At 43.0% G+C, this 72,089-nt stretch overlaps 1 protein-coding gene across 1 annotated transcript; it reads right to left on the reverse strand.

Moving 5' to 3' along the window:
• Positions 1–26,215: 26,215 nt before the first annotated feature.
• Positions 26,216–27,121, reverse strand: ch25hl2 (cholesterol 25-hydroxylase like 2). Its single transcript, XM_060935026.1, has one exon. It carries the CDS (start codon positions 27,119–27,121, stop codon positions 26,216–26,218), a length of 906 nt encoding a protein of 301 aa, XP_060791009.1.
• Positions 27,122–72,089: the final 44,968 nt, after the last annotated feature.

Here is a 72,089-nt window from a genome sequence, read left to right on the forward strand (position 1 = left end):
TGTTTATATATCTCTCATCTCATCTCATTATCTCTAGCCGCTTTATCCTTCTACAGGGTCGCAGGCAAGCTGGAGCCTATCCCAGCTGACTACGGGCAAAAGGCGGGGTACACCCTGGACAAGTCGCCAGGTCATCACAGGGCTGACACATAGACACAGACAACCATTCACACTCACATTCACATCTACAGTCAATTTAGAGTCACCAGTTAACCTAACCTGCATGTCTTTGGACTGTGGGGGAAACCAGAGCACCCGGAGGAAACCCACGCGGACATGGGGAGAACATGCAAACTCCACACAGAAAGGCCCTCGCCGGCCCCGGGGCTCGAACCCAGACCTTCTTGCTGTGAGGCGACAGCGCTAACCACTACACCAACGTGCTGCCATATATATATATATATATATATATATATATATAAAAACACACACACACCACACACACGGGTGCTCTGGGTGACTAATTTTCACAGCTCTGGTCACCTAACTCATGGGTAACTACCTTCTTGTGGTGCACTGGTTTCAAACTGAAAGTTACTTCAGGGACCGAGTAAGGGACGGTACATTCCCTGGGCAGTGCCCTGAAGGAGATGAATGGTTTGGAATGATTGGGTATGCTTGGTATGAAGATGGACCATGTAGAGTGGCATTGATGACCATATAATGACATTACGCATTCCTCTTACACAGGGTAGATACATAACAATCCTCTCAATCTATGCTCCTACCAATCAAGCCAATGAAGATACTCATGTCCTTCTATGAAACCCTTGTACTGCAATAGCATCAACACCAACAGCTGAAAAGTTGATCATTCTTGGAGATTTTAGCACATGTGTTGGGAGAGATTTTCAGACTTGGTATGCACTAGGTTGCTATGGCATTGGTAAAATAAACTCTAGTGGCCTGAAGCTACTTCAGCTGTGCTCTGAATTGGACTTCTCCATCTGCAACACCTTTTTCCATCAAAAGTTCATACACAAAGCTACATGGACTCACCCTTGATCCAAGCACGGTCACATGATTGACCATCACTCGCAAGTGTGATCTTGGTGATGTTTGCAAAGTTCGTGTAATATGATCAGCTGAATGAGACACGGACCACAAGATGGAATGAGGAACTTTCAAGCTTTGAATCCATAAAAGGGTTTGTATGAGTGGAATTAAGGTGCCAAAGGAACTTGGCATCACACACTTGAAGTTACCGCATGTGTGTGCTGATTTGACTAGTAAGCTTGATAGCCTGATTTTTTTATGGCTCTTGGCAGAGCTTCAAGGATCAAGTTTACTCTGTGGGAGCTGAAGTGCTCGGATTCAAAGTTAAACTGTGGGTGGTAAAAGAAAGCAACTGGACTTGCTTGAAGATTCTTGAAGACGTTTCACCTCTCATCTGAAAGACTTCTTCAGTTCTGTCTGACTAGTAGGGAGTATCAGGTATTTATCCTCTCATGGATGAAAAGCAATCCTAAGGTATCGTTGAGCCATCCTGTTGGTGTGGGTCACTGGGGGTTGGGTGTGAATGGCCTAGAGTGTCGTTGGGGTGATCAATGAATTGTTGGTTCTCTCTGTCCTCCTGTGAGTCACTGAAAACAGCTGGGTTTTGGTGTGCATTCAGTTGTCTGGGAAGTGTGCCAAGGACTGCATTGTAGGTGGCTGATAAATAATGTCTTAGACCCCCACCTCTGTTCAGTGATGGCTGTTCCAGGTTGACAAAAATGGCTTCTTTAACTCCTCGCTCATACCAAAGATCCTCTCTGGCTAAAATGCGTATGTTGCAATCCTGAAATGAGTGTCCTTTGTTGTTAAGATGAAGATAGACAGCAGAGTCCTGGCCTGAGGAACTGGCTCTCCTGTGTTGAGCCATGCACCTGTGAAGCGGTTGTTTTGTTTCCCCAATATATGGGTCCGTGCATTCCTCACTGCACTGAATTGCATACACTACATTGTCCTGTTTGTGTCTGGCTATTCTGTCCTTAGGGTAGACCAGTTTTTGATTCAGGGTGTTACTGGGTCTGAAATGTACCGGAAACAGGACAATGTAGTGTATGCAATTCAGTGCAGTGAGGAATGCATGGATTCGTATATTGGGGGAAAAAACAACCACTTCAAAGACGCATGGCTCAACACAGGAGAGCCAGTTCCTCAGGCCAGGACTCTGCTGTCTATCTTCATCTCAACAACAAAGGACACTCATTTCAGGATTGCAACATACGCATTTTAGCCAGAGAGGATCTTTGGTATGAGCGAGGAGTTAAAGAAGCCATTTTTGTCAACCTGGAATGGCCATCACTGAACAGAGGTGGGGGTCTAAGACATCATTTATCAGCCACCTACAATGCAGTCCTTGGCACACTTCCCAGACAACTGAATGCACACCAAAACCCAGCTGTTTTCAGTGACTCACAGGAGGACAGAGAGAACCAGCAATCCATTGATCACCCTAACGACTCTCGAGGCTGTTTACACCCAGCCCCCAGTGACCCACACCAACAGGATGGCTCAACAACACCTTAGGATTGCTTTTCATCCATGAGAGAATAAATACCTGATACTCCCTATTAGTCAGACAGAACTGAAGAAGCCTTTCGGATGAGAGGTGAAACGTCTTCAAGAATCTTCAAGCAAGTCCAGTTGCTCTCTTTTACCACCCACAGTTTACTATGACCTGGATGACTGAGAATCTTCACAGACATGATTCAAAGTTAAGAAGCATAAGGACTGGTTCAATCATAACAATCGTGTCATACCGTAAATCAACTGTTATCCACAAAACATGCTCTTCATGAGAAGCTTCTGAGACAAAACCTCTTAAATCAATCAGCTGTCGAGAGGACATACAAAAAGCACAGAGCAATTTTGCAATGGGAATTGAGGCGAATGAAAAATGACTGGTGGTCCAACATCTCTTCCGAGATTCAAAGAGCTTTTGATACCAAAGGCTTGAAATTGTTATGGTCTTTTACATGAAGTTTCTGGCCCACCAAAATCATCTGTAGCCCCTCTCAAGTCCAAAGACACCACTGTTATTAAAGAACCCACCAAAATTCTGAAGAGATGTCAAGAGCAATTCACTGATGTATTTGATAACCCATCAATGGTAGATTTTGATTTCATCGAGAATCTTCCCCAGTGTGCTGTCATTCATTGTATGGATTGTTTGCCCTGTGCTGATGAAGTGAAGCTAGCAATCAAGCAGATCAACAGTGGTAAAGCACTTGGATTAGATGGCATTCCTGTTGATTTGTTGAAGGTTTGGAGTGAAAAGGTTACACAGGCAGTACGTGATATCACAAAGAGCTGGATTGGCTCAGAAATACCACAGGATTGGATTAGTATCCTTGGACAAGGGGAAGGGAGAAAAAGCAATTTGCGATAACTATCACGGCATCACTCTCTTGAAAGCTGTTGGAAAAGTGCTGGCCAGATTTTGTTGAATAGGCTACTGGAAGATGTTTTTCCTGTGATCATTCCTGAATCACAAAGTGGCTTTAGGTCTGGCAGAGGGATGGTGGATATGATATTTGCTACCTGGCAGATACAAGAGAAGTGTATAGAACAAGTACCACTATATCAAGTCTTTGTTGACATAACAAAAGCCTTTGATACTGTGAACAGAGATGCCCTTTGGATAATCCTTAGGAAATTGGGGTGCCCATCAATATTTGTGAATATGTTCAAGCAGCTACACAGATATGAAGGCTCGGGTCACTTTTAATGGCCAGTTGTCTGATGAAATCCCAACTGAAAATGGAGTAAAGCAAGGAGACATTCCAGCTCCTACTCTTCTGCTAACATATGCATTCGGGAATTGTGAAAATGGCGTCCTACTGTGATTTCGTACTACTGGTTGTGTTTTCTACTTGAGAAGGTTTAACACCAAGTGCAAGATATTCCAAGCACTAATCCGGGAGCTACTTTATGCAGATGTGGACCTTCTTGCTCACTCTGAAGCCAACATGCAGTACATCATGGATCGTTTTGCGGCTGCATGTGCTGCCTTTGGTCTGAAAATCAGTCTGAAAGACCAAGGTGATGTTTACTCCTACACCAGGTGAGCCTTACATCAAACCTAACATTAGGGTACAGTGGATATAAAGTGTACACACCCTATTAAAATGATATTTTTTTACATCAGAAAAACCTGAGACCATGATAAATAATTTCAAAACTTTTCCCACCTTTAATGTGATCTATAACCTGTACAATTTGTGAAGGAAATTTAGTAGATGAACATTCCAATTCTCTGTGTTTGTGTCCTTGGCTCAATGGCTGGTGATAAGCAGGCTGCCTTGTTTATGTTTCATGTTATATTATGCCTAACCACGCATCTGCTGCACATCTCAGAGCACACCAGGTGCATGCCCTAACAAAGAACCGATGTTTAGCTTCAAGGGCAAGCTTCGAGCCAATCACATGCAGATGCGAGCAGTAAGCGAATGCCTTTAGAGTCTCATCTCATCTCATTATCTCTAGCCGCTTTATCCTTCTACAGGGTCGCAGGCAACCTGGAGCCTATCCCAGCTGACTACAGGCGAAAGGCGGGGTACACCCTGGACAAGTCGCCAGGTCATCACAGGGCTGACACATAGACACAGACAACCATTCACACTCACATTCACACCTACAGTCAATTTAGAGTCACCAGTTAACCTAACCTGCATGTCTTTGGACTGTGGGGGAAACCGGAGCACCCAGAGGAAACCCACGTGGACATGGGGAGAACATGCAAACTCCACACAGAAAGGCCCTCACCAGCCCCGGGGTGCCTTTAGAGTATAATAGATAATAGCCACTAAGACACAACTCAGAGTGCACGCACTCTGCATTACCTGAGGTGGTGTCTTCTTTTCTTTTCCTGTTGTTTTATAAGATCTACTATAATAAATAACTGAAAAGACAACTGCTAAGCATTCTGAAGTGTTTATTAGAAGTTTCCACTACAATTTGGCATCCCTGGGTGGGCCCTATGCATCTGATCCTTGGACGACGGGACACTCCCAAGGCCACGGTGCGGAGCTGAGAACTCGGACGAGAGACCAGACCGTCAGGGCTCACCGAACCAGTAAGTGATAACTTTGCATTCTTGTGTAAAGAAATTAGTGGAAACAGTATTTAATCCTGATATAAGAGATGGACAGAAATTTGTCCTAGTCAAGGAGAACTGCTAAGCTGTGGTACCATCAATATGTTTGCAGAAATGGATAAAACACAATTTTGAGACAATAAACCGTGAGTGGTTTATTGGGTTGTGTAAGAGAAATATCCGCTTAAGTGACGACTCACCTACTCGAGAGTGTGAAGTAAGGGGGTGTGTCTCAACGGATTTACGTTCAGCGATTCGTAACTGGGAAGGAATTGAATCTTGCTCCCTTTGTTCTCTGTGAACAACTGGCCCATCGTAGGAACAGGATAGAGAGGTTCGATCACGAAGTCACCATGACACACCGGTGTGCACACAAAATATTGATGAATTAACAGAGTACTGTCCTCCTCCAAATTCTGAAACAGAGAAATAGATCTTGTACACATGCACGAGTTGTCTGAGGTTGTTGTGCTAAATTATACCTACTTTTAGCTTAAGGTAAATGTCAGATAAATTGTTTACTAATAAGAACATACCTAAAGGATTATTGTATCACATTTTTGGACATAGTCCAACCTATTCTTCTTGTGATCCTAGTAAAGAAACTCAGCCATTGTTGCAAGTAAGCTTGAGGCTACATGTGCTATAATGAGAATTGGGTGTTCCTATGACAGCCCAAACATCCAGTTTATGAAAACCTCGTATGGCGAGGATTGTTTGGCACAGTTTGGCATATGGGTAAAGGACTTAGGATTCCCTGAGAAGGGCAGTTTTAGTTCCAGGCAGATAGAACAGTTAGAAGAAAAGTTGAAACGGAAGGGAAAAGAAGAGTTTGCAGATAATGTTAAGTTCCTAGGGAACTGGAGGGCGTTTTCTGCATGGAAAGAAGAAACACTTAAGAGTACAAAAGAGAGAAATGACAGGCAGGGCTGTCACCCTCTTCTCAGTGTTTGAAATTTCAGATGGACCCTGACCTGGAGTCTTCCCACCACCCCAACACACACTGCCTCCTCAGCAAGGCGGAGCATCACTCCCACAAGTGCCTCACCCACAGAAAGGGGGAGAAGTCAAGACAAAGCAAAAACTGAGCCTCTGCAATCTCTCCCAGCCTACCAGCTGCCTCCAGCGTTGGCGTTTCCCCTTGCTTTTCCGTCATACACTAGATCTGGTCTTGCATAAGGCAACGGAAGAGACACCCTCCTGGACCTGACCACATGCTCACCAGTGGGTCCACAAGGCCGTAACATAAAGTCTGAAGTCCTTCATCTTCCAATGGTGGAAGTGGCTGGAGCTGACAGCGTGCTTCTAGTCCACAGACCCTGGACGACAGCTGATATCAAGGAAAGCATGGCTTCTCTTCCCAATGTGAGAGGGGTAGGAGGGAAGAGGTTTGGTAATGAGCTGTTGATATTTTGCAGAGAATTCCAGCCAACCACCCATGAACTCTGCCGCCTACTCATGACCAAGATGGGTATAGATTGGAGCAACGCTTCCAGAGAGTGGCCAGAAGCCGACCAGCGGATGGCAATAGTGCATATAGAAATACCCTCATTGCTCTCTGTGCTTGTCTGATCGAATCTTTTCCCTTGAACATAGACATGACTAAGATCAGTATGTGTAAGCAAGAAGATGAAGTGGTGTCAGCATTTCTCGCTCGTCTCACCACCGCGCATGAGAAACACAGTGGCCTGACCAGGCCCATGACCCTGGCTGCAGTGGAGGGCACTCCTGAGCCTCACCAAGATCAAGCAGTACACTGTGCATGCAGAAAGGCTACTGAAAGAGAAGGAGAAGTCAACAAAAAAGAGACCAAGACCTACACACTGCCACTCTCACTCTTCTCCAGACTGCTCAGCCTGGACCTAGAGGAAGAGGTCAAGGTAGGGGCTGAGGCAGGATGACCTGGGGTGACCCATCCTGGATAAAAGGCACAACCTGCTACCACTGCAATCAGAAGGGACACATTGCTTGAGATTGTCTCCACAGCAGGCCCGGCCCTTACCAATTTGACACCCTAGGCAAGATTTTAGGTGGCGCCCTCTCCCCAACATCAGTTAAAGCCACTGATAGTGTATCTATACTAACAAGAAATGGAATAGCTTTGTCTTAAAACATTCTTTTATTTAAACAAAAAAATTGCACGTTCAAAATACTTAATTAAAGGCATTAAATAAAGAAATTGCACATTCAAAATATTTAATACTGAATTAATTGATGCTGCTGCATCACTAGGTTGTGTTGGGTTGGTTGAGGTGGAGGCAACTGGATTAGCATTGGATGCTGCTAGGCCTACGTCCCTGCTGGGTTGCTCTGCTGAGGTGGAGGCGACAGGAGGATTTACAAGTGTAGGACTGAGGAATCTCAGCAGTGCATCTGAAGAGAGAAGAGGAGTAACACCAGTCTTATAATAACCACATGATTTTAAGAATAAAATAAAATGAAATAATATAAATGAAAAACCTAAGAAATGCATGCAGGATGTAGACTATACTGTACTGTGTCTAATATACAGTGCACTCTTTATTATGCAAATTATATTAGTAATTCATACTGTATATTATTAATGGTAGGCTATCAATTGTATTGTCTAATTGTTTATTACAGTGAAATGCAAATTAGCAGAAGGCAAAGAATTAGTTAACTGCAGTATAATATAGCATGTGAGAATGCCAAGTTATGCTCTAACATTATGTACACTGATATGTTATCCATTGCTTTGCTGCATAGCCTAGAAAACAAGTGGTTAATGACGTTATCAATCATGGTTTTGCAACAGAAAAATAATATCGACATCATCTTTACTGAGTGTGACATTACCTCTGTCTTTGTTGCGTTTTTCCTCCTCTTCTTTCCTTTTCTTTCTCCCCTGGGCTCCTGACAATTTTGGACGTTTTGACATTTTTTCAGCTTGCATTAAAGCACGACCATCCTCCCCAAGTAGTAGTCTAGCGTATGTAAAGCCTGGTCAGACGAGAGGGGGCGCCTTGGGAAAGTAACAGGTCTATTAATGATAATAATAATAATAATAATTATTATTATTATTTACTGAATTCCTCACCACCCGCTCGGTGAGTTGCTTTTGTGTCTTCTTCCTTTACAGGAGAGAAAGTGTGCCATTTATGCTATTTGTAAAGAGAACACATCTGAGTGCTTGTTTTGTTTCCCTGCAGTCTTGACGCACTGAGATTGTTTCTTGTTTTCAACGTGTTTATTATATTTTTCTCTAGGAAGCTCTTCGCAACATAGTTGCTTGAATGAGTTGCTAAACTGTCATTTTAATGAGAACACAGATCAACAAAGCAACTTTGTTTTATTAAAAAAAAAACGTGCCAGGCACCATTGGAATATCTCACTGCGAAACATGTTCGGTGCATAAAAGACCTTTACTTCAGCCCAGACTGCTCAACGACACCGCCAGACTGCTCCAAGTGCAGCCATATTCAAAACAAGCAACAGATCTCTGTCAGTTATCTACGTTATGCAAAAACACTCTTTAGCCAACAACACTTAGGGTATTACATGGCCAAAACAGAGAATAGCTGCGGATGCGCACTTGCGCACCTGAAGACACACTATAGACAGGGCGAACCACTGTTGAGCGCTTATTGTTTCATGATTAACAACCACCACCACACCCCACCCCGCTTTTTTTGACAAATCGCACCCTGACTACATGCTTTGCTGTACAATTAAATTAGGCTAAGACATTATAATGCTGACTCATTTTCAGAATAGTGGAAATCATAATTTTTCTCCCCCCGTTTCTGCGCCCCTGGATGGACGCAGCGCCCTTAGCATTTGCCTATATTGCCTATGCCACGGGCTGGCTCTGCTCCACAGTAGTAAACAGAGGCCCTGTGAGGAGTACAGCAAAGCAGACTGATGGGCGGACTCCGGGAATGGGCCTTGCACAGAGAACTGGGGAGGTAACACACACACACACCAGATGATACACATACACAGACAGGAACATTCACATAACGTTAAATACATTAATAGCAGCACCTGCATGCAACAGCAAGATTACACAGAAACGCCCGATACACCAGTCCAGGTAGATACACCTGAAGTTGCATTAAATTTGTTAAAATACACACCTACTCCCTTCTCTAAACTCCCTTGTATGCCCCTCACTGTATGTGGGCATGTGTTGACTTTCTTAGTAGATTCTGGAGCGGGACACTCAGTCATACAACATGGGGTACTTCCAGTAGACTCACCGCTCAGCTCAAATTCTATTCAGACGATGGGCATCTCAGGATGACCTGTAACCGAAACTTTCTCAGTCAACCTCCTGTGTACAAGCGAGGGAGGAATAGTTATGTCCCACTCATTCCTCATCTCACATACATGTCCAGTAAATTTGTTAGCACACGATTTAATGTGCAAATGAGGAGTAAATCTCACGTCCACTCCAGATGGACTAACTATTGAAGTAAGTGAAATGCACAGTGTGCAGTATGGTCTTGGAAGCCCCCTGTATGTATATGTCTGGCGGCTCTGCTCAGATCAACTCTCATAAACTCCCAAACACCTTGTACAGCTCACACACTTGAATGCCTCATCAGTTGACACAGATTATATGAAAGAGGAAGATTTGCATTGCACAGCACATGTTCACCAAGGGCAAGATGTAGAGTTTGAAAAGACTTGGTTTGCAGACCCCCACGCACATGAAAGATTCACCCTCAAAACTACATATTGGTCTAAACATTATTGCACTGTGCAGGTCCATCTTACTCGTTGTCCGAACAGCTGCATCAGTGTTCATCGCAGTGTTCTCAAACATGTTATGCACGGCCTCGTGTCAGAGGACTCTGAGGTCAGCCAGCATGATTTCTTTGACATCGTTAATTCCATACCCCATGCCTCATTAGCAAAGCCAAGAGCCGCCCATTGGAAAGACATGGGGAAAAGGGTCAAGAAGTGCCCAGCCAATGGTCAAGTCACGTCAATTTGTATAGCGCTTTTAACAATAAACATTGTCGCAAAGCAGCTTTACAGAATTTGAACGACTTAAAACATGAGCTAATTTTACCCCTAATCTATCCCCAATGAGCAAGCCTGTGGTGACAGTGGCAAGGAAAAACTCCCTCAGATGACATGAGGAAGAAACCTTGAGAGGAACCAGACTCAAAAGGGAACCCATCCTCATTTGGGCAACAACAGACAGCATGACTATAATATTAACAGCTTTAACATGAAGACAGTTTCGTTGATGATGTAACTCTTCATTGATGGAAACTTGAGTGCAAAACTGTTCATGACAACTGCAGTCCTAAAGTTAGCAAGTCAACTGTAGTCCTCAGTCATAAAAGCATTACTGTAAGAGTCCAGAGCGTCCTCCAGGTGTAACTTTCAACTGTCCTCATGGGGCCATCCTCCACAGGAGCGATGCGATGAGACTCCAACCAGACACAGGGCACCAGGATGGATCAAGCAGGTCCGAGGAGCAGAAGAGGTCAGCATCTCGATCCCAGGACCGACATGTAACTCAGAGGGACAGATTTGGGGGGGGGGGGAGAGGGAGAGAAAACACAGGTTGTTAGGTATGCCCTAAAAATGACAAGTATTAAGTCTGTGTGGTAGGCTCGCAGAGACTAGAGTCTTGACATCAGGCATAATACACAACAATGGCATGTTAATATGATTAAAAAAATATCATGACCTGCTCTGGCTGGATGCTTGATTGGGTGATGGGAGCACACTCCTCAGCAATGATGGGATGTAGATGGGACCATTAGGGCTGGCCAAGACAATTCAGTTACATTTCACCGGGTCTGGGACATGCGACAGAATGTCTGATGGCCGATTCCCTGCAGGCTACAAGAGCCAGTCGAGGTCTCCACCCTCTCCACCAAGAGATTTCCTGTTGACTCCATGTAACTGAGAGGGACAGATTTGGGGGGAGGGGGGGAGAGAGAGGGAGAGAAAACACAGGTTGTTAGGTATGCCCAATGTCACCTGAATAAGTAGGAACAGTATACATATTGCACTGAGTACAAACAGGGACTCCGGCAACTAACTACGACAGCATAACTAAAAGGGGAGAGCCAGAAGGTAACACAGGCATGAGGGAGCCCCAGGACATAAAGCAGCCAGCAACTACACTGTCAACAAACTCAAGTGAGCAAGCGAGTGGGGACTGACAGCATCCATACATCCCAGTTTACCAAAACACTATGTCTGAGGACCTTCCAGATCTACACCTTTATCTCATAAACACCATTAACAAAAGGCTTGACTAAACAGTGTAGGTATCATGCGCCATCTTGTGTCTAAGAACTACAACTCCCAGCCCACTTCCGCGTTGACTACGTCACGCCTGGGCGGGATCACTTACATCATCTCCATGAGATTCAAAAGTGCTTGGAATACACCATTTTGTGTCTCTGGTGTCTGAACTCAGCGGAGAACAGACCATAGAGGGACGCTCACCATCGGACCGTCCGAAACCACGACTCTTTCGTGCAAGAAACACGTTTTAGAACGTTCCCCTCCTTCTGTCCACCCTTGATCACGGTGGACTCCGGAAACGCGCGCGCTTTAACTCAAGTGAGTTATACACCGTTTTTTCAGTTATTCTTTCAGTACGTACTAGACTGCAACCAAATAGGCAGTTTTACTGGTGTTGGGAGTGGCTGGACCGTCCTAACCCTGTCTGATCAGAACTTTCTTCTCATGAGCTACGAAGATCTTCAAAGAAAACTTCAGAGCAACCGCTCTCTCTCTCTCCTCCACCGAAGCGCTTCCACACAACCTCTCCAGCCTGCCATTTCTACACAGACTCTGCTTTCTACAAGACGAGACTTTTTGCAGTAAGAACAGGTATTGGGCAAACAAAAGTTTAAGTCTTAGGAATTAGTTATTCCCTTAATGTGAAGTTATCTGAAGTTAAATGAAGTGTATACACTGAATTTTGGTTCGCTATCATTTGTTTGTTGATTTAAAATTGGTTAATCCATAAGTTTGTGCATGTCTCTCTCTCTCTTATTCTTTTACTAATATCCTCAATCTCCTTAACATACATTTTGACCTTATTAAGATTTCAGTGAGTTTGATAATGTTATGAGTGTGGAATTCCTTTGTTACTTAGAAAACACGTGCCCAGCAGGCCTGACCAGGCTTGATATACATTCCACACACCCTGGCTTGTCCTTCCACGAATAACATTCCAAACTTCACCTCCCCCACAAACATGTGGAGTTAGCCACGAGAGCCAACCCTCTCAAGAGAGACCCAAGGTGTCTCTCTCTCTCTCTCTCTCTCTCTCTCCCTCTCTTTCTCACACACACACACACACACACACACACACACACACACATTCATATACACACACCTCACTGTATATATTCCAACTGATTATCCATCTTTGATCTTTGTATAATAAATTCATTTATTATCAAAGGTGTGTGTATTCATCTGCTGTTTCGATACTTTGAAGTTGCCCAATCGCAAAGAATTCAAGGAAAGGTGTAGACAATTTATGTAATAATTTATGTAATATGGTAAGTGATCAATAATGATATACCATAATTTAGCTGTTTGGTAATTTATCCAGGATCAATGGTATGATTCACTAAATGATTCATTGAACGATTCACTAAATGATTCACCTGAGTGATTCACTTCAAACGATTCAAATGAGACTGATTCTATGGTATGATTCAATTCAAATGAGTCAAATTAAACGATTCAATAGGATTGATTCATTTTAATTATTAACCTTCAAATTTAATGAGACTGATTTCATGTAATTCTTAAAGATTGATCACTTATCCAATCCTAAATACACAAAATCATTAATTACACCTACAACAGATATGTTTTCAGCTTAGACTTGAACGCTGAGACTGTGTCTGATTCCCGAACATTACTTGGAAGGCTGTTCCATAACTGTGGGGCTTTGTAAGAAAATGCTCTGCCCCCTGATGTAGTCTTCACTATACGAGGCACCAGCAGATAGCCCGCACCTTTTGATCTAAGTAGGCATGGCGGGTCATAGAGGAGCAGAAGTTCACTCAGGTACTGTGGTGCGAGACCATTTAGTGCTTTAAAGGTCAATAGTAGTATAATGGCAATGAATGGTCCCAAACAGAGGACCCTAGTGTGTTGTTTTGCCAAAAGCTTGGGGTCTACAAACAGTCATGCTATGTGTGTGCATGTTGAGTGCAGCGTAATATTAGCCACTGATGACCAGGGTCCTAAGGACCCTGGCCATAGTGGCCTGTTTGTATCTGTTTCCACAGCCATAACTCCAGCAGAGGTGCACCCCAAATTAGCGGGAGTTCCAAATTCTGTCTGGGCGAAGGGTAAACATGATGTAGGCCTAATAAAGAATGCTGAACCAGTGGTGATCACCCCCAAATCAGATTTCAGGCCTAAACAGACCCAGTACCCACTCAAACCAGAAAAAATCACAGGTATAAGACCGATCTTTGATTCGTTGCTGAAGGCAGGTGTAATTGTCCCTTGGCCAGACTCTCCAGTGCGCACTCCTATTTTCCCAGTTAAGAAGGCAAGAAAACCACCCCAGCCTGATGAGTGGAGGTTTATCCAAGATCTGCAAGCAGTCAATGCTGCGGTTGTTCCGCGCGCACCTGACGTCCCTAAGGAGTGCTCTGCAGACCACACCCACTCTGGGATTGCCTGACCCCAATAAACCATTTGTTCAAACGGTAGATGAAAAGATATTGTGGGGTATTCTAACCTCATCCTTCTGGTCCCAAATGCTGTCTCCCTGCTTCTGTTGGAGAAAAAGACATCACATTTGTCAACACAGAGATGGTTAAAGTATAACACTGTCATACTTGATATGCCTAACATCATTGTGAAACGTTGTACTGTTCTGAATCCTGCCTCTCTTCTCCCTACAGAGGACGATGGAGAACACATGACTGTGTCGCTCTCACTAACGATTTTTGTTCCCCCAGGGCAGACTTAAAGAGTGACCCTTTGGAAAATCCAGACATGGTCCTCTATGTGGATGGTTCAGCCTCCAGAGATGGGAAAGAACAAAGTAGGTTTTGCCGTAGTCTCAGATCACGAGGTCCTCAAGGCGTCATGTCTGCCCTCAAACCTGTCAGCGCAGGCCGCAGAGCTCTGTGCCCTTATCGAGGCATGCAAATTGGCTGCAGGGCGATCTGTCAATATCTTTACGGACAGCAGGTACGCATTTGGCATTGTGCATGATTTTGGCACCATTTGGAAACAGAAATTTTCTCACTAGCACAGGATCTCCCATTGCACATCATAAACTGGTCTCCGAGTTGTTGGATGCTATTCTACCCCCTAGAGCCATTGCTGTGTGTAAGTGTGCTGCCCATACTAACAATACTGATCTTGTGTCTCCAGGAAATGCCAGGCGGACGCAGCAGCTAAGTGTGCAGCCTCAGCTTCCAGTTCACCCTCTAACCTTGCTTTTCCTCAGGTTTCCACCCCCTGTTTACAACTAGAAGACCTTCAGAGCACTGCCACCCAGGACAAGAGATGAGTCTGGAAACAGGCTGGCTGTATCTTTGCAAACTTGGTCTGGGTTTGTCCCTCAGGCCGTCCTTGTCTACCAAAACACATGTTCCCTTTCTATGCAAAATTGGCACATGGGCTCACCCATATGTGCACAACATAATGCAGATCAAGGTATCAAACTAACTCAAGCAGCACACCCAATACCAGACAAACTGTTTGATCATCTCCAAATGGACTTCATTGAACTGACACCTAGTGAGGGAAAAAGGTACTGCCTGGTAATAGTTGACATGTTTTCAAAATGGGTTGAAGTATTCCCCACAGCTAAACAAAACTCAGAGGCAGTAGTCAAAGCACTCCTGAGAGACATAATTCCTAGGTGGGGTACACCTAGCAAAACCTCAAGTGACAATGGAACGCCCTTTGTTAATGCAGCCCTAAAGAAAATAGGAGCATTCCTAGGAATAGACCTGAAACAACATTGTGCCTACCATCCTGCTAGTGTGGGAGCAGTGGAGAGAGAAAATGGGTCCCTTCAAAATAAACTAAGCAAAGCTTGTGCAGAAACAGGGCTAGGATGGACAAATGTCCTCCCTGTAGTACTCACACAAATGAGGATGCAAACTAGGCCTAAACATGGGTTAAGCCCATTTGAAATTCTGTTTGGACGAGTACCCAACCACACTGTGTGATGATGCAATGTTGAATTACTGTGCAATGCTGTTCTCTGCTTTGAAACCTATCCACAAACAGGTAAAAGAAGTGCTTCCCAAGCTTGCTAAGGGACCTCTGCAGGATCTACAACCAGGGGATTGGATAGTGGTGAAGGACTTCCGATGAACCAAGTGGAACAAGCCACGGTGGAATGGCCCATTCCAGGTCCTGCTCATGACCCCAACGGCAGTGAAGGTCACAGGCAGAGTGACATGGATCCACGCTAGCCACTGCAGGAGGATTCCTGAACCGATTGAGCAGGAGGAGCCTGAAGGATCCGGGCGCTGACTAAAGCACGTGAGGAAGAAAGGCATCACTGCATGGAACAGTGCGAGTATCACATCAATCACGCATGCACCCTCAATAGGGAAGAGTATTTCAATGTCTAGCCAATAGATAAGTCTTAGAGTTTCGAGTTTCCTCCAAGTCCCGGTGAGGTGGGACAAGGGCTGATAGGGTGTGCCCACCCTCTGAGCACCAATACACGTCAAGAAGGGCAAGAGTTAACTCGGAGACATAGTTAACATAAGATGAAGGGGGTAAATCATTATAAGCTAGGTCCAGTCACAGGCCTGAGCATCCTGATCCTGCTGGTGCTCACGGGAGGATTTGTGTGGTGGTCGATACAGGGAACCCAGGCTGACACAGAGTTGAAGACAGTTGGTGACATTGGTTCAGTGGATGGAAGACTCTGATTCCATCCACCATACCGGTCCTGGGCTTAGTGATTGTGATGCTATGCTTGCTCCCTGTTTTCTGTCAATGTTGTATGTCTGTGTTTCAGAGGCAGCTGACAAATATTGGTTACCAGATGGTGAAAATAGACCCAGACAACTTGCCTGATTGGCCTCCACACTCACACGAAGACTATAACCCACTGTTTGACGACGTCAGCACAGCTGATATGAAATTAGCCCTAGCTTAAAACACTCTTATTTGTGGTTGTTTTCTGTTCTATTGTTTCCTGATCTATGTATATAGCTTGCTAGCATTAACTTAAGATGTCTATGTCTTACAAAACAGCTTTAGCATTATCCCTGTACACTCAATGACGTGTTAAGTCAAATCTCTCCAGGAACTCTTACTACTGAAATTGTGTACATTTCTTTCCTTTAGCAATTATTATCCTGTAGGATAAAAAGGGGGAAATGTGAAGGAAATTTAGTAGATGAACATTCCTATTCTCTGTGTTTCTGTGTCCTTGGCTCGACGGCTGGTGATAAGCAGGCTGCCTTGTTTATGTTTCATGTTATATTATGCCTAACCATGCATCCGCTGCGCATCTCAGAGCACACCAGGTGCATGCCCTAACAAAGAACCAATGTTTAGCTTCAAGGGCAAGCCTCGAGCCAATCATGTGCAGATGTGAGCAGTAAGTGAATGCCTTTAGAGTATAATAGATAATAGCCACTAAGACACAACTCAGAGTGCACACTCTCGGCATTACCTGAGGTCTTCTTTTCTTTTCCTGTTGTTTTATAAGATCTACTATAATAAATAATTGAAAAGACAACTGCTAAGCGTTCAAGTGTTTATTAGAAGTTGAATGAATGAATGAATGATCAGTTTATTTAGCCCTTTAGTAGTGATAACACAAAATTACAAGGGAGGCCAAATACAAATACTAATACAGTACAATAAAACACACAGAAAAAACATATTTAGTCCCTACTGAACTTATAGGTCACAAAGTTGCTGAGTCGGTCGGTCCTCGCTACGCGATAGTCAGCATGGAACAGACCAGACCTCAGACCGTAGCCATGAGCGACACTCACAGGCTGTGGTAACATGTGTGCTAGGAAACCAGACTCCCTGATTTCCACTACAAATTCAATTGAAATACAAACAAATCTGTCAGGGGGAAAAACAAACATATAATAAGCTGGTTGCGTAAGTGTGCACACCCTTAAACTAATACTTTGTTGAAGCACCTTTTGATTTAATTACAGCATTCAGTCTTTTTGGGTACACACCTGCCATCAATTAAAATGACTCTGATTAACCCCAAATAAAAGTTCAGACATTTACTCAGTTGCATCCTCCAGCAAAAGCCATGGTTTGCAGAGAGCTTACAAAGCATCCAAGGTATCTCATTGTTGAAAGGTATCAGTCGGGAGAAGGGTACAAAAAAAAAATTCCACAGCATTAGATATACAATGGAGCACAGTGAAGACGGTCATCAAGACGTGGAGAAAATATGGGACAACAGTGACATTACCAAGAACTGGACGTCCCTCCAAAATTGATGAAAAGACTAGACGAAAACTGGTCAGGGAGGCTGCCAAGAGGCCTACAGCAACACTGAAGGAGCTGCAGGAACTTCTGGCAAGTACTGGTTGTGTACTACATGTGACAATCTCCTGTATTTTCCATATGTCTGGACTATGACGTAGGGTCAAAGAAAAACATCCAGGCCCAGCTAAATTTTACCAAAAAAAAAGGCATCAACTCTCCCAAAAGCATGTGGGAAAATGTGTTATGGTCTGATGAAACCAAGGTTGAACTTTTTGGCCACAATTCCAAAAGGTATGTTTGGCGCAAAAAAACTGCACATTGCCAAAAGAACCCCATACCCATGGTGAAGCATGGTGGTGGCAGCATCATGTTTTGGGGTTGTTTTTCTTCAGCTGGAACAGGGGCTTTAGTCAAGGTGGAGGGAATTATGAACAGTTCTAAATACCAGTCAATGTTGGCCCAAAACCTTCAGGTGTCTGCTAAAAAGCTGAAGAGGAATTTCATCTTTCAGCATGACAATGACCCCCCCCCCCCCCCCCCAAAGTTTTGGAATGGCCCAGCCAGAGCCCAGACCTAAATCCAATTGAAAATCTGTGGGGTGACCTGAAGAGGGCTGTGCACAAGAGATGCCCTCGCAATCTGACAAATTTGGAGCGCTTTTGCAAGGAAGAGTGGGCAAATATTGTCAAATCTAGATGTGGTAGTCTGATAGACTCCTACCCAAAAAAACTGAATGCTGTAATTAAGTCAAAAGGTGCTTCAACAAAGTATTAGTTTAAGGGTGTGCACACTTATGCAACCAACTAACTGTATCCATCCATCCATTATATGTAGCTGCTTATCCTGTTCTACAGGGTCGCAGGCAAGCTGGAGCCTATCCCAGCTGACTATGGGCAAAAGGCAGAGTACACCCTGGACAAGTCGCCAGGTTATCGCAGGGCTGACACAGAGACAAACAACCATTCACATTCATGCCTACGGTCAATTTAGAGCCACCAATTAGCCTAACCTGCATATCTTTGGACTGTGGGGGAAACTGGAGCACCCGGAGGAAACCCACACAGACATGGGGAGAACATGCAAACTCCACACAGAAAGGCCCTCACCGGCCACTGGGCTCAAACCCAAGACTTTCTTGCTGTGAGGAGACAGTGCTAACCACTACACCACTGTGCTGCCCAGCTTATTGTATATTTTTTATTACCTCCTCCAAGGAGGTTATGTTTTCAGTAGCGTTTGTTTATTGGTTTGTCTGTTAGCAACATTATGGAAAAAGTTATGAACGGATTGCTCTGAAATTTTTTCCAGAGGTGTGACTGGGCAAAAGTAACAATCCATTAAATTTTGGCGGTGATCCGGATCACCTTCTGGATCCCGGATTTTTTAAAGGATTCTTGGCGGAGGTCTGCGCTCTCTGAGCGCTTTTCTAGTTTATGTTTTTCTCCCCTAACAGATTTGTTTTTCAATTGAATTGTACAGGTTATAAGTCACATTAAAGGTGGGAAAAGTTATTTATTGTGGTATCATTTTTTCTTACATCAGAAAAACCTATCATTTTAACAGGGTGTGTACACTTTATATCCACTGTACATGGCAGTAGATTGAGGGTAGTTAAGACTTTTATATATTTGGGCAGCACTTTGTCCAGAGATGGTCCCTTGATACAGAGATACATCTATGCATCCAGCAAGCATCTGAAGCCTTTGGGAAACTGGAACAAAGGGTATGGGAAGATGGGGACATTACCAACAAGACTAAGGTGTCTATAAGACCTGTGTTCTTTCTGCTCTTCTGTACTCTTCTGAGACATGGACAGTGTACAACTACTTCAGACATCTAAAATGGCTTGAGCGCTTTCACCAGATCTGTCTGAGGCGTATACTAAATATCGAATGGCAAAGTAAGACCCCAGACACAGGTGTTCTCATCAGAGCTGGTTGCAGGAGTATTGAGTCTTTCATTATAACTTCTCAATTGTGTTGGGCAGGCCATGTGGTATGAATGGAGGATGATAGACTCCCAAAGCAACTTTTCTACGGTGAGCTGCAGATTGGTAAGCATCCTAGGCACAAACCCAGGAAAAGGTTCAAGGACTGCATTAAGATCAACCTCAAGGAGCTTGACATTGACCTTGGTAATTGGGAGGAGTTAGCTTTAAATAGAGCTGAAAGGAGAAGGAGAGTACAAGAAGGCTCTAACATGTTTGAAGAGAGATGCTGTACACAAACGGTTGAAGCGTCAAAGGTGATTATCTGCACCTCACTGAGAATATAAAAAGCTGGAGGTGTGAAAGATGCAGTTGCATACTTTCCAAAGCTGGGAATGATTCATTTGAAGTCTCATGATAGAGTGATTTCAATTAACATCCTGATCTCAAGACCTGGTGAAATTACCTGTGTGCTGTGCAGAAAAACTTACAAGTCAACATCTGGTCTTAAAAGGCATATGGCAGTGCACAAAGATCGTATCCCTCAGACAACTCAAGTCAATCCTATGGAAATTACAACACATTTCTGTTACCTGTGCTACAAAGTGTGCAGGTCAGCAGTAGGACTTAAGTCATCTGAGACGACATGCACGGAGGATGGATGCCGAAACAACCCAGGATGGAGCTCAATGAGATGGCTATCATCTGTGAAGATAGAGCAATTTGAGATATATGGCCTATACATCTTCTGGTATGTATGGGGTTAGTTGATTGGGTACTTTTGCCAGTCATGCTGACAAGTGACGAATGAAATCTCGTCTTTTCATTCACAATAGTCTGACTACTCAACCACATCTAAAACTGCTATGAGATTTTCCAATTGCTTTGACAGAACCCACAAGTTTACAAGCCTACAGACCCATGATAGCTTCTGTCATTGCATGCATGTACATATGGAAGTTAATCTTTATAATTATTGATCTCTGCTGTATATAATTTGTATCTCACATGCACGATCAGTCCTTTGTGCAGAGCTTTCTGCACAGAGAGTGTATATTTTTAATAACTTATTTACAAGATCTAGGCCTAATGCTTAAATTTCCTTTTATATTACTGGTTTGTAAAAAGATCCATATGTTGGAAATATCCCAGTGTTTTAATGTATCTAAAATCTAAATCTACATCTTATAGACTCTAGTGTAGGCCTGTAATAGCCGAATGTCTGTAATGATCCAAGACTAATATGTGATTCATCAAATGTCAAGGTTGTTGCCCCATCAAAATAAACACTGCTCAGTGCTGTCAGACACTAAACATATGTTATAAACTGTCAGCTGACACATGATCCATTTGTAAGTTTTGATACCAATATAAATGTCATAAAATAAGCTGAAATGCTTGGAAATTGTGTAGTTCAATGACGTTAAAAAAATAATTCCTGGAGGAAACCCCTAGACTCCCTGGCAGGAGACAGACATACCTCTCATACCCTCCCTCCTTGGCAGCTTCGCCATTGTTAATTGGCCACTGTGCAACCTCAGCCTCCAGCATCACTTCAGAAATGGACCAGCATTTGGAAGTTGGAAACTTGGGATCTATGTTATGGGACCCTAAGTAGAATTTGATTTGGGGACCCCCACCACCTTGGCACTGCCAAAACTATTGACTTGTCAATGCTTGATCATTCCCACACATACTGTAAATCCAACACACCAATTATCAATTTTATTAGTTATAGCTGTGTTACTTACATCATACCATTGTCAACCTGGCATGTTTTACCCTTCTAACATTAGCTTTTTAAAATTTATGTTTATCCCAGTTTATGACAGGGGAGGAATACAGGGCAAAGCCCCAATTAATTTTCAACTCCTTTGATTTTGACCCCTTTGACTGCTGTTGCACTCAGTGCAAAACGTATACTTTTCCTACTCATCAGGTGACATTGAGCATACCTAACAACTGGTGTTTTCTCTCTCTTTCTCATCCCCCCCAACCTGTCTGTCCCTCTGAGTTACATGTCAATCCTGAGATCAAGATGCTGACCTCTTCTGTTCCTTGGACCTGCCTGATCCATTGTGGTGCCCTATGTCTGGCTGGAGTCTCATCACAGTAATGCTTTCATGTCTGAGGACTACAGTTAACTTGCTAACTTTAGGACTGCAATTGTCATGAACAGTTTTGCACTCAAGTTTCCATCAATGAACAGTTTATAATTTCAACAAAACAGACTTCATGTTAAAACTGTTAAAAATGTTAGAATCACGTCTGTTATCACCCAAATGAGGATGGGTTCCCTTTTGAGTCTGGTTCCTCTCAAGGTTTCTTCCTCATGTCATCTGAGGGAGTTTTTCCTTGCCACTGTTGCCACAGGCTTGCTCATTAGGGATAAAATTAGCTCATGTTAAAGTCATTAAAATTCTGTAAAGCTGCTTTGTGACAATGTCTATTGTTAAAAGCACTATAAAAATAAACTTGATTTTACCCAGTGTGCATGTCCTTGAACTGTGGGGGAAACTGGAGCACTTGGAGGAAACCCACACAGACAACATGCAAACTGTTGACGGTGTTTGCATCAAAATGTAGCTAATGTGATGTAAATGCAGCTCTGAAAAATGCAGCAGGAATTGATTAAAACAGTAATATTAGTTAGCCAGCCTGTTACCATAATATTGTGTTTTTGTATGATTACCATTGACATACAAAAAAAAACCCTCTCATGGGATATTTAAAATGTTCTTGGCCGCCCTCTGGTGGCCACAGGGGCCCTAAGCAGGCACTTATGTGCTGGGCCAGCCCTGACATCTATACATGCACTCAATTAGAACTTTCTTCATCACACATACTTATACTTGTGAAATTCCTCTCTGCATTTAACCCATCAGAAGCATTGAACACACACATGCACACACACATACCCAGAGCAGTGGGCAACCATGCTAAGAGCACCTGGGGAGCAATTTGGGGGGGGGGGGGGGGGGGGGGGGTAGGTGCCTCGCTCAAGGGTACCTCAGCCTAAGGCCATCCCATGTTAACCTAACCACATGTCTTTGGGCTGCGGGGGAAACCGGAGCACCCAGAGGAACCCCACGCAGACAACATGTAAACTCCACACAGAAAGGCCCCCCCATCAGCCGCTGAGCTTGAACCCAGAACCTTTTTTAAATAGACAGATAATTTGGTGTATATAACCTTTTGACACACTGGAATTATGATATAGTGTATTAAAGCTGAAATATATCTCTCCCTATTCTATTGTTTTAAAATATGATATCAATCAAGTAGAGATCCTAATTGACTTGCCAAAAGAAATGTATGGAAACATGAAATGTGTGGAGTTGTGAAAAACTGAGATTGAATATCTTTAACCAACGTGTATGCAAAATGTTGGCCTCAACTCTACATGTGGAGGTACCATCAGTTCTTTTTTCTTCCACTTATTACTCTTCATGCATAACAGGAGTTGTTTTTCCTTCATGCAATAGATGCAGTGAGTGTCGTGGTAATGCTGTGGTGACAATAGTCCTAGTCATATTTAATGACAAGTTTCTGACCAGTATGTGTGTTACAATAAGGTCATATGTATCAGTATCCCAAGTTGAATTACTTCTAAATATGTTTTGATGCAGATTCATAAAATGGATGAAATTCTGGTTTTGGCCCCAAGTCAGTGTATGTGGGTGTATGTGCAAAGCTAAACTCATGTAAGAAATTGAAATCGATTAAAAGGATAATTTAAGGGTAAACCATCATTACTACAATTCAGGTTATTCTTTAGATCCATTTAGAACAACATTCAGCAGTATCACATATCACCTCATGTAGCACCTACTTTTATGGTTGAATTTAAAATGCTTTTAGTGGTTATTCAAAATTGGGTTCTGATTCTACTTTTCTTTTGTTAGAGCGCTTAGTTTACTTTATTCTGTTTTATCCTCTTCCTGCTGATCTTCTCAAGCCTCATTCTAAACTCAGCACATGTCTCATCCTGACCTGAAGGACGCCTCTGTTGGCATACTGGGGAGTTCAGCTGCTGCCTGATAGAAAAACTGGCCAAGAGCTTCCTGTTTTGGGCTCTAGATAATGGTTCTCTTATTGGCTGTGCCACTAACAACTCTGTTTTACACCACCCCCTATCCCTATGCTTTGTGGTTTTCCATGTTCTAACACACCTGATCTAACTAAACAGCTCATTAGCAAGCCTTTCTTGACTCAGTGTGATGAGTCTCACACTCTAACAAACACAAATGCGCATGCCAGCAGAACTACTTATGATCTTCAGCTCCAAAAATGCAAATACAATTTTGTATGTGTGTGTGTGTGCGCGCGCAGAAGATGCAAAACTATTCTCAGTGAGCTTGGCTTGTAGGAGGCTGTTGAAAGAGATGATTAATTGAAACTGGCAACTGAGAGTGCAACTGCTACAGAGAGGCAGTGTGAAATGATCAGTACAGAGTACATTCTGCTTTCTGACAATCGCTAACGTCTACTTATCATTATTTAGCATTTTTATGTAAACTGCAAAGAGCCAGTACATAGCTACTGGCTACATTAAACAGACACTCAAACATACATTTGTCACTACCTTCCATTGACATAATATTAATGCAGATAATTAGTGCAATGTTACACCTAAACCTAACTTTATCCTTAATCTCAGTAACTAAAATGAAACCTTTTGGCCCTTTTAGGGTTTCTTTCTTTTTTTTATTCTATTTTGACTAAACGCTGCAACTTTTGAAAAATCAAATGCTTTCCTCATAGGAAACAGCCAAATGTCTCCTCAAGGTCAAATATTCCTATGTTTGTGAAGTCATTTGGTCATTACCAAAATATTGAAACATGCCCCCCCCACACACACATCAAGTATGTAGATATCACTGTATTGTTTTACATGTGTAAAGTACAGTACCGTGTATAAAGAGTAATGCACTGTATTTAATGCATTTTCCATTACACACGGTACAATCCTACCTATACAACATGTGTTCTCTCCAGCTGATTTAGTAGGGTTTAATTTCCAGCTAAAATGGGAGTACTGATGATAAATAAACATAAACAAACCTTGTCAAAGCTACAGCCTGACAGAAATTAGGAACAATGTTTTATTGGACAATATTTACTGAAAAATATACCTCATAAACTCCAATACTACCTCAAGTAGGAATAGTGAACATGTTTATATATTTTGTACCATTCAGGGAGATTCAGTAGCACTCTGCAAATGTGCAAAATGGCAGAGAGGCAGAAAGGCAGCACTGACCTGAGACAGCCTCCAGTAAGACTACCCACTCACTAACAGTAAAAAGGGTATATATAAAAAAAAAAAAAAAAATATATATATATATATATATATATATATATATATATATATATATGCTTCACAAGAATAAACACCTCATACAATCGATCAACACAACAGCAAGCAGTCAATTTTAAGGTTAAATCAAGTAAGGAATAAAACAAATGGAATGTTATAGTAACAGATTGGTGTGTAAAAACAACAACAACAACAGCACACATCCCAAAGTGTTTTCATTCCTCTTATACCACAGCAGTTTCAAAATGATTGCAGCTTTAAATTTATTTGAGAATGATTTGTTGCAATTTTTATTAGTTTGTAGTTACATTTACATCTTGTTTATTTGAGAATGATTTGTTGCACTTTTTATTAGTTTGTAGTTACATTTATATCTTGTGGAACATCTGCGAAACAAGTTTTGGGGCACTTATTTCACAAGTATGCATAACAGCTATACACTTTTCCTCACCATCTGGTGCTGTCTGCATGTGTGTGTATGTCTTCTTCTCTCTTTTGAAGTTAATAAGACAAAAACTTTCATGTTGCAGAGCACTTAATTTTTTAAGCCAATGGCTGCCACTGGAGACTTTTCTATAAATGCATCCTTACAGAAAATCTCATCATATCAGTGATTATACTTTTTTTTTTAAATGGCAAGTTTTATTAATATGTTTATTTTTAGGCCCTGTAATTTATTTGTAGTGTAGATAATTGAGTAATATCTGTGATTTGTTCTGCAGCTGCTTTTTTTTTTAAAAGCTGTGTAATTATTCAACACCTTCTGACCAATGAGGTTTCAGAATTCAATAATACTGTGGTATAAAAGAAAATAACAGCATACTAAAGTGAAAAAATTAGAAAGCCTAATTCAGATTCTTGATAACTGAGTAAGCAAAAGAGATAAATAGACAAGAGAATGCTTATGAAAGTCTTTAGTTTAGGTCATTAAGTGTCTAATAGTAGTAAGTTAGTGGCAATTTGCACTATAATCAACATCACGATATATTATGCAAAATTTCTATGGATTCTACGAATTGGATTTACACACAATTTAAGTTATACAAAAAAATCCATCACCCAGACCTTAATGTTTTGTAACTTTTATCAGATAACATAAATGGGTTGTTGAAATTCACTTCAGTTACCTTAACTTACAGAATATTCAGAATACCCTGTATGGGTAAGGATGTGAAAGAAATGCTTCTGTATGCATGGAGAGAGCTGCTGTAAATAGATGCCAGATAGATGGAGCAGGAGAAAGGGTGTGAAAGAGGAGAGGAGTCTCTCTGTCTATTTACTTGGATCATTCATTGTTCACATTATATTAAATGTCTAGGCTCTTTTACCTACAACTAACAGACATTCAAAATGACCTAAATGAATGAGGATGAGGAGGACATTAAAAGAGCAAAATAGATTTCTAGGAAAAAAAAAATTAGAAGGAGGAAGGGTTTGAAAAAGAAGCAGTATCCACTGAATAAGTCTCTCAGACTCCTTTGTCTGATCTCAGTTCATTCTCTTTCAGGCTGTTGTGATCATTGTTGTTACAAAATTTGACAGGTGTGCTGGCAGTGCCTGCTAACCAATCCCAGTGTGTGAAGAAGGGAGCAAAATTGGTGCCAGGCTGCAGGTGATGCACATCATGGCGTGGTGCACCACCCCACAAGCCAAATGGCACAAGGCGATGCATAGCCCAGGGGAAGTCATAGCCACAGTGGTCCTCAGCCGACACCCACACGTTGAAGACCATAAATGCCCAGGCAGTAAGACAGTGGCAATGCAGAAGCAATGGGTCCACAGTAGTCCATAGGCCCACACTGATAAGCTCCCATGCTGACAGGTACTGTGTGACCAGGCTGAATGTCTGCCGGTATTGATGATGCACAGCATGGAATGTGGCATACAGCCAAGCAATGCGGTGGTGCAGTAGATGCCAAACAAAGTACTGGAAATCAAAAAGCACTGTGCAACCTACAATACCAAGCAAGAAGGAAGTGAGCGAGGGTGCATGGCGTGGAAGTGGCACCGGTGGGCGCCAAAGCCATTGTGCCACGGCTGCAGGAAAGATGTAAAGCAGGTGGTTGTAGGTGGTGAGCCCTAGTGTGGTGCCCACATTGGACCATGTGACTGTGCGTTCCGGGTGCAGCTGGTAGCGGCGAATACTTGGCCACGTTGGCGCCAGAAGGTCCAGAGTGGTGTAGAGAAGGACAAGGACCAGGTAGGTGGAAACAGAGAGAAGCACAGGGAAAAGTGGAGAGCGGAGAGTGCTGGCATGGCTCTGACGCAGGTAGTCCCAGAAAGGCTGGAGTAGAGCTTGTTCAGGAAGCGGCCATGTTGCGTTTGCACCATCCCACGCATCCCAAAGAGACCTGCTGAGCCTCTCCACACTCATTGTGTGCTCTTCCGGAGAGATGGAGACAAACCCACAGCTTGGATTGTGTCCGTGCCAGCTCCAGTCAAGGTGATGTTGGTCTTAGCAGAAAACAGAAGGAAGTTAGAATCTCAGTTCAGGCTTTAAGGGTTCTGGTAGTTTATCGAATTTTGGAATGGCAGATAGTCTGCAGTCGGAGGAGCTAAACGAGGCAGAACTGAAAAGCTCTGTGCATTTAAGAACCACCTCCTACATCCGCACTCTCTCTCCCTCTCTCATTCTCACTCACCCTCTAGATCTATCTCTCTGACTCTCTCATCTCTCACTTTCTCCCCTTTCCTTTCTCCTGTGTGTTTGAGAGAGAGAGAGAATGTGTAAAGAAATTTATCATTAGTGTGAAAATCATCCAGAATGCTGTTTCTCTCTGACTCATTTCTTATTTCAACATAAAAAAAAGATATGGAGTATATATATGTGTGAGCAAAGAAAGATTCTGTGTGATAATCTGCCCTTTCTGACTGTTTTATGCAGCAGAAAGAATTTACATGGTGAATGAATACAGCTGAAAATGGAGTACTCAGTAACAGTAATGTGGGGAAATGTGTCTCTTATAGGTTTGCTAGTATCACAGTCCCTAAGAGCTCAGCCACTGTAGAGATAGCCTGAAACAGACTCAAAGCTTAACTAACATTATTTACTAGCTATTAAATAAGCAACACATCAAATGAAGCCTGATTAGCCTGTAGCTTCCCCCCTGTTATGCTTCATGAGTAGGGTGACCAGACGTCCCGGTTTTACCGGGACAGTCCCGAGTCCCGACAAAAGTCTGTCGGGACACGGATATGTCCCAGTTTGCGACTGAGCAGCGTGGGCAGGGGCGCCGCTAGGGGGGGAAAGTTAGGACGATTCTAAAGGCCTGGCACTGACAGGGGGGCCTGTGAGGGATTAATATTATTTTAATAGTATTGCCTTGTGTAAGTTTCTGAAATAAAATATTTCATTTCATCTATTAAAATATGCAAATTATACATGGTTATGATTTGCTATAACATTTTTCTTGAATTATTTATGATATTGTCATTTCACCCCTCCACCCTTTTTACTAATGGTACAGTCTGATTCTGGGCGCGGGACACGTGAAATGTGTAGCTCCGTGTATGCACAGCGCTATTAGCGCAGCTGTCAGTTTTTCTATGTGCGCAACAGAGGTGTATATTCTAGAAGTTGCTAAGCAGGAGCAGGTGTGATGAATTATGAAGTCCGGATATCACACTGTGTGTGAAAAAAAATCACCTTTTTTCATAGGTATCTTTATTGTATAATTAAGTCTAGATGTTTTGCCATTGTTCATGTGTGGATTTGTTGATATTGTTAAGTATTTAACTTTAATATTTTGCACATTAGCTGTGGTCATAGATATCATTGCTATTGTTCATGTGTGGATTTATTGATACTGTTGCTAAGTATTTAACTTGAATATTTGAACATTTGCTGTGTTTTCTAATAAATGTGTGATGCCTAAAAGAAACCAAAAACACTTACACTACGTTCACACTGCAGGCTGAAGTGGCTCAAATCCGATTTTTTCGCCCATATGTGACCTGTATCCGATCTTTTATTGACAATATGAACGACACGGATCCGATTTTTTCAAATCCGACCCAGGCCGTTTGGATATGTGGTCCTAATTCCGATTCCTATCTGCTCTTTTCATATGCGACTTCAGTCTGAACCGCCAGGTCGCATTCATCCGACTTACACGTCATCAACAAGCCACAAACGTCACTATTCTGCGCTGAAGTAGGCGGCGGGTCTCTCAAAAAAAGTTACAACAACATGGCGCATGAGATCAATGCGACTCCGCACCCACACGTTCCTTTGAACGGAGGTTGCAGTCACTACCCCGCAGAACGCCTGAGCCAAAACCCTTGCCCTCTTCCTTCTCAACCTCCTCCTTAACATCAGGCTATTGTGCATGTTCTGGCTCCGTCGCAACAACAACTGCATCATCGCCAGGTACTCCATGCTGGCTACTGTCATACACAGGAAACTTTAGGTTACTTCCGTAAACACTGGCCATGCTCACTGCGTGTGACATCGTCGTATCCTGCAATGCGCATGCGGAACACTTTTAGGTCACTTTTCGTTCATACTGAGGATCACATACAAGTCGCATATATTTGTTAATGTGAACGACCTCACAAAAAAATCGGAATTGAGCATTAAGCCTTGCAGTGTGAACGTAGTGTTAGTGGATTTGTTGCAGTGCAGTATGTAATTGTATCAAAAAACTAGTGTAGTCATTCATCAAGGCATACATTTGATCACATACAATAAGTCAATAAATGGAGGAAACAAAGGAATACATTTTGTAATCCTGATTATTGATGATGTTTGCTGGAGGGCTCTGGAGTATCCATAACGTGCATACAGAATGTTATAAATCCATACTGATACAGTGATGTATGCAGTTTCTCTCAACACAAACATTTGGATTGAATGAACTCCATAGGCTACTGAGTGGCCTAATAATAGTTGCTCATAAAAGAAAAAAAAAAAAAAAAAAAAAAAAAAAATATATATATATATATATATATATATATCTTCCATATATATAATGGAATTTTCATTTTAAGGCAACAGTCTATTCAGTCTAATTCTGACAGTTCTGCATTTAAAATGTTCATATACCAAATAATTGTATCACCTAAACTTGCTTGGTAGCTGATCACATGCATAGTAAAGTAGAAGTGCCAGCCAAAAACAGACTTGAAATTCAGTTGCTTGAGCTTGAAAATTTTACCGGGGGGGCCCTAAATTGTAATCTTTCATAGGGCCCAAGATTTCTAGCAGCGCCCCTGAGCGTGGGAATCATTAGCGGAGAAATGTCTGCATTTACTATTTTGATGAATTGACAGGAATCGCAAACTTTCCTGGTTACTGCCCCCTGGCCCTGTGGCATGGGTATTTATTTAGCCACATTATTCCAGACAACAGAACGTGTTGCCATGCAACAATAAAATAAACATTAACTGGCGCGAATGTTCTTTGTCTAGCAGCTAGCAGCAGTAACGCCGCAGCAATTATGCCAAAAAGAAAATGTACCTTTTCCAAAGATTTACAGGGCACCTACCCCTTCCTCCGAGAGGTGCAGAAGAATGCACACAAAGCCTACTGCACACACTGTAAGTGTTCCTTCTCCGTAGCCCACGGTGGTAACGCCGATATACAGGATCACATTAAAACTCTTCTTGTAAATATACGTAGGCTAATGCATTTTGTTTAGGGTGGGTGGATTGACAGTCGCCTTAGCTTTGTTCCTGTGCTTTGTTCTTGTACTGAGTTGGGTAGCCTATGTTGCAAATGATGTGCGCTCCTGTGGGAGCTTTCCTCGGGCTGTCGCCCCTCTCCTCCTTTATTGCTGTTTTGTTTGAGTATATATTCTCAAATCACTTGTCTCTTTTTTGTTTCTGTTTAACATACCATTCTGACAGTTTGGCCATATTGCTGTGTTGAACAGCTTGTTGCACCTTCCATTAAAGTGTTCACTTTTGTACACATCTTCTTGCTTTATTCATTCAGTTGTGGGGAATGGTTAGTAAGGTTGATTCTGACCTAGGCTATGTTGAGGTCACATATCTACTTTTTAAGTTCATGCTATAGTGCATACCATTTTAGAGATACAGCCTGCATGTGCATATGCATTCTTCTTGGTGTTCTCACAAACAGGTGAAATAAATCAGTTTAAATTTGGCCTATGGACATAGCCTGGCCTATTCTCAGCCATTACAAAATCTGTTGTCTGACCATAATTTAACTGATCTGTATACCACTATGCTACTAGATAACAAAATGCCTGTTTGTTTTATTTCATGTGAGATGTTGATAAATGTGAGCTTCAACAAAATGATAAGAGCACCTCTCTGAATGTCACGTTTACATAAAAAAAAGGTGTGTGTGCACGAGCATGGTCGCGGTTTCAGACTAGGGAAATCTGGTCACCCTATTCATGAGCAAATATCCCTCTCACAGGTAGTCAAAAATAATACATTTAACTAAACTTATCCAGGCTTTAAGCCAATACCCATAAAGATTACCCTTTAATCTTCAATCCACAATGAATATAATGCTCTGGATTTCAGCACATAATAATTAACAACACAGAAAAGCATAAATAAATAGTTTACCCATTGTATGATATGGAGCAGCCACAAAGTCAAACATGAAATAGATCATAAATGAAGAAGAAGAAACCTTTATTTGTCACATGCACACTTCAAGCACAGTGAGATTCATCCTTTGCATTTAACCCATCCGAAGCAGTGAACACACGTGCACACACCCAGAGTAGTGGACAGCCACACTACAGCACTCAGGGAGCAGTCAGGGGTTAAAGGTCAACTAAGTTAAAAAAAATTAACTTTCATAATATGTTTATTCTTACCTAAAAACACAAAACCCGACTTGGAAGTAAAGCAAGAAAGTTGTTCTTCTCAAAATCGTATATTTTTAGTTAAGTTACAAAATATCCCTTTCTGATTGGACAACAGATGATGACGTATGTTTCAGAATACAATGCAGAAAGTACCTGAAGAAGTCCCTGCAGTTTTTGTGGAAATGATCGATAAGGATCGAAATAAAAGGGACACATTGTGTTGTGCATTGTTTTTCATTGTGTCACGAAAGGTGTAGGCCTGTGTAGCAAATAAGATGTTATTTCAACGCCCTGATTTGTAGGTTGACTATTTTCATTCCGTGACACAGGTGCACATGCTCTGCCTGTGCGTCAATGCCGACTGCCGTCGAATCAGTGTGCTGCAGAGAGATCCCCGAAGTGGCTGCAAAAATACAAGCCTACAATGAGCAACAGAATGCACAACTAGAGTGCATCACGTCTCACCCAGGCTTTCAAACAGTCTGCCTGGATAGATGGGTACTGGAGACAGCACACTACTAGTATGTGCAGCAGTATGGTGCAGTGTTCGAACTATGCCGATATTTTCGGGGGGGTGTCCCTTTTTTTCCCTTTGGGGGGGCGCTTGCACTTGTCTCAGAGCGCGGATCTCCAAATGCATGAGAAGCCTATCTTACGCACATATCACGCGGACTCCACACCTCCACACATGCATCGCGTCTGAAGTCATAACTCATCAGGGGAAATCGTGTCCGCATTGGCATGTTCAAAAAACAACCTCGCGTCAACAATGATACCACACACAAGGAAAAAAAAAACAACAACAGTCAGGCTACTCAACACATCTGATCCACAGCAGCACCAAAGCATCACTGGAAATCATGTCAACAACCAATCTTCCACAACACTTCGGATATGCAAATGCTTCCCGTTACACACGATTGCTATGTCAATAAACATCATTTTGCCAATATTTTAGAGACCCCCCAACATTTCCCAAATCATGTTTTCAAGGGATCTCATGTCTGTTTCAGGGGATCTCGGATCCCCCGAGTACCCCCGTAGTTCGAACGGTGATGGTGGGCATGCAAGGCAGGATCCATCTGAAAATGAGTGAGTTGTCCCCCTAGAATTCTGATTGGTAACAAAAGTGCCGAGATTTCATGTATTGCTGCAGCTAAAGTCATCACTACTGTAGTAAAATAATAATAATAAAACCACACACAAAGTAAATTCACAAAGTACATTGAATTTACAGGAAATTCAGACATACTGCATATCGGCAGCTGGCTAGATGGTGCTGGGAGTACCTAGGCCGTCATGTTCGCGTTCCACTGCCATCCTGTGCAGTCACAAAGATCCGGGAGACATTCCCATCCACTGAATATACAGGTTTCCAGGATGTGGTGTAATGTGGCAAATAAAGACGTTTGAATGTATACTTTAATCAGATTTATTTGTTCTAATGCATTTGTTAACCCTATAACAAAGACAAACCAGAGGTCCAAAGACCTGGGAAAAGGATTCACACAGCAATCCTTCCCAATCCAGTGTGGATACATTATATGTCCATAATCAACACTAACACTTGCCTGAAATAACCTCAGCAATGATAACAAAAAAAAAAACAATAATAATAATAAATATGTATGGTGTTGAAACAGAACTGAAAACGTTTTCAAAGACCCAAAAAGGCACAAGATCATACATGACACACATTTGCCCATCAAAAGTTTCTCTGATGTGTACATACAGCACAATACAATCATTTTTTGGAAAATCGGCTGTGATGGCATTGGATTATCTCCTCTTTGGGGGGGTACACATGGCCGCTGCTCAAAGGTGGTGGTGATGGCTGCCTCTCTGGTGGTGAAGTGTCAAAGTCTTGCTCCGATACATCAGCCATGAGTTCCTCAACATAGGCTACACACATTAAAAAAACGTGTCAAACATTCAAAAGAAGATTGCTGCTTTTAGTTTTGGTGGGCTGTCTGTTTTGTAACACTAGGTAAAGCGTTTTACAAATCAGTGCAAAGCCAATATGTGACAGATGTATGGGGGAAATCACAACCTACATAACGTGACATTTTCCACCTTTGACTTACAGTAGTTGCATGGTTCTTTGACTGGCTTAGCTGAAGCACTTCCTGGCTTGTACTTTGGTTTTTGAATACTATAGCGTAAGTCCCCTTTACTTGTCCTTGCCTGCTCTCTGTCACTGTTTGCGTTGTAGTGTAGTGCTGCCAAATGAATCCTGAGATAGAAATGATAGGAAAGAAACAATGATTTTGTTGATGCTGTTAATATTGATACTGAATGTGATGTTATCTATTATCAGCATGAAAACAGCAACATTCTGAGTTATCAAGATTAGCGAGAGGTATGAACTTACCTGCTGAGGATGCCATGATATCTGTACAACTTCATTTTTGGTGCAAATTTTTTGATGGTCTCATCTTTGGGGAAGCGATGAAAGCTTACCCTGTCTTTATATGTATTGCCACAACCTGCGATTATACACCGAGTAGGCATGGCTGGGGACTGTAGGCGAAAACTCTGGACTCAGTCTTTGTAAGTAACTAAATCAACTCAAATTACTTTCCGCACTTCAGTCCAGGTGCAACGACTATGCCACCATGTTATTCTGAAACATACGTCACGAGGTCACGTGACCTATCTCGTGCTCGTAAGTTTATTTTTTGAAGGGTGGAGCTTTGGGTCCTGAAAAACAGATGAAATACCGCTTTCCAGCAATTAGTGCACATTCACAAAATCATGCTCAGAAATGTAAGGTATCTCTCTGGATACATGAAAACACATTTGGATCACTGTGGAATTTTGTTTTTTTAACTTAGTTGACCTTTAAGTACCTTGCTCTCAAGGGCACTTCAGCCCAAGGCTGGGCCACGTTAACCTAACTGCACATCTTTGAAATGTGGGGGAAACCTACACTGACACAGGGAGAACATGTAAAGAGGGCTACCGCATGACATCACTGCGCCGCGAGATTTTGTTAGGCGCCATATTGGAAGACCAAGTACATGCACTCACAATATAAAACAAAGTACGAGCGAGAGTAAAGTGACACGATGGATGATAATTCGGGTTATGTGAGTACATTACCAGCTGCAGAAAGGGCACGGTATGTGGAGAAACTCGCTGTGATTGATGGGTTTGACCCATATGATAAGACTCGCGGCAAGGGAGAATGGAAACATAAGGAGGACCTGACACCAATTCTGCCATCTGTTTGCTACCCAGACATTGTAAACTATTTGTTGTTTACACCCAGTGCCTACACTCAGTGTTCGAACTATGCCGATATTTTCGGGGGGTCCCTTTTTTTCCCTTGGGGGGGGGTGCTTGCGCCTTGCGCTTGTCTCGGAGCGCGGATCTCCAAACACATGAGAAGCCTATCTTACACACATATCACGCGGACTCCACACCTCCACACACGCATCGCATCTGAAGTCATAACTCATCAGGGGAAATCGTGTCCGCATTGGCATGTTCAAAAAACAACCTCGCGTCAACAATGATACCACACGCAAGAAAAAAAAAACAGTCAGGCTACTCAACAACCAACCTGGCAGCAGCAGTCATTGTCATATCGGTTTATTTTATCTTTGATGTAAACACAATACTTCGGATATGCAAATGCTTCCCGTTACACACGATTGCTATGTCAATAAACATCATTTTGCCAATATGTTAGAGACCCCCCAACATTTCCCAAATCATGTTTTCAAGGGATCTCATGTCTGTTTCAGGGGATCTCGGATCCCCCGAGTACCCCCGTAGTTCGAACACTGCCTACACTGCTGATGACTTGAAAGCCTACAAAGGGCTACAGGCTTACAATTATGTTGTTAGTGGCTTGGTTCGTGATATTACAGCTGTTATTAAGAATAACCTACACATAGTTATGGCCAAGGTAATCTTGTTGATATTTATCTTTTAATAATATATCTTTTCAGTTGAAAAATTAATACTTTTTGTTACTATTAAGGTATCCATAATTTAGGTTAATTTATCCAAATTATACATATATATTTATGATATATGCCTACACAACAACTATGCTTTATTTATATAATAGGAGGGAGAGCAAGCCCCAAACCATCCTAAATTATTATTATTATTATTATTATTATTATTATTATTATTATTAAATTGTAGAAGTCTGGGAGGCTTGCTCCTCATACAGTTATCAACTTGGGGCCAATTTAGCATGTTTTAAATCTGAATTTCTTGCGTTTGCTTACCTCAAAGTGTCCGCAGATCATGCACAGATGTGTGTGTGGAGGTGTGGAGTCCGCGTGATATGTGCATAAGATAGGCTTCTCATGTGTTTGGAGATCCGCGCTCCGAGACAAGCGCAAGCACCCCATTACGTGTATATCCACAGTTTTTTGCCAAGTCTCACACAGGTTTCTTTCAAGTCTACTGTTGGGCCAATAAATCATAAATAAAACAGCTCAGATTTGTTTGTTTAAGTCGTTTGCCACTCCACTTTATTCTCGTGGGTTCACATACCGCTGCCGTTATTTCCCCCTAATCACGAGTTTGTTGGTCTTCCAAAATGGCGCAGGGTCTGTTTACTTCCGGTTTCGGGTGACGTCAGTGAAAGGGGTCTAAACTCTACGCAGAAAGGCCTCCGCCAGCCACTGGGCTCGAACCCAGAACCTTTTTGCTGTGAGGCGATAGTGCTAACCACTACACCACCATGCCGCCCATGTTATGTGCAGTATCCTTATTTCAACATAATTTTGGTTTATTCAATTTAATCTTTGATTAATTTAATATTTTACATTTCATACATTTAACAAATGTTAGGTTTTGATCTGTTTGTAGCAAAGGATATCAAATTAACAAAGAATGACCTAGGAATATAGACCTCTGCTGCCTAAGAGATTCTCCCTCATGGATTGCTCCGGGAGCAAACAGTCACTGACACAGACACAGCTGTTGAGAAATGTTTCTCAGTTTATTGTCGGATAAACATGAATATATATATATTCACATTCAAGAGTGTGTTGTTGCTATGTGATTAGATGATGATGTGATTGACAAAGGTAAGCTATCAATGTATGACAGGGTAACGTAAATGGGTGATGAAGCATCATTGGTTTCGACTACACTATTTTATGAAAGAAAAGAGATATAATGTACCATTACATCACCCATCAGAATCATAATCTTATGAAAAGAAGAGAGATTACTGGTCAACACACCCTTCATTACGCAGACAGCAGAATGTGCGAGTGAAGATAAATCTCAAGGAGTTACCAAACCAAAACAAGTAGCAATCAGGAACACCTGTACCAGTTTCAAGCACAAGTAGTAATCAGACCAGTCTGTACCAGTTTCAAGCATGCCAAATATCTCTATGAACATATAATTTGCTGTTTTCATTAAAATATAAAATGTTTTATAAATAAAAGTCTGTAAACTCTCACTCAATGGAAATATGATCAATATTCAGTATTTTCATTTTTACATAATATAATGAATTATATAAGACCCTAGACATAAATATGCATAGTTGCTAGGCTTTAGTAGACTGCATCAGTTTCTCTATGTTTTTCTTTCACTGTTGCTCTTTCACACATGCAGATGTAATTAATCATATCTTGGCTGCCAATGATCAGAGGCACTGCTGATGTCTCACAGTATTTTTTTTCTACAGCAGGAAGCAACAGTAACAGCATGGCATGCTTTTTTCTTTTCATTTTTTAAGAAAGAGAAAAATGGAGGGTTGGAGGGGGTCACAGCACAGCAATGCTGTTCTCTATGGAATTCTTTTGTTAATAAACTCATCCTGCACTCACACAGTGCTGCCACATTGCTATGCATATTAATACACATATCCACATTGCCAAAAATCATTTTACATTTAATCTTATTTTGCAGAAGTTTAAATTTATATATATATATATATATATATATATATATATATATATATATATATATATATATATATAAACCAAAAATAATAAATGTAACTTAGGCATCCATCAGTGTATGGAACTCTAACATCCTTCAGATATCCTATTTTTCTCCCATTTTTTCTCCCCCAATTTGGTCACCTGCCAGTTTGCATCCACCAGCAAGCTCCCAGCCAGAGAGAGAGAGAAGGTTAACACTAGGTACCTCCAAGACACACAAAACCAGCCAGCCTCCTCTTTTTTTCAAACTGCTGTTCATGCTGCATCACAGGGCAGTGCAAGAAATTTATGCCCCTTTCCCACCAACAGGGAATGGGTTCTATTCTGGTTCATGAACAGTTCAGAGCATTTTGACCAAAAATAAATTGGTTCAGAACCTGAAAAGTTGGTTCCCAGCTGGAACCAAAATATAAATGGTTTTTCCAGGATGAACCGTGACAGCATCAGTGGGCATGTCATTAGTTTGGAGAGGAAGCAGAGCACAGCAATAGAGAATGCAACAGAAAGGATACAGCTTCAGAAAAAAATGTAATGCAAACAATTATCTGCAATAACAGAACAAAAACTCACAGGCTATCAATGTGCTCCCTCATATGGCACCTACTGTTTAATTTCATTGTGCAACACCCTCCATTCATGACACATCCTTGATTACAATGGTTCTGCTCAAAATTGGTGAAAATGCAAATTGGTTCACTGGCAGGTACCGAGGTTCAAAGAATACTGAACAGAAACAGTACAAGAACCCATTCCCTATTGGTCAAAAAGCGGCTTTAGAAGAAAGCACTATCTGTCCCCATCTGTATACATGAAATTGCTGTGACTGACAGGAGTGAAAGAGTATGCCACCCCTTCCACCCAGAGAAAATGCGCAATTTTGCTGTTGTGACTCCTCGCCACAGATGGCGCTTGCCCTCAGATCACAATGTACACCTTTTTAAACCACTCTAGAGTATGATGCCTGCTGCCTAATGTGATGATAGTGCTTGATCCTGACACACTTTTATTGCTGTCTTCTCTCATCCTCCAGACTAGCCTGACTCATCCTGATGCTGTACTTCTGGTTGGAGCCTATTTTTGCTTGGCAGCTACTTCTGCCTTCAGTGAATAATCTCACACACGCACACACACACACACACACACACACACACACACACACACACACACATATACACACACACACACACACACACATACATACATATATATCAGGGATGAGAATTTTCCGCCGATCGGCGGATTTCCGACTTTTTCAGACCAAAATGATCGTTTTTGAGATCGATGTAAATCCGTTGAGAAATTTCAGGGGGGGGTATGATTAACGATCTGTGGTCACCTTATAACGCAGACATCCCAAGTCTCCCAGAACTTCCGGGAGTCTCCTGCATATTGATAGAAGCGAGCAAGAGCGTGCGCACGCAACATTAAGGTCTGCATCACGCATCTTAGAATGTGCGCGCGCGAGGGAGACTGTGTGTAGTGTTGCCAGATATTGCTGACGTTTTCCACCCCAAAATATGTTCAAAACCCGCCAAAATGCACTTAAAACCACCCAATGTGGCAACACTGCCTGTGTGCCTGTTCATGTAGCGCATGCCAGACAAAGAGCATCCTGATTGGGTTACTCAGCAAAATAAGCCAATCAGCTTTCAGTGTGGGCGGGCTTTTATCCCTTTTCTCGAGGACCGAAGTTTTTAGTTGAGTCAGTGCAGCCGCCAGGACCGGCATAGCAGAGAGAGAGAGCGCGCCCCAAAAAACCAAAGTACAAACCCCACTTCACCTCAGATTACACAAAAGGATCTCCCTGTCTAATAAGGGTAGAAAATAATGACAGTTTCGCGCGATGTACTGTTTGCAGCAGTGGTTTCAGCATTGCCCATGGTGGCTTAAATGACTGTAAAGGACATGTTGAGGTGAGGAGTGTCAGTTCATGTGCATTATATGTAGGTCAACAACAGGCTGTCATGAAAAGACCAAACTTATTGAAGATTTCCATAAAGTAACAATGTATGAATCAGGGGCGATTTCTCAGAGACAACAAGGGAAGCCGAGCTTCCCCTAAAATTCTCTCCCCAAACTGCGGCATCTATGACGTTGAATTCTCTTTAAAACAATAACTTGCATAACATAATATATGCCCAAGATTGTATTTACGTTCATAACTATCCTGTAACTTATTTGAGTGATGTCTGATGAACTTGCAGTTCGCTACGAGAATCACCTTTGCTGCCAGGCTGTAACCAGCGTTGCCAGATACTGCTGACGTTTTCCAGCCAAAATATGTTCAAAACCCACCAAAATACACTTAAAACCTCCCAATCTGGCAACACGCTGTAACCTTTCTTATTTCAATGGGCTTTATGGCTGGCAGCCGGGTTTCCATTGCAGTCTATGACAGGGCTCTGAACAGCCAATTTCGGCTAGTTGTTATTGGTTAAAATCGACAAAATCGTCACTTCCAGGGAAGCCGGGCTTCTCTGGGACTAAACGAGACAGTGGGAGGGACAAGAAGCCGGGCTGATGAAGGATTATTGGAGGTACTGTTTGAAAGACATGAGGAGGGCGGGCTCTGTCGGCGAGGAACACGGAAGTATGATCAGTCAGTCCCTAGCGGATGTCGAGAAAGTGTAGTCGTGTGCCAAAGTGCTGTCCAAATTTCTTTTCATATAAACGTTTCTTCTCATTGATGTCTCTGTACATTACTCTGTAAATAAATGTAAATATTACTCGTTGTGCTCCGTTAACTTTCATCCATTCTATCAGTTTGATCATTTGCGAATTCACTCGTTTATTTCATTTGTAGTTCAATGTGGTTGTAGGCTAGCTTGAGCCTTATTGGGATCTGCAGTGCTAGCTGCTAACAGAAATTGGTGAAGTCTCTGGAAAGCACAACCAGCTACTGGTCACAGACCATTTTCTGGAAAAGGAGCGGAGGGCAGAATTTGTGTATAAATAGTGTGCATCATATAATGTTCATTAATCTGAAGTGTGTATATTGTTCAGTAATGTTAAGAGAATGGTGGGCTCTGTGTTATAGGTTATACCTGGGTATAATATTCAAGGTTCTGTGTGTTGCATAGCCTACCTGGTTATGAATTTCCAGACTGTGTTGCAGAAGATGTTCAAGGATGTGTTGCACAGCTGGGTGTTGCGTTAAAGACTCTGTGTTGCATATCAGGGTATGATGTTCAAGGCTCTTCGTTGAATAGCCAGTGATTTTTGGATGTTTGATATTTTTGATTAAGGCCCGGTCCCACTGCACTTACGGATGCAAAGAGGATGTAAAACGTAAAAAAATATTTGCCATCCGTTGGAAAATGCTATGCATCCGTTGTGTACTCATTGCATACGTGCTTCATACGCTCTATCCATTGAGCATCCGTCCACTGTGATTTCATCCGCGCAAAAAGTTTTGAGCTGCACAAAACTTTTAGAACGGATGAACTTTCCGCCGTGTACGATGTAAATACGCGACATATACGAGCAACAAACGTTCTATGTCCGTCATCATCCGTTAAACGTCTGCTGTATCCTCTCTGCATCCTCTGGGCATCCTCGCAACTCACATCCGCTGCAGCTGAAAACGGAAAGAGGGAGGAAAGATAAGGTACATGAAACGTCTATTCATCATTAGTAGCACGGAAATAGAAAGGATGTAAGCGTATGCATCTCGTATATAAAGTATTCAAAACGGACAAAGCGTTTATATCCGGGATGTATCTCGTATATTTAGGATGTCTGGAGTATGTCTAGAGTATGTAGAAGAACACCTAGCGGACAATCGATATTTTGTATAAAAAGGGGGAGAAAATCATCTAGTAGTAGAGATGTATCGATGTAGCCGCCGTCTTTCCGCTTTATGCTGACGGCATGCGTGCTGCATCCCTTTATATCCGCGGAGCAGACGCAATTCATACCCCCCGCATGCGCAGTTAACGGTCTGCATCCGATATACATCCGCGCAACATCCCCTTTGTTTCCGTTAGGCGTATGTGATGCATCCCCTTCATCTGCTATGCATCCGCTCTTTCTGCTATGCGTCCGCTTCTCAGTTATCACCGGTAACCCCTTCGGAGCTGTCATCCACTTCCATCCGCTTTCATCCGCTAGGCTTCCTATGAACATGCGTTTAACATCCCCGCTATATACTACCCACGTCCGTTCTTTTCCGTTCTGTTTTCGCAAATTTTCGCCAATTTTGTCCATTTCTGGAGCGGATGAAAACGGATAGAGCCACCCCCGAAATTTTGCTCGTCCGCTGTGTCCTTTTTGCATACGTTTTGTGTCCATTGGCCAGTGGGACCGGGCCTTTAAGGATATGAGGCACTAGCCTGGCAAGCCAGACTATAACATGAAATGTACAAGCAAAAATACTTTCTGCCACTAGGTAGGGTTGTCTAGTTCACTATGCTAATGGGGCACACCTTTCTATGCTTTGATATCCGACCTACAGGTTTTACGATGAATGCGTAAAATGGGCTTCCCCTGTTTTAAAAACCAGCAGCCGCCACTGGTATGAATATACATCATATATATCAAATACACGTCATATATAAGTGTGTATCTTTTTATAAATGAGGTTAGCTTGTCTAATGTAGCATGTTGGGGAGAATCATAGTATCATATCTATATTTCTGATAAAATTTTAGGTATGATACCGTGTATAACTCCTACTTATTGCTCATTTCATGGGGGGGAATTGCTGGCATGTGCCGCGCGGGAGCGTCTGCCCACATTTTTTTAGGCTGAGATGAACTTATAGTTTTTGATTTAAAAAAATTTTTCCAATTTGTAATGCCCATTGTACATGCCTGTTCTTTAACTCAAAATCACCATCTCGATCTTCAAATTGACCATATGGTATATGCATTACATTACACAACATCCTGTCCAGATAAAACCTAGTTAGTACACACAACAGTTGAAAGGGAAGTGATGAGTGATGTTGAATGTTGCCTGCTTAATATGCAAGACCTCCTGCTACCATGATAACATCAGAAGAAAGCTTAAGAGAATTATATGACAGAACTTTTTTCTGGTTTGCACTTCATTTTAAAGGATTAGAGTATTCAAAGACATGAATAGCAAAAATGCAGAAATATAATACTGTAGAGCTTGTTTATATTAAAAGGTGCATTGATTTTTTGAAATCATCAAATGTAAATTGATTAAAAACAAGTCGTACCATATTAATCATTTTCACCTGGTAGTCCACCAAGAAGGGGAATTTATTTCCAAATACATTGCAACTTTTTGCTGATAAAATTAATGGTTTTGGGGTAAAAAAAAATAAAAAATAGCTAAAAATCATTAGCGCCTGGAACCCCTGGGCCCCGCCCCTCGGGCCATGGGCCCTGCCCCCTTGGGGTATGGGCCCCGCCCCCTGGGCCATGGGCCCCGCCCTGTTTTTTTCAGACTTTTTAAATATTTTCCATTCTCATCCCTGATATATATATATATATATATATATATATATATATATATATATATATATATATATATATCTCAGGGATGAGAATGGAAAATATTTAAAAAGTCTGAAAAAAAAAATTATATATATATATATATATACAGTGGGGCAAAAAAGTATTTAGTCAGTCACCAATTGTGCAAGTTCTCCCACTTAAAAAGATGAGAGAGGTCTGTAATTTTCATCATAGGTATACCTCAACTATGAGCGACAAAATGAGAAAAAAAAATCCAGAAAATCACATTGTCTGATTTTTAAAGAATTTATTTGCAAATTATGGTGGAAAATAAGTATTTGGTCAATAACAAAAGTTCATCTCAATACTTTGTTATATACCCTTTGTTGGCAATGACAGGGGCCAAACGTTTTCTGTAAGTCTTCACAAGGTTTTCACACACTGTTGCTGGTATTTTGGCCCATTCCTCCATGCAGATCTCCTCTAGAGCAGTGATGTTTTGGGGCTGTCGCTGGGCAACATGGACTTTCAACTCCCTCCAAAGATTTTCTATGGGGTTGAGATCTGGAGACTGGCTAGGCCACTCCAGGACCTTGAAATGCTTCTTACGAAGCCACTCCTTCGTTGCCCGGGTAGTGTGTTTGGGATCATTGTCATGCTGAAAGACCCAGCCACGTTTCATCTTCAATGCCCTTGCTGATGGAAGGAGGTTTTCACTCAAAATCTCACGATACATGGGCCCATTCATTCTTTCCTTTACACGGATCAGTCGTCCTGGTCCCTTTGCAGAAAAACAGCCCCAAAGCATGATGTTTCCACCCCCATACTTCAGAGTAGGTATGGTGTTCTTTGGATGCAACTCAGCATTCTTTCTCCTCCAAACACGACAAGTTGAGTTTTTACCAAAAAGTTCTATTTTGGTTTCATCTGACCATATGACATTCTCCCAGTCCTCTTCTAGATCATCCAAATGCTCTCTAGCAAACTTCAGACGGGCCTGGACATGTACTGGCTTAAGCAGGGGGACACGTCTGGCACTGCAGGATTTGAGTCCCTGGCGGCGTAGTGTGTTACTGATGGTAGCCTTTGTTACTTTGGTCCCAGCTCTCTGGAGGTCATTCACTAGGTCCCCCTGTGTGGTTCTGGGATTTTTGCTCACCGTTCTTGTGATCATTTTGACCCCATGGGGTGAGATCTTGCGTGGAGCCCCAGATCGAGGGAGATTATCAGTGGTCTTGTATGTCTTCCATTTTCTAATAATTGCTCCCACAGTTGATTTCTTCACACCAAGCTGCTTACCTATTGCAGATTCAGTCTTCCCAGCCTGGTGCAGGTCTACAATTTTGTTTCTGGTGTCCTTTGACGGCTCTTTGGTCTTGGCCATAATGGAGTTTGGAGTGTGACTGTTTGAGGTTGTGGACAGGTATCTTTTATACTGATAACGAGTTCAAACAGGTGCCATTAATACAGGTAACGAGTGGAGGACAGAGGAGCCTCTTAAAGAAGAAGTTACAGGTCTGTGAGAGCCAGAAATCTTGCTTGTTTGTAGGTGACCAAATACTTATTTTACCAAGGAATTTACCAATTAATTCATTAAAAATCCTACAATGTGATTTCCTGGATTCTTTTCCCCCATTCTGTCTCTCATAGTTGAAGTGTACCTATGATTAAAATTACAGGCCTCTCTCATCTTTTTAAGTGGGAGAACTTGCACAATTGGTGGCTGACTAAATACTTTTTTGCCCCACTGTATATATATATATATATATATATATATATATATATATATATATATATATATATATAAGCTTACATACACACAAGCATGTACACACCAACTGTATGTGTGTGTGTGTGCTGCACATGCTTTGCACTAAACTACAGTGTTTGCACAGGTGTCTGGGTCTGAAATTCCTTTTCCAATGCTGTTGTCGCACTGATTACTGTATGTCACAGACCTTTTGTCTATGGATTCAAGCATTGCTCATGGTTTTCATTCAAATGTTAAATTTTAACTTAAATTTAAAACATCAGTTAGACCAGCAAAAATAAATAGATTGGCTTGCCTAAAACTCTTTCACACTGTAAAGCTAAAGGTAAGGTTGGGCAGTTGGGCAGAAACTAGTCACTTTTGGTAAATAACCAGTATCTCTGTTTTGTCTATATTCAATTTCAAGAAGTCTGTGTTTACATAAAGTTTAATATGTGAATACATAATATTAAGATATGAGGTGGTAGGGTCATAGACATTTAGTACTTGTATAAATATGGACATAACAATTTGTACCAGTGGTGTAAATTTGAAACCATGAGAACATATCATATAATTTGAACATGAGAAACCATGTCATGAAAAGCAGAGAACCAATAAGTGATCTCTCAGGAGTATCTCAAAATAAAATATTGTTACCACATCAAAAAAACAAACATCCACACATAGTAAAACCATCATTCTGGATGTTAAACAAAGTTTTGTGTAATTAATTTTTAGTCTAATCTTTAGAATACAACTGCATGATTTTGCAGTGTGTTTACTGCAAAGTCTATCTGTTCTTCAGTCATTAGTAATAGTTTTAGCTGTGAGAAGTGTAGACAGAGAAGATTATAAAATTAATGTGGGCATCCAGATGTTAGTGAGGACTAGTGAGAGTAGTGTATATATATATATATATATATATATATATATATATATATATATATATATATATATATATACTGTATAAGAGAGAGAGAGAGAGAGAGAGAGAGAGAGAGAGAGAATTCTACAGAGTATTTCTAAATGACTTAGGAGACAATGAGACCCCAGCTCTGGCATTAGAGCTGTCACAGCAGGGTGGCGACTTGGTGGCATTGTCACAAAGCCATTGAGAGCACAACATCTCTCCTATGTGCATGTCCAGCAAGTTTGCCCCAATCAGTGAGGTACCCACGAAGAAACTTATTGAAAAAGCTCTGGTTATAGGAAATTATTCTTCAACAGGTGAAACTCACTAGACCTTTAAGGGTACAAGCAGCTGTAGTTTGCTGTATGCTGGACTCAGTGAGCTAGATACTCAGGCAAGCATAGGTTTTCTAAGGTTTTTCTCATATATTTGATTATCTTCCCTGACAGTTCAGTACAATTGGTGGAGTGTGAAAGCATTCAATTTAACATTTCCATCCATCCATTATCTGTAGCCGCTTATCCTGTTTTGGGTTGCAGGCAAGCTGGAGCCTATCCCAGCTGACTATGTGTGAGAGGCAGGGTGCACCCTGGACAAGTCGCCAGGTTATCACAGGGCTGACACACAGAGACAAACAACCATTCACACTCACATTCACACCTACGGTCAATTTAAAGCCACCAATTAGCCTAACCTGCATGTCTTTGGACTGTGGGGGAAACCGGAGCACCCGGAGGAAACCCACGCAGATACAGGGAGAACATGCAAACTCCACACAGAAAGGCCCTCGTCGGCCACTGGGCTCAAACCCAGGACCTTCTTGCTGTGAGGCGACAGTGCTAAGCACTACACCACTGTGCCGCCCCACCAAGTCAAGTCCAAGTCATTAAAAAAAATTCAAGTCGAGTCCGAGTTTAATCCACTATTGAGCCGAGTCAAGTCCGAGTTGAGTCCAACACTCCAACTCCATTTGACAGTGGCTGTTTTAGCACCATTAACATTAGTTTGTTCCTGAACATGACGTATGAACAGGTGAATGTGCATTCTCTTTCTCAGGGAGTGCGAAGTATTCTGTCAGAGATGGTTGGGAGATGGATGGAAGTGCAGAAGGTGTGTTTATTAATACAAGTGAAGACAGGTAAACAATCCAGAATGGCAGGCAAAACCGTAAAACAGTGAAACAGACAATAGGTTGAGTGAGGCACAAACAGGCTATCGTGGATTAGGTAGAATCAAAGACGAGAAACAGGACATCAAACAAGGAAATAAGGCTCAGTAATGTCTCAGCAACACAACTCAATACTTTGCAAAGTAAGTGTTTTCACAGTTTTTATATAGGCATGCCGTTTGCGCTTTAATCCTGTGCAGGTGTGAGTCATTTACCGCACGCGCAAGAGTCCACTTGGCACGCGTACTGTCTGGAGTGTGCCCGAGAGTCTATATGATGCATGCGCCAAGGTGCACAGGTGTGACACACTGACATGAAATTAGTACAAAATTATTGTAGATATAAATATCTTATGCCAAATTATTATGGCATGCTACTGTGGCAGCGGGGGCATGGTCTAGCATCGGTCTGTGACAGGAGGGCGGAGTCGGGGAAGTTAAGTGGCAGAATCACTACACCTGTTGTTAATTGATGTGTTTGTGTGTCTTCCCAGTGACCGCGCCCTTCTTAAGGAGAGAGAGTGAGAGCAGAGGGACTCTCTCCACAACCAGACAGCTGATGTGTGTGCGTGTGTCTGAGTGGGTGTTTGCAGCTGAAAAGCTGAATAAAGAGAGTTTTTGTGAACTCAGTTCTGTCCTGCCGTCCTTCTGTGCTCCACCCATTTACACGAACTGCCACAGTGGTGCTGAAACCCGGGATGAGCACAGAAGACAACAGCCCCATGGAGTCCTCCACCTTCGCTGACCTGATCCACGCCCTCGCCACGGCCCAACAGAGCCAGCACCAGGTGCTGCTCGCCCTCCGAAAGGAGCAAGAACAACGGTTCGAGGCCCTGGTGCTGGCGCAACAGGAAGATCGTCGGGCGTTCCGGCACCTCCTCGCGTCGGTGGGGTCCACCAACTCCACCGCCGCGGGCCCTTCCCCCCTCACCCTCATGAAGATGGGCCCACAGGACAACCCCGAGGCATTCTTCACGCTCTTTGAGCAGGTAGCAGAGACCTCGGGGTGGCCGGTCGAACAGCGCGTGGCGCGCCTCCTCCCCCTGCTAACGGGAGAGGCGCAGCTGGCTGCGCTACAGCTCCCCGCCAACCGCCGGCTGGCCTACGCGGACCTTCGCCGGGCCGTCCTCCAGTGGGTGGGACGCACCCCGGAGCAACATCAATCAGCGTTTCTGCGCTCTGCGCTTGGAGGAAGTCGGCCGGCCGTTCACGTTTGGCCAGCAACTCCGGGACGCCTGCTGGCAGTGGTTGAGGGCCGACAGCTGCGACACCGAGGGACTCATCGACCAGGTGGTACTTGAACAGTTCGTCGCGCGTCTACCAGCGGGAACCGCAGAGTGGGTCCAGTGCCACCGCCCGGCGTCGCTGGATCAGGCAATTGAGCTGGCGGAGGATCATCTGGCGGCTGTCCCGATGGCAGGACAGCAGATGACCTCTTCTCTTCTCTCCTCTCTCTCTCTATATCCCCTCCTCCTGTGTCTTCTCCTCGCCCCATTCCCCCACCGCGGAGACGGGGGCCGGCGCCACCTCAGCCGGCCTGCCGCACCTGCGGTGCCCTTCTGTGTCTCCCTTCTGTGTCTGTCTCTCCCCCCCCTCAGGTGAGTGAGCCCCAGAGCACTAGTGCAGAGAGGAAGCCCGGGCCGGTTTGCTGGCGCTGCGGGGAACCGGGCCACCTCCAACAGCAGTGCTCGATAATGGAGGTGGGCGCGGTGGTTCGGATCCCCAACGCGCCAGGAGCCGCCCTCGATCGGGCCGGAGCGTATCGCATACCAGTGAGTATCCAAGGGGATACATATCAGGCGTTGGTGGATTCAGGCTGTAATCAGACCTCAATCCACTAAAACCTGGTGCAAGACGAGGCATTGGGGGGAGCACAATTGGTGAAGGTGTTGTGTGTGCACAGGGATGTTCACAACTACCCTTTAGTGTCGGTCCACATTATTTTCAGAGGGGAAAAATTTATAGTGAAGGTGGCGGTTAATCCTCGCCTTACCCACTCTTTAATTTTGGGGACTGATTGGCCGGGATTTCGGGGTTTAATGACACACTTAATCAAGAGTGGGTCCTGCCATTTGACAGGGGGAGGTCCCGGTGTCGCTTTGGCGGGAGCAGCTGTCACAGAGCTGTCTACGTCATCTCCGCGCCAAAGTGAGGAGCCGCTGGCTCCTCCTCTCTCTATTGGGGAATCCCTCGCGGATTTCCCGTTAGAGCAATCGCGAGATGAGACTCTGCGGCATGCTTTTGACCAAGTGAGAGTAATCGATGGTCAAACGCTCCAGCTGAACGCCACCCCGTCCTTCCCCTACTTCGCGATTATGAAGGATAGATTATACCGAGTGACGCAGGACACTCAAACTAAAGAACGAGTCATGCAGCTTTTAATTCCGAAGAGCCGCCAGGAATTGGTATTCCAGGCGGCTCACTTTAATCCCATGGCTGGACACTTAGGGCAGGATAAAACACTAGCCCGAATAATGGCCCGATTCTACTGGCCGAGGATTTGCGGCGATGTCCATAGGTGGTGTACGGCATGCCGCAAATGCCAGTTAGTAAATCCAGCGGCCATTCCAAAAGCGCCTTTGCGCCCTCTACCGTTAATCGAGACCCCATTCGAAAGAATTGGGATGAATCTCATCGGGCCATTAGATCGGTCAACACGAGGGTACTGCTTTATATTAGTTCTGGTGGACTATGCAACATGATACCCGGAAGCAGTGCCTCTTCGCAATATCTCAGCACGCAGTATTGTGGAGGTGCTCTTCCGCGTCATCTCCCGAGTTGGAATCCCGAAAGAGATTCTGACTGATCAAGGCACCTCGTTTATGTCACGAACACTGAATGAACTGTATGGGTTATTAGGTATTAAGCCGATCCACACCAGCGTTTATCACCCACAAACGGACGGCTTAGTGGAACGGTTTAATCGCACCCTTAAAAACATAATTAAGAAATTTGTAAGTGAGGACGCGTGTAACTGGGATAAATGGCTCGAACCTTTGCTCTTTGCAGTGCGAGAGGTCCCCCAAGCCTCCACGGGGTTCTCCCCATTTGAATTATTATATGGGCATAAGCCGCTCGGCATTTTAGATGTGCTGCGAGAAAATTGGGAGGAGGGACCTTCATCAAGCAAAAATGAAATTCAATACGTTATTGACCTGCGTGCAAAACTCCACACACTCACACAACTAACCCAGGAGAATTTGCGGCAGGCCCAAGAATGGCAAAACCGCCTGTACGACAAGGGTACGCGCCTTAGAGAGTTTGCACCGGGAGAGAAAGTACTCGTACTGTTGCCCACATCGAGCTCTAAATTAGTCGCCAAGTGGCAAGGGCCCTTTGAGGTCACACGGCGAGTCGGGGACGTCGACTATGAGGTGAAGTGAACGGACAGGGGTGGGGCGCTACAGATTTACCACCTCAACCTACTCAAATTCTGGAACGAGGAGGTCCCTGTGGCGTTGGTGTCGGTGGTTCCGGAGAAGGCGAAGCTAGGGCCGGAGGTTCAAAAAGGAACATTAGCATCACGTCCCTCTCCGGTCTCCTGTGGAGACCACCTCTCCCCGACCCAACTCGCGTAGGTTGCCCAGTTGCAGACCGAGTTTTCGGATGTGTTCTCACCCCTGCCCGGCTGCACTAACCTCATAGAGCACCACATTGAGACGCCCCCGGGGGTGGTAGTGCGTAGCCGCCCTTACAGATTACCCGAACACAAGAAAAAAGTGGTTCGGGAAGAACTCGAGGCCATGCTCGAAATGGGCATCGTCGAGGAGTCCCACAGTGACTGGAGCAGCCCGGTGGTCTTGGTGCCCAAGGCCGACGGGTCGGTCCGGTTCTGTGTGGACTATAGAAAAGTAAACGCGGTGTCTAAATTCGATGCATACCCAATGCCTCGTATTGATGAGTTGCTCGATCGGCTAGGCACTGCTCGTTTTTACTCGACACTGGATTTAACAAAGGGTTATTGGCAGATCCCCTTGACTCCATTATCCCGTGAAAAAACGGCCTTTCCACACCGTTCGGCTTACACCAATTCATCACACTTCCTTTTGGGCTGTTTGGGGCACCTGCTACGTTTCAGCGGCTGATGGACAGGGTCCTCCGCCCCCACGCCACCTATGCGGCCGCGTACTTAGATGATATCATTATTTATAGTAATGACTGGCCGCGGCACCTACAACACCTGAGGGCCGTCCTTAGGTCGCTGAGGCGGGCAGGTCTCACGGCCAACCCGAAGAAGTGTGCGATTGGGCGGGTGGAAGTACGGTATCTGGGCTTCCACTTGGGCAACGGGCAGGTGCGTCCCCAAATTAACAAGACTGCAGCGATTGCGGCCTGCCCGAGGCCCAAGACCAAAAAGGGGGTGAGACAGTTCCTGGGGCTGGCTGGCTATTATCGTAGGTTTATACCTAATTATTCGGACGTCACCAGCCCGCTGACTGATCTGACTAAAAAGGGGGCACCAGATCCGGTCCAGTGGACGGAGCAATGCCAGCGGGCTTTTTCTAAGGTTAAGGCTGCACTGTGTGGGGGGCCACTTTTACACTCCCCTGACTTTTCTCTCCCCTTTATGTTGCAGACGGATGCGTCGGACAGAGGGCTGGGGGCCGTTTTGTCCCAGCAGGTGGAGGGGGAGGATTGCCCTGTCTTGTACATTAGCCACAAGCTGTCGGTGCGTGAGGGGTGCTACAGTACCATCGAGAATGAGTACCTGGCGATCAAATGGGCGGTCCTCGCCCTCCGGTACTACCTGCTGGGACGCCCTTTCACCCTCTGGTCGGACCATGTGCCCCTCCAGTGGCTCCACCGCATGAAGGATGCCAATGCGCGGATCACCCGTTGGTATCTGGCACTCCAACCCTTTAACTTCAAGGTGATCCACAGGCCGGGGGCGCAGATGGTCGTGGCGGACTTCCTCTCCCGTCAAGGTGGGGGGGAGTCGGCTGCGGGCCGGACGGCTGCCCGGCCTGAGTCGGGCGGTGGGGGTATGTGGCAGCGGGGGCATGGTCTAGCATCGGTCTGTGACAGGAGGGCGGAGTTGGGGAAGTTAAGTGGCAGAATCACTACACCTGTTGTTAATTGAGGTGTTTGTGTGTCTTCCCAGTGACCGCGCCCTTCTTAAGGAGAGAGAGTGAGAGCAGAGGGACTCTCTCCACAACTAGACAGCTGATGTGTGTGCGTGTGTCTGAGTGGGTGTTTGCAGCTGAAAAGCTGAATAAAGAGAGTTTTTGTGAACTCAGTTCTGTCCTGCCGTCCTTCTGTGCTCCACCCATTTACACGAACTGCCACAGTTACCAAAAAAAAAAGAAAAATCAGAGTCCTTGTCTTCATTTTCTGAGTCCTAATGCAGTTAATGCACAAGTCCAAGTCATCAGTGCTCAAGTTCGAGTCGAGTCACGAGTCCTTAGAGTCCAAGTCCTGGACTCGAGTACTACAAGCCTGGTACAAAGACAACATATCAAATGTTGAAATTGAGAAATTTAATTAGTTTTTTTGAAAAATATATGCTGATTTTGAATTTTATGTCAGCAACATATTTCAAGAAAAGTTGGAACAGGGGCATGTTTACCACTGTGTTGTATCACTTCTACTTTTAACAACGTTCTGTAATTGTTTGGGAACTGAAGAGACCAACTGCTGTAGTTTTGAAAGAGAAATGTCTCATTCTTGCCTGATATACAATTTCAGTTGTTCAACAGTTCAAGGTCTCCTTTGTCATATTTTGTGCTTCATAATGCACCAAGTGTTTTACATGGGAGACAGAGCTGGACTGCATGCAAGCCAGTTTAGCACCTGGACTCTTTTACTAGACTCTGGAGCCATGCAGTTTTAAAATGTGCAGAAAGCAGTTTGGCATTATTTTACTGAAAGAAGGAAGGCCTTCCCTGAAAAAGATTTTGTCTGGATGGCAACATATTACTCTGAAACATGTATATATCATTCAGCATTAATGATGTCTTCCCAGATGTACAAGCTACCCATGTCATTTGCACTAATGCATCCTCATACCAGGACAGATGCTGGCTTCAAAAACATGCGGTTAGGTTAACATGGGGCAGCCATGGCCTGAAGGTTGGGCTAAAATACCCTTGAGCAAGGCACTTAACCCCCAACTGCTCCCCAGGCGCTGTAGCATAGCTGCCCACTGCTCTGGGTATGTGTGTGCTCATTGCTCACTTGTGTGTGCGCATGTGTGTGTTCACTGCTTCAGATGGGTTAAATGCTGAGGAGGGATTTCACTGTGTGCTTAAGTCTGTGCTTGAGTGTACATGTGATAAATAAAGTCTTCTCCTTCTTCTTCTTCTTTTGAACTATGCACTGATAACAAGCCAGATGGTCCCTCTCCTCTTTAGCCTGGATGATATGGTGTCCATGATTTCTAAAAAGCATTGCTAATTTTGATTTGTCAGAACTTGGGACAATTTTCCACTTTGCCTCAGTCCATCATAAAAGAGCTTGGGCCCAGAGAAGGTGGCGGTGTTTCTGGATGTTGTTTATATCTGGTTTTAACTTGCATTTGTGGATGGAGTAATGAACTATTTTTACAGACAGTGGTTTTCTGAAGTGTTCCTGAGCCCATACAGTGATTTCCACTACAGACATGTGTCTGTTTTTAATACAGTGTCACCTGAGGGCCTGAAGATCACTGGCATCCAATGTCAATTTTCAGTCTTGTCTCTTGTGTACAGAGATTTCTCCAGATTCTCTGAGTGTTTTAATGATATTATGTACAGTGCTCAGCATAAATGAATATACCCCCTTTGACAAGTAACATTTTAAACAATATCTAAATGAACACAAACAATTTCCAAAATGTTGAAAAGACAAAGTTTAATATAACATCTGTTTAACTTATAACGTGAAAGTAAGGTTAATAATATAAACTTAGATTACACATTTTTCAGTTTTACTCAAATTAGTGTGGTGCAAAAATGAGTACACCCCACAACAAAAACTACTACATCTAGTATGGCCTCCATGATTTTTAATGACAGCACCAAGTCTTCTAGGCATGGAATGAACAAGTTGGCAACATTTTGCAACATCAATCTTTTTCCATTCTTCAACAATGACCTCTTTTAGTGACTGGATGCTGGATGGAGAGTGATGCTCAACTTGTCTCTTCAGAATTCTCCATAGGTGTTCGATTGGGTTCAGATCAGGAGACATACTTGGCCACTGAATCACTTTCACCCTGTTCTTCTTCAGAAATCCAACAGTGGCCTTAGATGTGTGTTTAGTCATGTTGGAAAAGTGCATGATGACCAAGGGCATGGAGCGATGGTAGCATCTTCTCTTTCAGTATAGAGCAATACATCTGTGAATTCATGATGCCATCAATGAAATGCAGCTCCCCGACACCAGCAGCACTCATGCAGCCCCACATAAGGACACTGCCACCACCACGTTTCACTGTAGGCACCATGCATTTTTCTTTGTATTCCTCACCTTTGAGACGCCATACAGTTTTGAAGCCATCAGTTCGAAAAACATTTATCTTGGTCTCATCACTCCAGAGTATAGAGTCCCAGTAGTCTTCATCTTTGTCAGCATGGGCCCTGGCAAACTCTAGGCGGGCTTTTTTGTGCCTGGGCTTTAGGAGAGGCTTCTTTCGTGGACGGCATCCATGCATGCCATTCCTCTGCAGTGTACGCTGTATTGTGTCACGGGAAATAGTCACCCCAGTTTGGCTTTCTACTTCTTTAGATAACTGCAGTGAACTTGCATGCTGATTTTCTTCAGAAGACGCTCCTGTCGAGGTGTTAATTTCTGTGGACAACCTGGACCTCTCTGTGAGATGGTTGCAGTTCCATCTTTCTTAAATTTTTGTACCACTTTTGCTACATTATTCTGACTGATAAGTAAATCTTTGCTGATCTTCTTGTAGCCTTCACCTTTGTGGTGTAAAGAAATTATTTTCTTTGGGGAATTCTGAAGAGACAAGTTGAGCATCACTCTCCATCCAGCATTCAGTCACTAAAAGAGGTCATTGTTGAAGAATGGAAAAAGATTGATGTTGCAAAATGTCGCCAACTTGTTCATTTCATGCCTAGAAGACTTGGTACTGTCATTAAAAATCATGGAGGCCATACAAAGTACTAGATGTAGTAGTTTTTGTTGTGGGGTGTACTCATTTTTGCACCACCCTAATTTGAGCAAAACTGAAAAATTTGTAATCTAAGTTTATATTATTAACCTTACTTTCACGTTATAAGTTAAACAGATGTTATATTAAACTTTGTCTTTTCAACATTTTGGAAATTGTTTGTGCTCATTGAGATATTGTTTAAAATGTTACTTTTCAAAGGGGGTGTACTCATTTATGCTGAGCACTGTACCATAAATGATGTGATCCCCAAATTATTTGCAATTGTACATCAAGAAACGTTATTCTTGAATTATTGCACTGTTTGCCCACACAGTCTTTCACAGAGCAGTGAACCTCTCTCCATCTATATTTCTGAGAGACTCCGCCTCTGGGATGCTCTTTTTTTTTTTTTATAACCAGTCATGTTACTGACCGGTGGCACGGTGGTGTAGTGGTTAGTGCTATCGCCTCACAGCAAGAAGGTCTGGGTTTGAGCCTCATGGCCGGCGAGGGCCTTCCTGTGCAGAGTTCGCATGTTCTCCCCGTGTCCGCGTGGGTTTCCTCCGGGTGCTCCGGTTTCCGCCACAGTCCAAAGACATGCAGGTTAGGTTAACTGGTGACTCTAAATTGACCGTAGGTGTGAATGTGAGTGTGAATGGTTGTCTGTGTCTATGTGTCAGCCCTGTGATGACCTGGTGACTTGTCCAGGGTGTACCCCGCCTTTCGCCCGTAGTCAGCTGGGATAGGCTCCAACTTGCCTGCAACCCTGTAGAACAGGATAAAGCGGCTAGAGATAATGAGATGTTACTGACCTGTTGCCATTTAACCAAATGAGTTTTTCTTAGCATTACACAACCTTTTTAGTCTTTTGTTGCTCCCAGCTTTTCTGAAACGTGTTGCTGACATCAAATTCAAAACGAGAATATATTTAAAAAAAAACCATTTCTTAGCTTCAACAATTGATATGTTGTCTTTGTACGATTTTCAATGAAATATAGGTTTCCATGACTTGCAAATCTTCACATTCTGTTTTTATTTATGTTCTACACAGTGTCCCAAGTTTTTTGGAATTGAGGTTGTATATTCAATATTTAGACTTACCATTTTCATGTATAATCAACAGTTTTAAGTTTAAGTGTAAATTTTAAATCTAAACCTAAATATTAAATGTAAATATTAAATATAAGAATTAAATCTAAATCTAAATGTTAAATGTAGAATTTAAACCCTACCAGCATTGAGTTTTCCCAATTAAAAATTAAAATAAATCTAACCTTACATTTTTATTTAATATTTGCATTTATATGTATCATTTAAATTTATAGTTAACATTTATATTGACATTTACATTTAATTTTAATATTTAAATTTATGATTCTCATTGGGAAAGACATCACTGCTTTGAAACTGTTAGATTGCCTATATAGTCACATTAGATAGGAGATAGAAAGCTTGCCAGAAAGTTCCATAGGGACTTTGTATACAATGTATACATTTTTAAATGAAAATTTAGCAGAAATTTAGACTTCTGGGACGTTGGGTTATTAAAAACTTTAGAAACATTACTTTTCCAACAAAAATGAAATTTTACAGAAAAATGTTTGTACGTCAGTAAAGTAACATACATTATAAAGTCAAAAGTATGCACACATTTTGGCAGGCTCCAGAGATTTTTTTTTTAATTTTTCTTCTCTTTTATGCTGAAGACTTTTTATTCAAAGTTGAAAGTCAACACAGCTCAATTCTTTTATGCAGCATTTTTTTATGGTCTTGTTTTTACTTCCCATTATATTTTACTTGATATATTTTCCTTTTATTTGGCCTGATTCTTTCTTTGTTTACAGGACTATGTTGTAGGTATTCCTGTAGGGAATGCATGATGATAATTTTTTTTAGGATTAGTCTGTGTTGGGTTACAGTGTTAAAGTTGGGAAATGGTTTTGCTTTGCAATGTGCTCTGAATGTTTGGACTTTGCTCTCTCTCTCTCTCTCTCTCTCTCTCTCTCTTTCTGGGAGTTGTTATTTCTTTGACTCCTTCTGTGAATTTGACTGGACTTTCTACTGCCTGATTGGGTCTTTCAGGGGGAGGAGTTTGAGAGTGAGCGTGTTTGAATATCCAGTAGCGATTCATTATGCTCATAGGAGTGACTTGTAACATGAGTGTACTATTAATATGCATTAAAAGACAAAGCACTTGTTATGGTTCTTCTTGACTTTACCTTATAAATGACATTGCATGGGAGTATAAGCAATCAGCTGATACACACTGTGTTTGTTATGGTGTGAAATTGTCGATCAGGCTTTACTTAATAATTTCTAATGAGTTACACTTTCTTTTTAGGGGCTAATTCTATTCTTTTTCTCTTTATTATAATCAAGTTTTTTTTCTTTTTAGTTATTTTTTCTTTTTAGTTTCTTTTTAGTTTTTAGTTTAGTTATTATAAATGGATTAGTAATCAAAGCAGAAGTTATCACACAAACATTTCAGCAACCCCAACAATTTGCATCTACACCCGAAATCTATATCAGTCTCCACAACAGATGCATTCTTCATCTCAGGCTTCATCTCAGGAATGACCATTATGACCAGTGCTACCAGTACAGATATTCACAAATGAAGCAGGACCAGTCTGAAGAGGACAAGGATTCTACAGTAATAGGGGAGGAAGAGGAGCCTATATGCAAGGAAATCAAGGACAGAATGATACTTTCTGCTGGAATTGCAAAGGGATCAGACATGTGTTTTGGAATTGTCCTGGTTTTTCAGGACAAAACTACTGGATGAAAGGGGCCAAGGAAGAGGAAGACCATATTTTGTTGATAAGGATGTTGAGGATGCCCAGGAATACTCCATTGTTTAGTCAGCACTCAAGATGATACAGAATTTTTGAATCATGGACAACAAGAACGAGATAAATTAGATGTTCACATGCTTAAATTCAGCACTGTTGATTGAGGTAGTGATTGAAGTGAATGTATGTGGAACAATGTATAAGTTCTTGGTTGATACAGGTGTAACACATTCTTACATTGGGCAACAAGAAAAAAATTACTGCTGACTAAAGACACAATTTGGACTAAAGGGTTCCCAGGACTATACAAGAGACTTCACATTTACAGCATCAATCCAAATTTCTATTGAAAATCTTTGTATAACCAAAAGATTGCTGTTTACACCTAACACGCCAGTTAATTTATTAGGAAAGGGTATGCCCTGTAAACTGAATGCAACCATATAGGGTTCACCAGATGGAGTGATTTACATGTTCCCAGGAATGCATAAATCTCACATAATGAATTTAATGGAATGCCACAGAAATAACCCACAAGTATATCGGATCAAACTGCCGAGAGAAAATGTCTTGAAAAACAGAGGGATTGTATGGACATTTGATCATAAAAATATAAGATGTTGGGATGTTATCAGTGCTGCAGAAAAAAAAATTCCAAAGTCTGAATATCATTGCACAATTCCTTATGCTTAAGAATGAACAAATTTTGAATATGAGGCAGATTTCAAAGAATATTTGGATGAGAAATTTGACACCTGAGCAACAACAATGGCACATGTTAGCAGACACAGCAGTACCACGTTACGTTGGCAGTTAACTTGACTGATGGCTATCAGACTAAAGATGTAAGATATACAGCAAAGCAATTACTGGCCACAGACTTCAGAGTGACAGACATCCTAGGACTGCTGAAGAACAAAGAAATACAGTGTCTTGCAAAAGTATTCATCCCCCTTGGTGTTTGTCCTGTTTTGTCGCATTAAAGGTGGATGTAGAATTATACCAGATGGGTGGAGCACAGAAGCACGGCAGGCCAGAACTGAGTTCTCAATAACTCTTTTTATTTTAGCTTTTCAGCTTTTATATTCACTCATTACATTTCTGGTTGGGAGAGCTCCCTTACTCTGCGCTCCCTCTCCTCTTATAGGGCGCGGTCACTGGGAAAGACACACAAACACAGGTTAATTCCCGTCAGGTGCAGTGATTCTGCCACTTACCTTCCCTGACTCCGCCCTCCCTTCACAGACCGCTGCTTGACCACGCCCCCGCTGCCACATACCCCCACCGCCCGACTCAGGCTGGGCAGTTGTCTGGCCTGCAGCCGACTCCCCCCCCCGACGGGAGAGAAAGTCTGCCATGACCATCTGCGCCCCTGGCCTGTGGACCACCTCAAACTTAAATGGTTGGAGCGCCAGATACCAATGGGTGATCAGCGCGTTGGCATCCTTCATGCGGTGCAGCCACTGCAAGGGCGCGTGGTCCGACCAGAGGGTGAAAGGGTGCCCCAGCAGGTAGTAGCGGAGTACAAGGACCACCCACTTGATGGCAAGGCATTCCTTCTCTATGGTGCTGTACCTGCCCTCACGCACCGACAGCTTACGGCTGATGTACAGCACTGGACGATCCTCCCCCTCCACCTCCTGGGACAGAACAGCCCCCTGTCCAATGAGTCTGTCTGCAAAACAAAGGGGAGAGAAAAGTCAGGGGAGTGTAATAGTGGCCCCCCACACAGTGCAGCCTTTTACTTAGAGAAAGCCCGCTGGCATTGCTCTGTCCACTGGACCGGATCTGGTGCCCCCTTTTTAGTGAGATCAGTCAGCGGGCTGGTGATGTCCGAATAATTAGGTATAAACCTACGATAGTAGCTAGCCAGCCCCAGGAACTGTCTCACCCCCTTTTTGGTCTTGGGCCTCGGGCAGGCCGCAATCGTGGCTGTCTTATTGATTTGGGGATGCACCTGCCCATTGCCCAAGTGGAAGCCCAGATACCGTACTTCCACCTGCCCAATCACGCACTTCTTCGGGTTGGCTGTGAGACCCGCTCGCCTCAGCGACCTAAGGATGGACCTCAGGTGTTCTAGGTGCCGCGGGCAGTCATTACTATAAATAATAATGTTGTCCAGGTATGCAGTCGCATAGATGGTGTGGGGGTGGAGGACCCTATCCATAAGCCGCTGGAACATAGCGGGCGTCCCAAACAGCCCAAAAGGAAGTGTGACGAACTGGTGTAAGCCAAACGGTGTGGAAAAGGCCATTTTCTCTCGGGATAGCGGAGTCAAGGGGATCAGCTAATATCCCTTTGTCAAATCCAGTGTCGAATAAAAGCGAGCCATGCCTAGTCGATCAAGCAACTCGTCAATACGAGGCATTGGGTATGCATCAAATTTAGACACCGCGTTGACTTTTCTATAGTCCACACAGAACCGGACCAACCCTTCAACCTTGGGAACCAAGACCACCGTGCTGCTCCAGTCACTTTGGGACTCCTCGACGATGCCCATTTTGAGCATGGCCTCGAGTTCTTTCTGAACAACCTTTTTCTTGTGTTTGGGCAGTCTGGAAGGGCAGCTGCACACTACCACCCCCGGGGGCATCTCAATGTGGTGTTCTATGAGGTGGGTGCGGCCGGGCAGGGGCGAGAACACGTCAGAAAATTCTGTTTGCAACTGGGCTACCTCCGTGAGTTGGGTCGGGGAGAGGTGGTCTCCACAGAGGACCGGAGCAGTGGGCAATGTCAATTTTCCCTTTTGAACCTCTGGCCCCAGCTCCGCCTTCTCTGGAACCACCGACACCAACGCCATGGGGACCTCCTCGTTCCAAGGTTTTAATAGATTGAGGTGGTAAATCTGTAACGCCCCACCCCTGTCTGTTCGCCTCACCTCATAGTCGATGTCCCCAACTCGCCGTGTGACCTCAAAGGGTCCTTGCCACCTGGCGATTAATTTGGAGCTCGACGTGGGCAACAGCAAGAGTACTTTATCTCCCGGTGTGAACTCCCTAAGGCGCGTGCCCCTGTCGTACAGATGGACTCAATGTTCTTGGGCCTGCCGCAAATTCTCCTGGGTTAAGTACGTGAGGGTGTGGAGTTTGGCGTGCAGGTTGATAATGTACTGAATTTCATTTTTACTTGTTGAAGGTCCCTCCTCCCAATTTTCCCACAGCACATCTAGAATGCCACATGGCTTATGCCCATATAATAATTCGAATGGGGAGAACCCCGTGGAGGCTTGTGGGACCTCTCGCACTGCGAATAACAGGGGCTCGAGCCATTTATCTCAGTTGCATGCGTCCTCGCTTACAAATTTTTTAATTATGGTTTTGAGGGTGCGGTTGAACCGTTCAACTAAGCCATCCGTTTGTGGGTGATAAATGCTGGTGCAGATAGGCTTAATTCCCAGTAAGCCATACAGTTCGCGCAGTGTGCATGACATAAACAAAGTGCCTTGATCAGTCAGAATCTCTTTGGGGATTCCGACTCAGGAGATGACGCGGAAGAGTGCTTCCGCAATACTACGTGCTGAGATATTGCGAAGAGGCACTGCTTCCAGGTATCGCATTGCATAGTCCACCAGAACTAAAATAAAGCGATAACCTCATGTTGACCGATCTAATGGCCCGACAAGATCCATTCCAATTCTTTCGAACGGGGTCTCGATTAATGGCAGGGGGTGCAAAGACGCTTTTGGAATGGCCGTTGGATTTACTAACTGGCATTCGTGGCATGCCGTACACCACCTACAGACATCGCCGTGAATCCCTGGCCAATAGAATTGGGCCATTATTCGGGCTAGTGTCTTATCCTGCCCTAAGTGTCTGGCCATGGGATTAAAGTGAGCCACCTGGAATATAGATTCCCAGCGGCTCTTTGGGATTAAAAGCTGTATGATCTGCTCCTTTGTCGGAGTGTCCTGCGTCACTCGGTATAATCTATCCTTAAAAATGGAAAAAGAGGGGAAGGACAGGGTGGCGTTTGACTGGAGCGTTTGACCATCGATTATTCTCACTTGGTCAAACGCATGCCGCAAAGTCTCATCTCGCGACTGCTCTAACAGGAAATCTGTGAGGGATTCCCTGAGAGAAGGAGGAGGAGCCTATGGCTCCTCGCTCTGACGCGGTGATGACGTAGATGGCTCTGTGACAGCTGCTCCCACCAAAGCCACACCGGGACCTCCCCCTGCTGAACTATGGCAGGACCCACTCTTCACTAAATGTGTCATTAATTCCCCGAATCCCAGCCAATCAGTCCCCAAAATTATCGAGTGGGTGAGGCAAGGATTAACTGCCGCCTGTACTCTAAATTTCTCCCCTTGAAATAGAATGTGGACCGACACTAAAGGGTAGTTGTGAACATCCCCGTGCACACACAACACCTTCACCAATTGTGTTCTCCCCAATGCCTCATCTTGCACCAGGCTTTGGTGGATTGAGGTCTGATTACAGCCGGAGTCCACCAAAGCCTGATACGTATCCCCTTGGATACTCACCGGTATGCGATACGCTCCGGCCTGATCGAGGGCGGTCCCTGGCGTGTCGGGGATCCGGACCACCGCGCCCACCTCCATCGCTGAGCACTGATGCTGGAGATGCCCCGGCTCCCCATAGCGCCAGCAAACTGGCCCAGGCTCTCTCTCTGCACCGGTGTTCCGGAGATTACTCACCTGAGAGGGGGAAGACACAGACACGGAAGTAGGAAACGGTAGGGCACCGTGGGTGCGGCGGGCCGGCTGGGGTGGAGCCGGCCCCCGCCTCCAAGGTGGGGGAATGGGGCGAGGACGAGGAACAGAAGGGGGGAGAGAGAGAGAGGGGAGGGGTGAAGGGGAGACACGCTGTCCTGCTGTCGGAACGGCCGCCATATGGTCCTCCGCCAGGCAAGGCAAGGCAAGTTTATTTATATAGCACATTTCATACACAATGGCAGTTCAATGTGCTTTACAGAAGTAAAAACAAAAACAGTAAACAATAGAGAAATAAAATTACATAAAATAATTGTATCTTTATTCTAAAATAATTAATTAAAAGAATTAAAAGAATTAAAAGAAAATAATAAGAATTAAACAATAGTAGAAATAAAATATTAAAATGCCAAAAAGAAAAAGAAAAAGGAGAAAAAGAAAGAAAAAGAAACTAGCAGAATAAAATAGAATAAAGTTAAAGTAAATTTAAAACATGGAGAGAAAGTAAAGATTATAAAAAATGTAAAAAATATTAATTATTTAACAGAAAGCATCTGAAAACAGCTTGGTCTTTAACCTAGATTTGAAGCTGCCAACAGCAGGAGCATTTTTAATGTCCTCTGGCAGTTGGTTCCATAGCTGTACTGCATAGTAGCTAAAAGCTGCTTCACCACACTTTGTTTTAACAACTGGTTTTAATAGTAAATTTTTCTGTTGCGATCTGGTAGATCTGATTGGGTTAGGCCGCTGCAACATATCAGAGAGGTAATTGGGCCCTGTACCATTTAGAGATTTGTACACCAGCAGCAATACTTTAAAGTCAATTCTGTAGCTTACTGGAAGCCAGTGAAGGGACCTTAGAATTGGAGTAATGTGCTCTGTTCTTTTTGTTCGTGTGAGAACCCTAGCCGCTGCATTTTGAACCAGCTGAAGTCGTTTGATGGTCTTTTTTGGCAGGCCTGTGAAAAGGCCATTGCAGTAATCAACCCTACTAGAGATGAAGGCATGTATTAGTTTTTCCAGATCATGTTTTGACACAAGTCCTCTTAGCTTGGAAATGTTTTTTAGGTGATAAAATGCCGTTTTAGTGATTGCTTTCATGTGACTGTCAAAGTTTAGCTCGCTGTCAATGAAAACACCAAGATTTTTAACCATTTCTTTAGTTTTAATCCCTTTTGTGTCAAGAATAGTGGTAATCCTGAGTCTTTCATCTTTTTTTCCAAATAGAATTACTTCTGTTTTATGTGTTCAGCTGAAGAAAATTTTGTGACATCCAGCTATTGATTTGATCGATACACTGGTAGAGACATTCAAGGGGGGCATAATCATTTGGTGATAGAGCAAAATAAATTTGGGTATCATCTGCATAGCAGTGATACAAAATTGAATTTTTATTGATAATTTGCCCAAGTGGGAGCATATAAAGGTTGAAAAGTAATGGTCCAAGAATCGACCCCTGGGGGACACCACAGGTCAAGGGCATTGACGTTGAGGAACAATTTCCCAGGGTAACAAAGAAGCTTCTATCTTTTAAGTATGATTTTAACCAATTGATAACTTTACCAGTCAATCCAACCCAGTGTTCAAGTCTATATAGCAGTATGTTGTGATCAACAGTATCAAAAGCTGCACTGAGGTCCAGTAATACCAGGACCGATGTTTTGCCTGCATCAGTATTAAGACGTATGTCATTTATAACTTTAATCAGCGCTGTTTCAGTGCTATGATTGGCACGAAATCCTGACTGAAAATTATCAAAACGGCTGTTTGATATCAAGAAGGCAGTTAATTGATTGAAGACAATTTTTTCCAGGATTTTCCCGATGAATGGTAGATTTGATATTGGCCTGTAATTATTTAACACTGAAGGATCCAGATTATTTTTTTTAAGAAGGGGCTTTACAACAGCTTTTTTTAGGGACACAGGAACAACACCAGTCTCCAAGGATGTATTAATAATTTGAAGCACATCTGTAATTATAAGATGAAGAACAGACTTAAAAAAGTTGGTGGGCAGAATGTCCAGTTCAGGTGTTGAGGAACTGAGATTTTGTACAGTTTTTTCAAGAGTCTCATAATCAATTAAACAAAATTCTGACATTGTGTTAAAGTTATCTATCTGTGTCATTGGTGATTGCAGTTTTTCAATTTTTTGCAACTGAGATATATTATGAGAAATATTCTGCCGTATTTTATCAATTTTACCTTTGAAGAATGATGCAAACTCATTGCATTTATTAACTGAGAGAAGTTCAGGTGCTAATTGTGGTGGGGGATTAGTTAGCTTCTCTACTGTTGAAAATAGCACACGGGCATTGTTCATATTCCTGCTGATGATATTGGAGAAGAAAGACTGTCTTGCTTTACGAATTTCATAATTATAATTACAAAGCATCTCTTTATGGATTTGATAATGGATGTGAAGTTTAGATTTGCGCCATTTTCTTTCAGTCTTTCTACATTCTCTCTTTAGCAGTTTAACAGCCGGGTACTGCTTCCATGGTGCTTTCTGCTTATCATTGACTCTTTTTTATTTTGAATGGAGCAATATCATCCATAATTTGGGTCATATTTAAATTAAAAAATTCCAGTAAATCATCTACAGAGTCTGACATTTTGGTTGAGTTCTGAGAGAGAGCTTGCTTAAAAAGAGCACATGTGTTGTCGTTTATGACTCTCCTGCCTATAGTCGTTGAGCTATTCTGAATGTGAGGAGACATAGAAACTTCAAAGAAAACACAAAAATGATCAGATAAGGCCAGGTCAACAACAGTATAAGAAACAGTAAGACCCTTTGTGATGACGAGGTCAAGAGTATGACCACGAGAGTGGGTCGGTCCCTGTACATGTTGTACTAGGTTAAAGTTATCAATAATTGCAAATAGTTCTTTGGCATAAATGTTATCAGTATTATCTACAACCCCGATTCCAAAAAAGTTGGGACAAAGTACTAATTGTAAATAAAAACGGAATGCAATAATTTACAAATCTCAAAAACTGATATTGTATTCACAATAGAACATAGACAACATATCAAATGTCGAAAGTGAGACATTTTGAAATTTCATGCTAAATATTGGCTCATTTGAAATTTCGTGACAGCAACACATCTCAAAAAAGTTGGGACAGGGGCAATAAGAGGCTGGAAAAGTTAAAGGTACAAAAAAGGAACAGCTGGAGGACCAAATTGCAACTCATTAGGTCAATTGGCAATAGGTCATTAACATGACTGGGTATAAAAAGAGCATCTTGGAGTGGCAGCGGCTCTCAGAAGTAAAGATGGGAAGAGGATCACCAATCCCCCTAATTCTGCGCCAACAAATAGTGGAGCAATATCAGAAAGGAGTTCGACAGTGTAAAATTGCAAAGAGTTTGAACATATCATCATCTACAGTGCATAATATCATCAAAAGATTCAGAGAATCTGGAAGAATCTCTGTGCGTAAGGGTCAAGGCCGGAAAACCATACTGGGTGCCCGTGATCTTCGGGCCTTTAGACGGCACTGCATCACATACAGGCATGCTTCTGTATTGGAAATCACAAAATGGGCTCAGGAATATTTCCAGAGAACATTATCTGTGAACACAATTCACCGTGCCATCCGCCGTTGCCAGCTAAAACTCTTTAGTTCAAAGAAGAAGCCGTATCTAAACATGATCCAGAAGCGCAGACGTCTTCTCTGGGCCAAGACTCATTTAAAATGGACTGTGGCAAAGTGGAAAACTGTTCTGTGGTCAGATGAATCAAAATTTGAAGTTCTTTATGAAAATCAGGGACGCCGTGTCATTCGGACTAAAGAGGAGAAGGACGACCCAAGTTGTTATCAGCGCTCAGTTCAGAAGCCTGCATCTCTGATGGTATGGGGTTGCATTAGTGCGTGTGGCATGGGTAGCTTACACATCTGGGAAGACACCATCAATGCTGAAAGGTATATCCAGGTTCTAGAGCAACATATGCTCCCATCCAGATGACGTCTCCTTCAGGGAAGACCTTGGATTTTCCAACATGACAATGCCAAACCACATACTGCATCAATTACAGCATCATGGCTGTGTAGAAGAAGGGTCCGGCTACTGAACTGGCCAGGCTGCAGTCCAGATCTTTCACCCATAGAAAACATTTGGCGCATCATAAAACGGAAGATACGACAAAAAAGACCTAAGACAGTTGAGCAACTAGAATCCTACATTAGACAAGAATGGGTTAACATTCCTATCCCTAAACTTGAGCAACTTGTCTCCTCAGTCCCCAGACGTTTACAGACTGTTGTAAAGAGAAAAGGGGATGTCTCACAGTGGTAAACATGGCCTTGTCCCAACTTTTTTGAGATGTGTTGTTGTCATGAAATTTAAAATCACCTAATTTTTCTCTTTAAATGATACATTTTCTCAGTTTAAACATTTGATATGTCATCTATGTTCTATTCTGAATAAAATACGGAATTTTGAAACTTCCACATCATTGCATTCCGTTTTTATTTACAATTTGTACTTTGTTCCAACTTTTTTGGAATCGGGGTTGTACATGCAAGTTAAAATCCCCAGATATAATAAGACAATCAAACTCTAAGCAAATGACTGATAACAATTCACCAAACTCTTCAAGAAAGACTTTGGCTTCTCGGAGGCCTATAAATAGTTAATAATAATATGTTAGGAGAGCATGTAACAAGTGCACATAAGTGTTCAAAGGACATAAAATCACCAAGTGAGGATTGTTTACATTGAAAAGAGACTTTGAATATATTTGCGATCCCTCCACCTTTCCCTTGTCGGGTAACATTCAAAAAATTAAAATTTGGGGGAGCTGCTTCGATAAGGGTGGTAGCACTATTTGCTTGATCCAGCCAGGTTTCAGTTAGAAGCAAAAAATCAAGATTGTGTTTACAAATAAGATCATTAATTAAAAATTACTTGTTTAAAAGTGATCTAATGTTCAGAAGGGCTAGTTTTACAGTAATATTTGGTTGTGCACTCTGATGCTGTTTTAAAACAGGAAGGAGATTAGATTGGTTTACCCCCAGGGTTAAATGTGCTCTATGTTTTCTGTTTCTTATCAACACAGGAATAGTGTCAACATCGGGTCCCAGCTTTTTTCTACATCCATTTGCAGGGACCCAGAGTACATCAAACAAGACTTTCTAAATGTTCCATTTGGTTTGAGGGTGAAAGGACTGGAGATGACATGTATCTTTTGGATGGTGAAAAAGATTTGTAGCCAGCTGAAAGTCCTGGACGAACACAATTTTGATGAACTGGGTACACTGCTTGTCACGACAAATTTGGGCTGGAAAAAGAGAGTGTAGCCATTTGGAGCAATTTTTTCATGCTATTTGGGAAATCCATCCGAGGAGAAGTGGAGTCGTCTGTCCTTGAATGTTGGGAGGCCTGCAAGTCAGATGTTTGTGTCCTTGATGACGACTTGCAAAGATGATTGTTTAGGCTTTGTAACTATGTCAGTCTGCGACATCTTATCAACTGTTTTCCTCGGTGCTGGCTGAGAAAAGATTGCAAGTTTGTAGTGGTCTGCTAAGACTTTGGCTCCAATCCAGCTGAGTTCAGTGCTATTTGGCTTGTAGAATTCTTTGTGATTCCAAAAAAGATTAAAATTGTCTATGAAATTCATACTAAATGAAGAACAAGTTTTTCCAAGCCAGGTGTTAAGACTGAAGAGTCGAGAAAAAGCAAAACTTCCTCTCGCTGGGAGTGGGCCACTGATAAAAGATTGAATTCCAGTCTTATAGAGCTCAGAAAAAAGTTTTCTGAAATCATCTTGGACAAACAGCTGTTCTCTGAAAACATCGTTTGCTCCCACATGCACAACGATACGCTTAATCGTTTTATGCTCGGACATGAGTTTCAAAATGCTGTCTTTGGTGTCAGAGATGGATGCATTTGGAAGACAACAAATAATCATCTCATAACCTTTTAATTGTCTTACAGTGGAATCACCAAGAACAAGGGTTGTGGGATCAGGTGGTGTTACGAGCTGCTTTTTACCTCTTCTCACAGCTCTTCGATCCTGGTGCGATCTCTTTTTACTATGTGTTTGTCCACTTGACAAATCCTCTTCCACATCCCTGAGGCATTCAAATTTGTTCTGAAGCCTTATGGGCTGTGGATTTTCCATAGGATTGTAGATCCTATTGTAATTTGTAGAACGAGCTGGTGTTGAAGTAATTACTCTTCTGTTTTTGGGCTTAGCACCCATCATTTGCCAGTTTTCAGTACTCACATTTTGTACAGCTTGAGTTATGAATTCTTCCACTTGGTCTGCAATGTCCTCAGTCTGTCGGAGCGCAATCTCTGCATTCTCAGCCACTGTTTCTGTACTCCTTTCCTGAGATATCGCTTTTAATTCATCCGTCTTTGGCAGAGCATTAATCTTTGATTCCAGAATAGAAATCCTCTGTTCTAATTCCATGCATTTTCTGCAGGATTTTTTTGCTTCCTGGCATTTAAAAAAAAAAAAGTGGAAATTAAAATTAAATTAAAAGCTTATAAAGATGAAGAAAAGAGAAAAAAAAGTGGAAATTCAATGAGAAAGTAAAGTATAGAAATAAAGATTAAGAAAGCAGGAGCAAAGCAAAGAAGCGTCCTACTCGCTTGAGTAGGAGGAGTAGAAAAAGATGGCCTGATCCAGCGACGCCGGGCGATGGCACTGGACCCACTCTGCAGTTCCTTCTGGAAGTCAAGCGACAAATTGCTCCAGCACCACCAGATTGATGATTCCCTCGGCATCGCGGTTGTCCGCCCTCAGCCACCTCCGGCAAGCGTCCTGGAGTTGCTGGCCGAATGCGAACGGCCGGCCGACCTCCTCCAGGCGCAGCACACGGAAGCGCTGCCACTGCTGCTCCGGGGTGCGACCCACGCGCTGGAGGATGGCCCTGCAGAGGTCCGCGTAGACCAGCCAGCTGTCGGTGGGGAGCTGTAGCGCGGCCAGCTGCGCCTTGCCCGTTATCGGGGGAGGAGGCGCACCACGCGCTGTTCCACTGGCCAACCCCATGCCTCGGCTGCCTGCTCGAAAAGAGCGAGGAAGGCTTCGGGGTCATCCTGCGGACCCATCTTCGTTAGGGTGAGGTTGGGCGGGTCCGCAGCAGTGGTGATCGGGGCCCCCACTGATGCAAGCAGGTGCCGGAATGCCTAGTGATCTTCCTGTTGCACCAGCACCAGGGCTTAGAAGCGCTGTTCTTGTTCCTTCCAGAGGGCGATCAGTGCCTGGTGCTGGCTCTGTTGGGCCGTGGCGAGGGCATGGACCAGGTCCTGAAAGGGGGAGGACTCCATGTGGCCGTTCTCTTCTGCACTATCCCGGGTTTCAGCACTACTGTAGAATTATACCAGGTGGGTGGACCACAGAAGCACGGCAGGCCAGAACTGAGTTCTCAATAACTCTTTTTATTTTAGCTTTTCAGCTTTTATATTCACTCATATATATATATATAGACACACATGTGTTCTGGTTGGGAGAGCTCCCTTCCTCTGTGCTCCCTCTCCTCTTATAGGGCGCAGTCACTGGGGAAGACACACAAACACAGGTTAATTCCCGTCAGGTGCAGTGATTCTGCCACTTACCTTCCCTGACTCCACCCTCCCTTCACAGACCAATGCTTGACCACGCCCCCGCTGCCACAGTGGAATTAAAAGGGATCTTTGGGGGGTTAGCACCATTTGATTTACACAACAGGCCTACCACTTTAAAGGTGCAAATTGTTGTTTTATTGTGACACAAACAATAATTAAGATGAAAAAACAGAAATCTGGAGTGTGCATAGGTATTCACCCCCCCAAAGTCAATACTTTGTACAACCACCTTTTGCAGCAATTACATCTGCAAGTCTCTTGAGGAATGTCTCTATTAGCTTAGCACATCTCACTACTGGGATTTTTGCTCATTTCTCAAGGCAAAACTGCTCCAACTCCTTCAAGTTAGATGGGTTGCACTGGTGTACAGCAATCTTCAAGTTATGCCATAGATTCTCAATTGGATTGAGGTCTGGGCTTTGATTAGGCCATTACAAGACATTTAAATGTTTCCCTTTAAACCACTCCACTGTAGTTTTAGTAGTATGTTTAGGGTCATTGTCCTGCTGGAACAGGAACCTTCATCCCAGTCTCAAACCTCTGACTGACTCAAACAGGTTTTCCTCTAGAATCGCCCTGTATTTAGTTCCATCCATCTATTCCTTCAGTCCTGACCAGCTTTCCTGTCCCTGCAGATGAAAAACATCCCCACAGCATGAAGGTACCACCACCATGCTTCACTGTAGGAATGGCGTTCTTAGGGTGTTGGGTTTGCGCCACACGTGGCATTTCTCATGATGGCCAAAAAGATCAGTTTGAGTCTCATTTGACCAGAGAATCTTCTTCCATGTGTTTGGGGAGTCTGCCACATGCTGTTGGGCAAACTTCAAACATGTTTTCTTAAGCAGTTACTTTTTTCTTGCCACTCTTCCATAAAGCCCCACTCTGTGGATTGTACAGCTTAAAGTGATTCTGTGGACAGATATTCTCATTTCCACTGTGGATCTTTGCAACTCCTTCAGTGTTATCTTTGGTGTCTTTTTTGCATCTCTTATTAATGCCCTCCTTGCCCGGTCTGTGAGTTTTGGTGGGTGGCTTTCTCTTGTCAGGTTTGTAGTGGTGATGTATCCATTTTACAATAGTGGATTTAATGGTGCTTACTGGGATAGTCAAAGTTTGGGATATTTTTTTATAACGAAGCCCTGATCCATACTTCTTCACAACTTTGTCTCTGACATGTTTGGTGTGCTCCTTGGTTCTCATGTTGCTTGCTTAGTAGTGTAGCAGAGTCAGGGTCCTTCCAGAACAGGTTGATTTATCCAGACATCATGTGACACATCATGGGACACTTTGATTGCACACAGGTGGACTTATGAAATGAATTGGTTGGACCAGCTCTTATTTAGGGGTTTCATACCAAACGGGGTGAATACATATGCACACTCCAGGTTTCTGGTTTTTTTTTCATCTTAATTATTGTTTGTGTCACAATAAAACAACAATTTGCACCTTTAAAGTGGTAGGCATGTTGTGTAAATCAAATTGTGCTAACCCCCCAAAAATCCATTTTAATTCCAACTTGTAATGTGATAAAACAAGACAAACATCAAGGGGGATGAATACTTTTGCAAGACATCAGTATCAGCATGTATCAGTACAGGATGATGCATATAAAATGCACAGCAAAGGACATCATAATCTTTTGCACAAGTTGGTCTGTCCTTTGAGCACTGAACTGTTAGAGCAAATAAAATTTTGTACATCTAGTATATTAACAGTAAAAGTCAGAACAAGGCAGTTGTTTCCAACACTTTGAATTCTTCTTTTTTTTATTAGTCTTTTTGGCAGACAGCAAAACATACAAATCATTGACATCAAGAAAATTACAAACATACATTGGTTTTCTGTCCTTTTTTGAATAAAGCATAGAAACAACACCACACAAAAGCAAAGAAAACAAAACAAAAACAAACATAAACCAAACTAAAGTGCCTACACCATTCAGTTGGCCTTGACCTCTGTGTAAACCAAACTGTTACATTCAGTATCCCTTGTCAATCTAGACAGACATATCCTCTATATAATTCAAAAAGAAACCTTAAACCTGATTGAAAATATCTTCTCTCCCTCTAACACTGAAAGTTATCCTCTCATATAAAGCCATTTTGGTCATCAACTCAGTCCATTCCCTAAAACAACAGAAATTAGATGATTTCCAATGCCTCAGTATTATCCTACACCCTGTTACGGTTGCCAGTCGTACCCAAAGCCTCTGTCTTCCAGTTAGACTAATGTTCTCT

This window comes from Neoarius graeffei, chromosome 12 (genome assembly GCF_027579695.1).
Source record: "Neoarius graeffei isolate fNeoGra1 chromosome 12, fNeoGra1.pri, whole genome shotgun sequence".
NCBI classification, from domain to species: domain Eukaryota; kingdom Metazoa; phylum Chordata; class Actinopteri; order Siluriformes; family Ariidae; genus Neoarius; species Neoarius graeffei.

What these genes read in the sequence shown, in the direction of transcription:
- ch25hl2 (XM_060935026.1), bottom strand. Translation starts at nt 27,121, where the DNA reads ATGAGTGTGGAGAGGCTCAGCAGGTCTCTTTGGGATGCGTGGGATGGT.